The sequence below is a fragment of the Chiloscyllium plagiosum genome, unplaced genomic scaffold (assembly GCF_037043375.1).
Source record: "Chiloscyllium plagiosum isolate Xiang-an unplaced genomic scaffold, Cpla_swu_hap1 HiC_scaffold_10, whole genome shotgun sequence".
Lineage (NCBI taxonomy): Eukaryota > Metazoa > Chordata > Chondrichthyes > Orectolobiformes > Hemiscylliidae > Chiloscyllium > Chiloscyllium plagiosum.
In genome coordinates, this window is record NW_028270148.1 from 12,290,994 (window position 1) to 12,363,082 (window position 72,089).

Here is a 72,089-nt window from a genome sequence, read left to right on the forward strand (position 1 = left end):
CAGGAGGGGACATGAGAAGTCAGTAGTAGATAGGATCAAGGAAAACCCTAAGGCTTTCTACAGGTATATCAGGAATAAAAGAATGACTAGATTAAGATTAGGGCCAATCAAGGACAGTAGTGGAAAGTTGTGCGTGGAGTCCAAGGAGATAGTAGAAGCACTAAATGGGAATGATTTGTCAGTATTCACACTGGAAAAAGACAACGTTGTCGAAGAGATGCTGAGGTACAGTCTACTAGGCTAGATGGGATTGAGGTTCCCAAGGAGGAGGTGTTAGCATTTCTGGAAAGTATAAAAATAGCTAAGTCCCCTATGCCAGATGGGATTTATCCTAGGATTCTCTGGGAAGCCAGAGAGGCAATTGCAGAGCCTTTGGCTTTGATCTTTATGTCATCATTGTCTATAGGAATAGTGCCAGAAGACTGGAGGATAGCAAATGTTGTTCCCTTGTTCAAGAAGGAGAGTCAAGACAATCCTGGTAATTATAGACCAGTGAGCTTAATTCGGTTATGGGTAAAGTGTTGGAAAAGGTTATAAGAGATAGGATTTATAATGATTTATAATCATTATGATCATCTAGAAAGGAATACATTGATTAGGGATAGTCAACATGGTTTTGTGAAGGATAGATCATGCCTCACAAACCTTATTGAGTTCTTTAAGAAGGTAACCAAACAATTAGAAGAGGGTAAAGCGGTTGATGTGGTGTATATGGATTTCAGGGAGAAAGTGAGGTCTGCAGATGCTGGAGATCAAAGTTGAAACTTTATTGCTGGAACAGCACAGCAGGTCAGGCAGCATCCAGGGAACAGGAGATTCGACGTTTCGGGCACAGGCCCTTCTTCAGGAATGAGCAGAGAGTGTTCAGCAGGAGAAGATAAAAGGTAGGGAGGAGGGACTTGGAGGAGGGGAGTTGGAAATGTGATAGGTGGAAAGAGGTCAAGGTGAGGGTGATAGGTCAGAGTAGGATGGAGGCGGAGAGGTCAAGAAGAAGACTGCAGGTCAGGAAGGCGGTGCCGGGCTGGAGGGATCCGGCTGAGACAAGGTGGGGGGAGGGGGGATGAAGAAACTGGTGAAGTCCAAGTTCATCCCCTGCGGTTGGAGGGTTCCCAGTCGGAAGATAAGACGCTCCTCCTCCGACCGTCGGGTTGTTGTGGTTTGGCGGTGGATGAGTCCAATGATCTGCATATCCTCGGTGGAGTGGGAGGGGGAGTTGAAATGCTGTGCCACAGGTTGGTTGGGTTGGTTCGTCCGGGTGGCCCAGAGGTGCTCTCTGAATCGCTCCGCAAGTAGGCGGCCTGTCTCCCCAATATAGAGGAGGCCACACCGGCTGCAGCGGATGCAGTAGATGATGTGGGTGGAGGTGCAGGTGAATCTGTGGCGGATATGGAAGTTTCCCTTGGGGCCTTGGAGAGAAGTGAGGGGGGAGGTGTGGGCGCAAGTGTTGCACCTCCTGCGGTTGCAAGGAAAGGTGCCGGGAGTGGTGGTTGGGTCGGTGGGGGGTGTGGATCTGACAAGGGAGTCGCGGAGGGAGTGGTCTCTACGGAAAGCTGATAGGGGAGGGGAGGGAAATATATCCTTGGTGCTGGGGTCTGTTTGGAGGTGGCGGAAGTGACGGCGGATGATGCGCTGTACATGGAGATTGGTGGGGTGGTAGGTGAGGACCAGTGGGGTTCTGTCCTGGTGGCGGTTGGAGGGGCGGGGCTCAAGGGCGGAGGAGCGGGAAGTGGAGGAGATGCGGTGGAGGGCACCGTCGACCACGTCGGGGGGGAAATTGCGGTCCTTAAAGAAGGAGGCCATCTGTGTTGTACGTATTTTGAACTGGTCCTCCTGGGAGCAGATGCGGCGGAGACGAAGGAATTGGGAGAATGGGATGGCGTTTTTACAGGGGGCAGGATGGGAGGAGGTGTAGTCCAGGTAGCTGTGGGAGTCGGTAGGTTTGTAGTAGATGTCCGTGTTGATTCGGTCGCCTGAGATAGAAACAGAAAGGTCTAGGAAGGGGAGGGAGGAGTCCGAGACTGTCCAGGTGAATTTGAGGTCGGGGTGGAAGGTGTTAGTGTAGTGGATGAACTGTTCAACCTCCTCGTGGGAGCACGAGGTAGCGCCGATACAGTCATCAATGTAGCGAAGAAAAAGATGGGGGGTGGGGCCAGTGTAGTTGCGGAAGATGGATTGTTCCACATACCCTACGAAGAGGCAGGCATAGCTGGGGCCCATGCGGGTGCCCATGGCTACTCCTTTTGTTTGGAGAAAGTGGGAGGATTGGAAAGAAAAGTTGTTCAGGGTGAGGACCAGTTCGGTCAGTCGAAGGAGGGTGTCGGTGGAAGGGTACTGGGTGGTACGGCGGGAAAGGAAGAAGCGGAGTGCTTTGAGTCCTTCGTGATGGGGGATGGAGGTGTACAGGGACTGGATGTCCATGGTGAAGATGAGGCGTTGGGGACCGGGGAAGCGGAAATCCTGGAGGAGGTGGAGGGCGTGGGTGGTGTCACGAACGTAGGTGGGGAGTTCTTGGACTAATGGGGACAGGACCGTGTCGAGGTATGCCGAGATGAGTTCGGTTGGGCAGGAGCAGGCTGAGACGATGGGTCGTCCGGGGCAGTCAGGTTTGTATATGGATTTCAGTAAGGGGTTTGATAAGGTACCCCACAATAGGCTATTGCACAAAATACAGAGGCATGGGATTGAGGGTGGTTTAGTGGTTTGGATCAGAAATTGGCTAGCTGAAAGATGATAGAGGGTGGTGGTTGATGGAAAATGTTCATCCTGGATTTCAGTTACTAGAGTTGTACTGCAAGGATTGGTTTTGGGGCCACTGCTGTTTGTCATTTTTATAAATGATCTGGATGAGGGCATAGAGGGTGGGTTAGTAAATTTGCGGATGACACTAAGGTCAGTTGAGTTGTGGATAGTGCTGAAGGATGTTGCAGGTTACAGAGGGACAGGGATAAGCTGCAGAGCTGGGCTGAGAGATGGCAAATGGAGTTTAATGCAGAAAAGTGTGAGGTGATTCACTTTGGAAGGAGCAACATTTTGGGTGTAACTCTTCTTCAGGAGAGGCACATTTACTCAGGCCTTGATGGGTTTGTGCTGTGGGGAGATGCTCAGGTTGGAATTCTAGAAACAGAAGGCTGATAAGGCTAAGGGGATCTTTCATACTTCAGTAATTACGTTGATGTTAAATATTGTTTTGATGCCTTCTCTGTGATATTAATCCACAGGAGCTGGGTGTGGCGTTGTTTGGCAGCGTGAGGGTAGATGGAGGCCCCTTTACGACTTCTGAATGTGAGCACAGAAATCAAGGTACTCCAGTGAGGGCTTGCTGCCGTGTTGGAGGTGTCAGCTTTCCAATGCACCGTTAAACAATGGCCCTGCCTGTTCTCTCAGGTGAACATAGACAATCCTGCAGTCTGATACACCAAAGAAGATCAGAGGAGCTCTCCCCTTTGTTGTGGACAACACTCTTCCTTCAATCAATGCCACAAAACCTGACGATCTGGTCATTGTCACATCGCTGTCTGTGGGATCTTGCTGTGTGCAAATTTCCTTCTGCATTTCCTACATTACCACAGCAACCTGAATTCAAGACTTATTGCTGTAGAGCACTTTTATTGTGTGGTGACCATAAAAGTTGCTGTGGGCGGCACGGTGGCGCAGTGGTTAGCACTGCTGCCTCACAGCGCCAGAGACCCGGGTTCAATTCCCGCCTCAGGCGACCGACTGTGTGGAGTTTGCACATTCTCCCCGTGTCTGCGTGGGTTTCCTCCGAGTGCTCCGGTTTCCTCCCACAGTCCAAAGATGTGCAGGTCAGGTGAATTGGCCATGCTAAATTGCCTGTAGTGTTAGGTGCAGGGGTAAATGAAGGGAAATGGGTCTGGGTGGGTGCGCTTCGGCGGGTCGGTGTGGACTTGTTGGGCCGAAGGGCCTGTTTCCACACTGTAAGTAATCTAAATCTAAAAATAAATGCTCTGGTGTTATGGAGCGATCCACATAGGCTCTACTTAATCCAGGTAACAGTAAAGATTTTAGTTGATACACTTCAGTTTAATAAATGGATTCAGACAGAGAAGGATTTAACTTCAATCTTTTCACCTGCAGATCAGAGCTCCACAAAATGCACAATGCATGAACAGAAAGTTAAGCAAAAGGGATTCACGAACTAAAGGGACTGATAGGGCTCAGCAACCTTTCAATCAGGTTTTGAACATTACACACCACATTGATGTGGTGTATGAGATGGGAACTGCTGGTTAAAGGATTAAAACAGTGTAGTCAAAAGGTACAGAAAGAGGCCATGTGGTCCAAAATGTCAGATCCTCCCAAACCTAACTATGGAGACCCACATTGACCAGTCTGTCTGTAATGGTTACTTCATCTTCACTTCATTGCAACTCTCCGACTTCTCCCCTTACCCCAGCTCCTGGCCCACTCTAATATTGTACCAGGGCCATTTCTTCTTTAATCCCAGCAGCAAACCCATCTACAAAGGGTTCATTCATTCCCAAATCCTCTTCATCCTCTTTAATCCTCTTCCAATGGCTCTGTGCGTCACATAAGCTACTAAGCTTCCAGCCCTGCACTGACTCCAATTATTCATCAAGCTTAGGTCATCTTTATTGAATATCAGATTCATCAGTCTCCTGCAGCAGTGGTTCTAATTCCACCATATCCTCTCCAATTCAATCATGAGACAGAAGCCATACTCTTGAGATGTAGTTTTTTTCCAGAGTTTCTTTTTGTTAATTCATTTCAGCTTTGCATTGATCGGAACAAGGTGACATAACTTATTGGTATTCATTCACAGGATGTGGATGTCACTGACTTGACCTGTATTTATTACCCTTCCCTCATTGCCCATTGGGATTAGGACTCAACTACATTGCTGTGGGTCTGGAGTCACATGTAGATCAGACCAGGTAAGGATGGCAGATTTCCTTCCCTAAAGGACATGAGTGAACCAGATAGGTTTTCCCAACGATTGACAGCGGTTTCATGGTCATCATTAGAATCTTAATTCCAAATGTTTATTGAATTCAAATTCAAATGCTGACGAGACAATCCCTTCATAGTGGGAATCATCCCTTAGTGAACCTTCTAATTAGTTATCGTGATGTTTACAATGTACCTGGGACATCTTTACTGGACCAATCTGCAAATGTGCTGTATGGACCTTGACAAACTTAAAACAATGCTGGTGGGTGAGGCAAGATGGCTGGTGCCAATGGTTAGAAAAGGCAGAGGCCATTCGGCCCTTCAAGCCCAGTTGCTAGGAATACCACCATTTCAATTCCTCACCTCCCCTTTTCTCTATATGAGTTATTCTTCGATGGATTTCTTCATCATTGTACTTTCCTTTACCCACTTCAATCTCACAAGTGTTAATTGGTCATCATTGTTGTTTAAATCCATTTTGCTTTGTCTTACTCAGACTCCAGTAATTGCCTTTCCCACGTCATATGTTAATATTTTGAATCAGAGTCATGGTAAATTCTGAATGAAATATAAATCCTGAACCTCAGTGTGTGCAGTCAGTGTGGTGTCTGTGCACCACCTAGTGACTTTCAGCATCAGTACAATCACAGCCAGCATCTTGAACATCATAAGAGTGAACAGTTCAGACAACAGACTTGGCTTTCTGCTCATTGTTTGCCAATTGTCAAAGGAACAGAACTTAATTGAGGGATTTAGAGCATCTAATGGATACCTTGCTGTGATTTATTATATTTTCTAATCAAGCTGTTGCTACACGCCTGTACAGCAGGTAGGACTTGGACCTACACCTCCATGATTAGAGGTAGGGACACTGCCAATGCACCAAGACATCCCTCAAATTGTAGATATTTCTGTTCAGACGGATTATGATGCACCTATGGAGCAAGTAGGATTTGAACCCAGGCCTCAGGTAGTGATACTATCACTGCACCACAAGAGTAGTGCTAACTGTGGGTATTTTTAAAGCAACTTGTCAGAAATGTTATCACACACGACTGAAGCAAGTGGGACTTGAACTCAAGTGTCCTGGCTCACAGTGTGGGACACTACCACACTGATGTCCCAGATGGGCTTTAATCTAATGCAGGGCTTCAGATTTACACAGCTTTCAGGATCTCAGGGTATCTCAGAGTACTTTGATGGAGGATTTCTTTTGAAGTGTAGCCGCTGTTTTAAGGTAGGGGAAATGACAGTCAATTTACACACAGAAGAATCACACTGAAGGCAACATGATAATGACCAGATTGTGTTTATAGTGAACTTGGTCAGAACTCTGCTGTGATGTGTGGTGAGGCTCAACACTCTCTTAAATAGATTCCTTTCTGGTCAACCAGGCAAGATATTCTGACATGTTATGACACACTCTGAAGCAGGTGAGACTGGAACCATGTTGTTTGTTCACTGTCACTGGGTCAAAATCCTGGAATTCCTTCCCTAACAGCATTGTGGGTAACTGCAGCAGTTCAAGAAGGCAGCTCACCAACACCTTCTCAAGGGGCAACTAGGGACGGACAATAAAAACCACCAAGCTGTAATGGTGATGTTGTGAATGGCATTAAACAGGAAATCTGAGATGTATGCAGTAAAGGAATATTTGTAATTATGGGTGACTTTAATAGTCATAGAGTCATACAGCATGAAAACAGACTCTTCAGTCCAACCAGTCCATGCCGACCATAACCCCAAACTAAACTAGTCCCACCTGCCTGCTCCTGGCCCATATCCTCCAAACCCTTTCCTATTCACATACTTATCCAAATGTCTTTTAAACGTTGTAACTGTACCACATCCATCACTTCCTCAAAATGTTCATTCCACACATGAACTACCTTCTGTGTAAATAATTTTCCCCTTATGTCTTTTTTAAATCTCTCTTCTCTCACATTAAAATTGTGCACTCTAGTCTTGAAATCTGTACGTAGGTTGGGTGAAATCAAATTTGTCACAAAACTATAGAGAAGGAATTCCTAGATTGTATACGGAATGGATTTCTGGATCAATACTGTGAGGAACCAACTAGAGAACAGGCTATTTTAAACAGGGGATTATGTACTGAGAAAAGAGTAATTGGTGATTTGTTTGTGACAGACACCTTAGGGGTGAGTGACCATGATATGATACAAGTTTTCATGAAGGTGGGAAGTGGGGTAGCTAATTCTGAGATTAGGGTCCTGAATCTTAATAAGGGAAACTATAATGGTATAAGGCATGAATTGGTAATGATGGATTGGGAAATATTACTGAACGCAAGAACAACGGATAGACAATTGCAAACATCCAGAGAGCAAATGGGTGAGCTACAAAAATTGTTTATTTCTGTCTGGCGCAAGAATACAAAGAGGACAGTGGTTAACCCATGGCTTATGAGGAAAGTTAAAGATTGCATTAGATGCAAAAAAGAGGCACACAGATTGGCAATAAAATAGAGCTAAGGATTGGTAACTATTTAGAAATCAGCAAAAGGAGAACACAGGGAATGATTAGGAATGGGAAAATGATGTATGAGAGTAAGCTTGGGAGGAGAACTAATTGTAAACATTTCTATAGGTATGCAAAGAGAACAAGGTTGGTGAAGGCTAATGTAGGACCCTCGCAGTCAGAAACAGAGGGAATCTATAATGGGGAACAAAGGAATAGCTGATGAACTAAGTGCACACTTCACTTCCCTTTTCACAAAAGAAAGAGACGAATAATGTACCAGAAATGATGGGGAACACAGAGATTACTGAGAGGGAGGAACTGAAGAAAATTAGTATTGATGAAGAAATAGTATTGGCGAAATTGATTGGATTGAAGGCTGATGGATTCCCAGGTCCTGATAATCTACATCCCAGAGGATTTAAGGAAGTGGCTGTCGATGTCCTGGGCAAGATTTCATAGACCTGGACCAGTTCCTCTTGACTGGACGGGAGCTAATGTAACCTGTCTGTTTAAAAAGGGCATCAGAGAGAAAACAGGGAATCATAGACCAGTCCATTATCAAGGATTTTACAGCAGAGCAATTAGAAAATAGTGATAGAATCAGACACAGTCAGAATGGATTTATTAAAAGCTAAATCTTGGTTAACAAATCAACAGGAATTCTTCGAGGGTGTAACTAGTGGATCGGGAGTGTCAGTGGATGTGGTTTACTTGGACTTTCAAAAGGCCTTCGATATAGTCCCACATCAGAGATTAATGTGTCAAATTAAAGTGCATGGGTTTGGAGATAGATTGGTGAGATGAATAGAAAATTGGGTAGCAGACAGGAAATGAAGAGTAAGATTAATTAGATCTTTTTCTGAATCATAGGCATTGACTAGTGGGGTACCACAGGGATCAGTACCATGTCTCCAGCTATTCACATTATAGGCGTTAGAGGAGGGAACTAAATGTAATATCTCCAAGTTTACAGGTGACACAAAGCTGGATGGGAGAGTGAGCTGTGAGGAGGATGCAGAGAGGTTGCACTGTGATTTGGACAGACTGAGGGAGTGAGCAAATGCATGGTGATGGAGCGTAATGTGAGTAAATGTGAGATTACCCACTTTGGTAGCAACGGTAGGAAGGCAGATTATGATCTGAATGGCTGTAAATATAGAGGGAGGGAACTGTTCAATGAGATCTGGATGGCACAGTGGCACAGTGGTTAGCACTGCTGCCTCACAGCGCCAGAGGCCCGGGTTCAATTCCCACGCACATTCTCCCTGTGACTGTGTGGGTTTCCTCCAGGTGCTCCGGTTTCCTCCCACAGTCCAAAGATGTGCAGGTTCGGTGAATTGGCCATGCTAAATTGCCCGTAGTGCTAGGTGAAGGGATAAATGTAGGGATATGGGTGGGTTGCATTTTGGTGGGTCAGTGTGGACTTGTTGGGCCGAAGGGCCTGCTTCCACACTGTAAGTAACCTAATCTAGGTGCCTGAGGCACCAGTCACTGAGACTCAGTGTGCAAGTGCAGTAGGAAGTGACGAAGGCAAGTGGCAGGTTGACCTTTATCAGGAGAGGATTCAAGTACAACAGCAGGGATGTCTTGCTGCAGTTATATAGGGTCGAAGAGTGTGGTGCTGGAAAAGCACAGCAGGTCAGGCAGCATCCAAGGAGCAGGAGAGTCAACCTTTCGGGCACACGCCATTCATCAGGAATTCATCAGTCCTGATGAAGGGCTTCTGCCTGAAACATAGACTCTCCTGCTCCTCAGGAGAGCTGACCTGCTGTGCTTTTCCAGCACCACACTCCTCAACTCTGATCTCCAGTAGCTGAAGTCCTCATTTTCTCCTGCAATTATACAGGGTATTGGTGTGGCCACACCTGGAATATTGCGTGCAGTCTTGGTCTCCTTATCTGAGGAAGGATGTTCTTGCACTACAGGGAATACAGTTTTTGCCCCTTCAGCTAAGGGGAATGTCTGCTTTACACACCTCGATCAAGACCCTCACTAAGCCTCCTCTACTCCAAATAAAACAGCAGTCACTGAAGTGCTCCGCCCAGACAGTAATCTGGTGAATCTCCTCTACGCCCCCTCCAATGCAATCACATCCTTCACAACAGTGCGGTGACCAGAACTGCTCACACAGTACTCCACCTGTGACAGTTTTATAGTTAACCAGGAGAGGAGTTGCTGATTTTTTTCTGGCTACTTACTTTAGCCAATCAGAACCATCCAGAGTCCCTACCTCAACAGCTCGGATTTGGAAAGCTTTGCTCATAGCGTGTGGATTGTTGACTGGGGGAATCTCCACATGGTGCACATCTGAGAGACCCTGAGGGGCCTCCTTCAGTCTCGGAATTCCTGGAGGCCGGAGGATCTGGATCCCAGTCTTAGGGTAATGGGTCAGCCATTTAACACTGAGCTGAGGAGGACTCAGAGGCCGAGGAGTCTTGGGAATTCTCTATCCCAGAGGGTTTGTGGAGGCTCAGTCATTGAGAAAATGTAAAGATCAGAGGATTTCTAGATACTGATGACATCATGGGGCGGCACGGTGGCTCAGTGGTTAGCGCTGCTGCCTCACAGCACCAGGGTCCTGGGTTTGATTTCCGACTGTCTGTGTGGAGCTTGCACATTCTCCTCGTGTCTGCGTGGGTTTCCTCCGGGTGCTCCGGTTTCCTCCCACAATCCAAAGATGTGCATGTTAGGTGAATTGGCCGTGCTAAATTGCCCACAGTGTTAGTCAGGGGTAAATATGGGGGAATGGGTTTGGGTAGGTTTTTCTTCGGAAGGGCGGTGTGGACTTGTTGGGCCGAAGGGCCTGTTTCCACACTGTAGCAAATCTAATCTAATCTAATCAAGAAACGTGAGAATAGCATGGGAACATGGCATTGAAATTCAGAATCAACCATGATCCGGAACAGCAGAACAGGCTTGAGGGGACGAATGGCAATGTCAGCTCCTATATTTATAAGTTCTTAATGGAAACATAGAAAACAGAGTAGGCCATTCGGCCCTTCTAGCCTGCTGAGCCATTCACTATGATCATGGCTAACCATCCAACTCAGTCCCCTGTTCCTGCTTTCCCCGCATTCCCTTTGACCTCTTTAATCTTAAGAACTATATCTAACTCCTTGAAAACATTCAATGTTTTGTCCTCAACTGCTTTCTCTGGCAGAGACATTGCCCACACCTTGGTTGAAGACATTTCTCCTCATCTCTGTCCCAAACAGCCAACGCTGTATCATTCAACGCTGATGGGAGCCCTGGTTCTGTACAAGTCTTGGATCCTCGTTCAGGAATGTCCTTTCTGAGTTTACCCTGACCAGAATTTTAAATGAGCCAGAACCTCCTCTTTTCTCCAACTTACAGGGACGCAGAGGGTTCCAGATGGTCGGGAATTGCCCATCGGAATCTCCAATTTCCAAAACAATTTCCCTCAGAGTCCACTGTGAAGGACATCCTCATGGTCCTGAAAGAGAAATGATTCTGTGGTCAGTGGGAGATCTAGTGCAGCTTCCAGTGATCACTTCATAAATCTCAGCGGTGTAACCCTCATGCCATCTGGTGGATCATGGAGGTATTGTAACCACACAGGCTGCAGGAGCAGAACTGAAAACTATATAATTGCAGCAAGATATCCCCATTTCTGTACTCGAGTCTTCTCACAGTGAGAAGCAGAGGGGAACCTGACATCAGCAAGAGGTACTCTTATGACTAGCAACAAGAGATTGAAAGTTAACAAGGGATGTACAAGAAGTAAACATTTTGAAACCAATAATGTCATAAATGTAAAGTTGTCATAGTCCTACCAGATCATACAACTGCTCTCTCATTAGACAGAGATGATTGATGGTGCTTTAACCTGAGGGTCACCACGCCCCAGGCAAGGGGAGAGATTGAGAAGGAGAGTCCATCATGGTGACCTCAGTCAATGGGGGAAATTGAACCCACACTGTTAACATCAGTTCACATTGCAAACCAACTGAGCTAACCCACCCACAATGTCATAAAGGGTCATCAACACACATTTCACTGGAATGACATTGTGTTTCTATTGTAGATTTTGTTTATCTCAGAGTAATTCTAAGCAGGCAGCATGTTTGCAGCTGGTTTATTTACAAGAGTGTCTGAATTTATCTGATTTGGAGATGCTGGTGTGGACTGGGGTGTACAAAGTTAAAAATCACACAACACCAGGTTATAGTCCAACAGGTTTAATTGGAAGCACACTAGCTTTCGGAGCGACGCTCCTTCATCAGGTGATTGTGGAGGGCTCGATCATAACACAGAATTTATAGCAAAAATTTGCAGTGTAATGTAATTGAAATTATACATTGAAAAATTGATTGTCTGTTAAGCCTTTCATCTGTTAGAATACAGTGATAGTTTCACTTCTTTCATGTGTAAATCACAAAACCCTTTTTTTAAAGTTGCATTCTCGGGTTAGCTGTTAACAATGGTGATAGCTAGACAATATGTTGAAGGTGTTAGCCCCCTGTGTTCTCTGTCTATGACCTGATGTTTAGATTGATTCTAATCTAAAAAGTGAGATAACGGAGTTTTGCATAAATTCATGCAGTTTTTGAGCTCAGAGTTCTACATGAATGTATGCAGTTTTGAGCAAAGTGCAATGTAACTCTGCAAGAACAAATTCACCACACAAAATATATGTGTGCATGTGGGTCTTTGTCTATCTGTGTGTGTGTGTCTGCCTGGGTTGGGGGTTGTGAGTGTGAGAAAGTGTGTACATGGCAGGTACTCATGTGACTCAGCCAACGTTGTCTATCTTATACGTTGCAGGCAAGGATGCCCGGAGGCATGGTACATTGGGGAAACCGAGCAAAGGCTACGACAACGGATGAAAGGGCACCGCACAACAATCAACAGACAGGAGGGTTCCCTCCCAGTTGGGGAACACTTCAGTGGTCCAGGACATTCAGCCTCAGACCTTCGGGTGACCATCCTCCAAGGTGGACTTCGGGACAGGCAGCAGAGGAAAGTGGCCGAGCAGAGGCTGATAGCTAAGTTCAGTACCCATCAGGAGGGCCTCAACCGGGACCTTGGGTTCATGTCACATTGCAGGTGATCACCATTGCACTACACACACACACAGATATTCCTACACACACACACTCTCACACACACACGGACACAGGTACACACAGACGCGCACACACACCCTTATAGACACACACACTCACACACTCACACATGCACCCCCTCACAGACTTAAGACACTCAGCACTCACTACACACACACACTTTCTCACACTCACAATGCCCACCCCAGACAGACACACACACACACAGACAGACAAAGACCCACATGCACACATATATTTTGTGGGGTGAATTTGTTCTTGCAGAGTTACATTGCACTTTGCTCAAAACTGCATGCATTCATGTAGAACTCTAAGCTCAAAAACTGCATGAATTTATGTAAAACTCTGTTATCTCACTTTTTAGATTTGAATCAATCTAAACATCAGGTCATAGACAGAGAACACAGGGGGCTAACACCTTCAACACATTGTCTAGCTATCACCATTGTTAACAGCTAACCCGAGAATGCAACTTTAAAAAAAAGGGTTTTGTGATTTATATATGAAAGAAGTGAAACTATCACTGTATTCTAACAGATGAAAGGCTTAACAGACAATCAATTTTTCAATGTATAATTTCAATTACATTACACTGCAAATTTTTGCTATAAATTCTGTGTTATGATCGAGCCCTCCACAACCACCTGATGAAGGAGCGTCGCTCCGAAAGCTAGTGTGCTTCCAATTAAACCTGTTGGACTGTAACCTGATGTTGTGTGATTTTTAACTTTGAATTTATCTGCAATCACATCATGTCTATACTCAAGCTTGCAACTCAGCTTCAAGTAACTTCTGTACTGAAACAAAAATTGAGAATATTTTTCTGAGAGTGGGGGAGTCAAAAGTAAAGGCCATAGATTTCAGGTGAGAGGGAAGAGATTTTAAAATAGCCTAATGGGTAACTTGTTCACACAGAGGGTGCTGCATGTATGGAATGAACTGCCAGAGGAAGTTGTGGAGGCTGGTTCAATAATAACATTTAAAAGGCATCCAAATGGGTATATGAATAGGAAGGGTTTAGAAGGATTTGGGTTAAATGCTGGGAAATGGGACAGGATCAGATCAGGATGTCTTGGCAGCGTGGACCAAAAGGTCTATTTCTGTGCTGCATGATTCCATTATTGGGAGGTGAGATGGAGGGATCTGAGATAATGAAAATGTTTGATATGGACAGAGAGTAATTTCCTCCTAAGGGTCTTTTCATGAGAACAGCCTATAAATATCAGATAATCATCAAGAAATCAAACACAAAGCTCCAGAGAAACAAAGTACTGAGAATGTGGGACTTGCTGCTGTTGGAGGTGGTTCAGGGAAGCAGTGCAAACTCAGCAGGAAGGGCCAGTATTTACTGCCCATCCCTTTTGCCCCTTGAGAAGGTGGTGGTGAGCTGCCTTCTTGTACTGCTGCAGTTCACCTTGTGATCCATAATGCTGTTAGGGAGGAAATTCCAGGATGTTGACCTAACAACAGTGAAGGTGATATACTTCCAAGTCAGGGCGGTGAGTGGCTTGGAGGGGAACTTGAATGTGGTGGTGTTCCCATGTATCTGCTCCCTTGTCCTTCTAGCTAGAAATGATCATGGCTTGGAAGGTGCTGTCTGAGGGTCTTTGGTGAATTTATATATATGCAGAGGGAATTAATAATGGAAAGCAAGGAGGTGATAGAGGAAAGGAAGATGTTGTTTGCATCTTTCTTCATGGTAGAGGATACAAATCACATCCTAGAAGCAGCAGTGAATGAGGAAAAGAAAGGGAGGGATGACCCAAGAAAACTAATCCCAAGGAATGTGGTTGTCAGATTGACAAGTTGTTGGGTTCCAATGGATTTCATCCTTGGGTCTGAAAAGGTATACCTAGAGACATGTCTTATCCATTGGTTTTAATATTCCAAATTAAAGTTTGGAAAGTTTTATTTGACTGGAAAATAACAAATTTCACTCCTTTATTCAAAAACAGAGGGAGACAAAAAGCAGGAAACGACAGGCCAGTTAGCTTAAAAACTGTCACAGAGATGACGCTAGCAGTTGTTGTAAAAATGTCATATTTAACCAATTTATTTCAGTTTTGGAAGGAATAAAGTGGTGTGGATAAACAGGAACTGATGGATGCGCTGTTCATAGATCTCTGGAAGACATTTGATAAAAGCTGGCATATTAACCATTATTATAGAAAATAGACTCTCATGGTGGATGGAACAACATGAATAGATAAGAGTCATAAATGTGGCATTTTCTGATTGGCAAGGTGCAACAGATAGTGTTCCACAGGGATCAGTGCTGAGCCTTAAACTTAGTATGATTTATATAAATTACTTGGATGAAGTACGATAGGTATATTTATTGTGGACATAGGAAAATAAGTTGTGAAGAGGAAATCAGGAGTCTACAAAGGGATAAAGACAAGTTAAACAAGTGTGCATTGATCAGGCAAAATGGTATGTGATGCAGGAAAATATGAAAGTGTGTATTTTGACAGGAAGAATTGTTATTTAAATGGTGAGATATAGTAAAGCTCTAAGATTCAGAGGGATCTTGGTATCCTCCTTACTGGAAAAGCGATGGTCTAGTGGTATTATTGCTAAACTATTAATCCATAGACCCAGATAATGATCTGAGAACCTGGGTTAGAATCTCCAGTGGCAGATGGTAGAATTTGAATTCAACAAAAATTTGGAAAACCGGTATCTAATGATGACCATGAAACCGTTAATGGTCAGGAACACTCCTATCTGGTTCACTGATATCATTTCAGGAAGGAATCTGCCATCATTGCCTGGTCTTGCCTACATGTGACTCCAGGCCCACAGCAATGTGGTTACCTGGTACAAGCAATGAATCCTACATTCAAGGTTTGTGAGAAGATTTGTAGCTCGGGTGCTCGTTGCTGTGGTTCTGTTCGCCGAGCTGGAAGTTTTTGTTGCAAACGTTTCGTCCCCTGTCTAGGTGACATCCTCAGTGCTTGGGAGCCTCCTGTGAAGCGCTTCTGTGGTGTTTCCTCCGGCATTTATAGTGACCTGTCCCTGCCGCTTCCGGTTGTCAGTTTCAGTCGTCCACTGTAGTGGCCGGTATATTGGGTCCAGGTCGATGTGTTTGTTGATGGAGTTTGTGGATGAGTGCCAAGCTTCTAGGAATTCCCTGGCTGTTCTTTGTTTCGCTTGCCCTATAATGTAGTGTTGTCCCAGTCAAATTCATGTTGCTTGTCGTCTACGTGTGTGGCTACTAAGGATAGCTGGTCGTGTCATTTCGTGGCTAGTTGATGATCCACGAACTGAAACTGACAACCGGAAGCGGCAGGGACAGGCCACTATAAATGCCGGAGGAAACACCACAGAAGCGCTTCACAGGAGGCTCCCAAGCACTGAGGATGTCACCTAGACAGGGGACGAAACGTTTGCAACAAAAACTTCCAGCTCGGCGAACACAACCACAGCATGAATCCTACATCCCGTGAATGAATTTTTAAAAAATCCTCATCCATGAATTGCATGAGACTGGAATGCAGATACAGCAAGTAATTGGGAGAGAAAATAGAATGCTATCATTTATTCCAATAGGAACTGAATATAAAAATATGCTTCAGTTGTACAGGATGTTATGGGAGCATGTCTGGAGTGATGTACTGTGAGCACATGTACTTGGATCTCCTTAAGGAAGGATGTAGGTGCATTGAAAGCAGTTCAGGGAAGATAGTAGACTGATACCCAGAGTGGGAAGGTTGTCATATCAGGAAAGGTTGAACAGATTAAGTTTGTATCCATTGGAGTTAAAAGAGTGAGCGACGTCTTAATTGAAGCATACAAAGTCCTTAAAGGTCATGACAAGATAAATGTGAAAGGCTGTTTTCTCTTATAGAATAATCTGGAGCATGGTTTCCCTGTTATTTCTATCCTCTTCAGTGAAGAAAAAGACAAAACATTTGATTAAAACATTCCCCAATTTCCTATTTTCTGTTATTAATTCCCCAGATTGACTCTGAAGACGTCCAATGCTCAACTTACTTACTCTTTTCCTTTTTAAATACCTATAGAAATATTTATTATCTATTTTTATTTCCAGCTAGCTTTCTATCGTGCTCGAATTTCTCCTTCCTCATTAATTTTTTGTTTTGCTGCTTACTATATTTTGCAGGAGTTGGTTAGCTCAGTTGTCTAAATAAGTGGTTTGCAATGCGGTCGGTATATCACCAATAGTGTGGGTCCAATTCTTGCACCAGCTGAAGTTACCATGAGGGTTCTTCTCTGCCCCTTGTCAGAGCTTTTCACCATAAGTCATCTCCTGTTTAGGTTAGATTAGATTCCGTACAGTATGGAAACAGACCCTTCGGCCCTACAAGTCCACACCAACCCTCTGAAAAGTAACCCACCCAGACCCATGTCCCTCTGACTGATGCACCTAATACTACGGGCAATTTAGCATGGCCAATTCACCTGACCTGCACATCTTTGGATTGTGGGAGGAAACCGGAGGAAACCCACACAGAGACGGGGAGGATGTGCAAGCTCCACACAGACAGTCACACGAGGCTGGAATCGAACCTGGGTCCCTGGCGCTGTGAGGTAGCAATGCTAATCACTGAGCTCCCTTTCTGGTCAATATGGTATTAATATCCCAATTAATATTAAGATTGGAGTTCCCCATATAATCGCACTCTATTTTTTTTTCTCACATCATTGCACTGGTGACATATGGAATCCATCCAGCCATACAGTATGGTTACAACCAATATTGTTTTTCAGCTCTCACTTGGTAGACTTTGTCCTCAACCCCTCCAAGACAGCCTCCATCACCGTACTTTTCTTGCCAATCCGCATTGCAATTCTTCCCGTCTTTCCTGAACAGTTTGTATCCAAGAATATTTAATTCTTCTTTTCAACCCGTTCACCATTATCACAATAACACTGTGCTCCAAACTGGTTATTTTCATTGGCAGCTCTCTAGCCTTATTTACCACACTCTGTCTGCTTAGATGCATGCACTTAAAACCTAACCCACACTATATTGTATTCCTTCTTAGTCTATCCATGTAATCGCTTAATATTCCTCACTCTAGTGTTGTCAGCCTCTCCCACGTCTTTGCACATTTCACCTTGTTTCTCCATTCTAATGTCCTGGCAAGTAAACTTACACTCTTACCAAAAAGCACCAGTCAGGATATTGATTTGTTGAGGTGCAGCCCAATTGACCTATATATGTCCCATCGCCCCTAGAACTTGTCACAATGTCCCAGGGATAATGTTATGACGTTGAAGGTGTGTACTGTACCTTTAAGAGACAGTGAATGCTGTTTGGCACTGAGAGCTTGCAGGCACCTGTCAAGTGACTGACTAGCAGTCTCAGCATGTACAGAACAAACTCGGTTATCCGAGCATCAATTATCCAAATTTCAGATTATCCAAGAAAGATCTCAAGGTCCCGAAGTTTGAGATCCGAAACTGGACTCTGTCACTACCTGCAGAAACTCTCTCTCCAAGACAGACTGCCCACCAGTGAACTCAGCAACTTCTCTCTCGCGCTGCCTCTGTCATTTATTTTCTTTCTTTCTTTCTGCTTCTCATTTTAAAATATAAAATTATTCGAGATAAATTTAACAGTAGATGATCTGGTTGTCTAGCTCCTGCATTTCCAGAAGGGGGTGGAACTGTTGTGTGAGAACCCAGAGGTAGACAGCATTGCACCTGCTTTGTGCCTCAACCCTGGGATCCTTTTGTGCGAGGCTGCAGTTTCCAGCTGGCGACAGTGGAGGAAGCACACGGCTGCTGGTTGCTAAGGGGAGAGACTGAAGGAGAAGAAGCAAAGGAGAGGAGAGAAAAAGGTTAAAGATGGCGGCTCGTTGCACACCCGAGGGTGGTCTTTCCACCGGCAGAATTGTCTCTGTCTGGTGCATATTAAACTAATTCAACCTCCTGTTCATTTTAACTTGATTTAAGATATTTACCCAATTCTGATCAGTTATCTGAACAATCAGTTATCCAAACAAAATGCTTCCCACCCACTTCATTTGGATAATTGAGGTTGTTCTGCACTGGAAAATCGAAAATATGTAATATTTGGCTGTAAGCTGGATACCTGTGTTGTTCTGACCACAATTCGAATTTAAACAATCAGTTTAATTTATGCCCCAGGATACTAAAACCCAATCAAGTTTGAATTTTTTTTTAGCAATGAGACGATCCAATGTTTGGGATATAAAGAAGTAGACATTTTGAAAGTTAGACAGACCAACTGACATCGAGAGTAACTGTCAGCAACAGTTGGCAGAAACTCTCTATCAAAGGTACCTTTTTCAACTGAAACATCTTTGTAGCAAAATATCGAAGACGACCCAGGGGGATCTTCAGCCAGAGGAAGACTGACGCTGAGGAAGACAGCCACTGTGTGGTTTTGAACTTAAGTTGATGTAATTTTAATCGAGGTTTTTATGGGAACAGTATATTGTTATAGAGTTGGAGGCAGGTAACAAACATTTAAGAGAAAGGAGGTTTAGAGTTGTAATTAGTTATTGTTTAATGTTCACTTTTAGAGATAAAGGATAAATTGATATTTTTTTCTTTAAATAGTGGAATTTGGGAGTTCTCTGTCACTCATACTTGTACAGATTACGAGGCAAGATGAGCTTTTCTGGATGTTTGATTGAATTAGCAGGGGTGTTCACCGCCATGTTGTAACAATGTAAAGGTTGGTAAATAATGGGAACGCAGACAGGTCAGTAATTGGAAAACACAGTTTGGGGGTGACTGAAACCAGGGAAGAATTATTCATAGATTCCATACAGTGTAGAAACAGACCATTCAGCCCTTCCAGTCCACGCCAACCCTCCGAGGAGCATCACACCCAGACCCACCCTATCCCATCCCTGTAACCTGCCTTTCCCATGGTTATTCCACCTAACCTACATGTGGTTATTCCACCTACCCTGCCCATCCCTGCACACTATGGGCAGCTTAGTGTGACCAATCCACCCTAACCTGCACATCTTTAGACCATGGGAGGAAACCAGAGCACCTGGAGAAAACCCACGCAGACACAGGGAGAATGTGCAAACTCCACACAGACTGTTGCCCGAGGCTGGAATTAAACTGTGAGGCAGTATTGCTAACCACTGAGCCACTGTGCCATTCTATTTATATGCAATGAACTGCTTTAAATTTAGGCAGCTACAGCAGTAACTGTGAAAAGAAAATTGATTAAATATCTAGACAAGATGAGAAATGGGTTATCAGGTTTGGCAGATCCATACCAGCCTCACATCTTCACATCTATCCCCTCACTCTACTTCATTCGGTCTTACCTTCAGAACCTTCCATTTCTCTTTCCATTCAGTCATTCCTTTAACGTGCCGCTCATTGTACCAATGAGTTCTGCATTCTCACTCTCTGGGTGGAAAAAGTTCCTCTTGAATTCCCTCTTGGAATCATTGTATGTTTATGGACTTTAGTTTTGGTCTTCCCCATTAGAGGGACCATTTTCTCTACATCTACTGGCTGGGTCTTATATTTCACTCAGGAAGTCTGAATTACTGTGGCAACAGGACCTTTATATATTCACGTTGCCATCTGGATCCACAGTTGCTGGCTAGGCCGGGGTATATTATTCCTCCCTAATTGTCCTTGATATGATGGTGGTGGTGGGTAGGAAGCTGCCTTCCTAAACCTCTGAAGTTGGTGTGATGTAGGATATTGATGATAGAGGCTGCAATGATATTTCCATCTCGGGATTGAGCAGCAATCCCTCGCACTGTTACTGCCTGCCATTGGCATGGGTTGGAGGATTTGGCGATTGGTACTGAATCTTGTTGGTCATGTTTGGATATATATATCTCTTGATTCTTGGAGTTGATTTGAACTCAGTGCAGGGACACTACCCATTGTACCACTTCTTGTCTTCTCTAAATCTACCCTGTTTGGTCTTTAGATTAGATTCCCTACAGTATGGAAACAGGTCCTTCAGCCCAACACGTCCACAACGAGCCTCTGAACAGCAACCCACCCAGACCCATTCCCCGACCCTGTATTTACCCCTAACGAATGCACCTAACACTATGGGCAAATTAGCATGGCCAATTCATCTAACCTGCACATCTTTGGATTTCGGGAGGAAGCCGAAGCACCCAGAGGAAACCCACGCAGACACGGGGAGAATGTGCAAACTCCACATCGACATTTGCCCGAGGCGGGAATTGAACCCAGATCACTGGCCTGTGAGGCAGCAGTGCTAACCACTGAGCCACCGTGCCACCCATCAGCATGTCAGCCACACCAGAGTCTTCTCTTTCCTAAAGAAGTAATTCTATTATCATCTTACACAGAAAGTAGGAGCAGGGCTGGCCATTCGGCCCTTGACCCTGGCTACCATTCAGTAGGACCATGGTGGTCATCAAGCTCAATAGCCCATTCCTGGTTTCCCCCCATACCCTTCAATCCCTTTCACTCTCAGAGCACTCCATTTTACTTGTTTTTGAAAGTATTTTGGCCTCAATGGTAAAACCTTCCACAGGCTCACCACTCTCTGGGTGAAGATATTCTTTCTATATCAGTCTGAAATGGCTTTAAACTGTGGCCTCTGGTTCAGGACTCCCCAGTCATCAGGACTATCCTTCCTTGTCTTGTCCTGCTAGAGTTTAATAAGTTTCTATGAGATCCTGACTCATTTTTCTGAACTCCCTGTGAATGTGGTCCTGAGCGATCCAGTCTCCCTTCAGACATCTGTCCTGCCATCCCAGGAATCAGTCTGGTAAAGATTTGTTGCACTGCCCCTACAGCCAGAATATCCTTCCTCAGAAAAGGAGGTCAAAGCTACACAATACCCCGTGACTCTGTGCAATTGTAGCAAGACATCCCTGCTCCTGGACTGGAATCCTCCAGTTAGGAAAGCCAACCACATTCACCTCCTGCTGCTCCTACAATGCTCATCTTCAGCAGTTAGTATACAGGGACACCCAGGGCATTGTGTCTCCTCTTTTTGCAATCCAAGGCCACTCAGAGAAGGATCTCCCTTCCTGTCTTTGCTACCAAAGTAGATAACCTCACATTTATCCACCTTACTCCACACCTTCCATGCAATTGCCCAGTTGCTCAGCTTCCTGATGAAGGGCTTTTGCCCGAAACATCAATTCTCCTGCTCCTAGGATGCTGCCTGACCTGCTGTGCTTTTCCAGCAACACACTCTCGACTCTGATCTCCAGCATCTGCAGTCCTCATTTTCAACCAATTGCATGGCTTGTCCAAATCACACTGAAGTATCCCTGCGTTCTCCCCACAGCTCACCCTCTCACCCACCCAGCTTTGTGTCATCTGCAAACTTGTTAAAATACATTTAATTTGCTCAACTATATGATGAAGAAATAGCTGGAATCCTTGCACTGATACCTGGAATACCCCGCTAGGCCCACTCTGAATAAATGCGAACTCCCAGTTCCGGTATTATCCTTGAAAATCTTTCCTTCTGCGTCCTCCAGTGTCTCTATTCTTTTCACAAGAACCGTGCCTGGTATTCTGAAGCGATCTTGCCAAACCTCTCCATAAGTTTAATATGCTTTCCAGTATTACAATTCGACCCTTCAATTTGAAGAGAAGTATAATTTGCAAACCCTCAGAGCTAAAGCTAGGGAATAGCACAAACTGAGAAGCCCTTTCAAAGACCTGGTACCAGTATGGACAGCTGGTTTGCGATGTGGAGCGATGGCAACAGCGTGGGTTCAATTCCTGTATCAGCTGAGGTTCCCACAAAAGATTCTCATACAGCATGGAAACAGACCCTTCGGCCCAACTCATCAATGCCAACAAGGTTTCCTAACTAGTCCCACATTGGCCTGTGTTCAGCCCATATCCTTCTAACCCTTTCCTATCCATATACCCGTCCGAATGTCTTTTAAATGTTGCAATTGTATCCACCTCTACCACTCCCTCTGGCAGCTCGTTCATACACGCACCACACTGCGTGAAAAGGTTGCCCCTCAGGTTCCTTCTAAATCTTTCCCCTCTCACCTTAAACCTGTGCCCCCTGGTTTTTGACTCCCCTACCCTGAGGAAAAGAAACTTTGGCTATTCACTTATCTATGTCCCTCAGGTTAAACCACCACCAGCTGTCTCTGTATAAAGGGAGCGCAGCCCCTTAGTGACTATGCTGTGAATATTCTCCCTCTGACTGGTTCTGTGAGACACATTTCAGTGCAGTGTTGATACAGTGCCACTGGGTGACACTAATAGGCTGTTGCAAGAGTGAGAGTTTCAGGGAAGGTTCTGATCTCAGACGGAATTGCCAAATCCTCCCAGTATTTTGGAAAGAGATTACGAGTCTCATTATTCAGATTTCCCAGTTTAATGCCCATGAGCCAGCCCATGCTGAGGAATGTTTTAAGTCCCCTTCAATATACAGCTCTGCATTGTTTACCTATTTGTCATCTAATGCCATGGGGCATTGAAAGGAATGTTTGTCAAGAGGAAGACATTGCAGCCATGGGTACCTGGCAGGTGAGAGCTCCGTATTGATTCATTCCTGGGAATCACAGAAGTGGGGGCAATTTATTACGCTCTGCTGAGGTACTGGCCATTGAAGGTAATTGAGATGTATATTTAAGTGTTGAGGATTACAGAGTTAACAAGATACATTACTTTACAAACACATTCAATTCGATTGGCTAAATGGTCTGATTGGTTGAATGGCCTCATCCTGTTCCTATGATGCTGCTGGCAGGAGTGAAAGTGGAACAGTTCCTCAGTAACATGGGTTACTGAGTCATAGAGTCATAGAGATGTACAGCATGGAAACAGACCCTTCAGTCCAACCCATCCATGCCGACTAGATATCCCAACCCAATCTAGTCCCAGCTACCAGCACCCGTCCCATATCCCTCCAAACCCTTCCTGTTCATATACCCATCCAAATACCTCTTAAATGTTGCAGTTGTGCCAGCCTCCACCACATCCTCTGGCAGCTCATTCCATACACGTACCACACTCTGCGTGGAAATGTTGCCCCTTAGGTCTTTTTTATATCTTTCCCCTCTCACCCTAAACCTATGCCCTCTAGTTCTGGACTCTCCAACCCCAGGGAAAAGACTTTGTCTCTTTATTTTATCCATGCCCCTCATAATTTTGTAAACCTCTATAAGGTCACCCCTCAGCCTCCGACATTCCAGGGAAAACAGCCCCAGCCTTTTCAGCCTCTCCCTGTAGCTCAAATCCTCCAACCCTGGCAACATCCTTGTAAATCTTTTCTGAACCCTTTCAAGTTTCACAACATCTTTCCAATAAGGAGGAGACCAGAATTGCACGCAATATTCCAACAGTGGCCTAACCAATGTCCTGTACAAACGCAACATGACCTCCCAACTCCTGTACTCAATACCCTGACCAATAAAGGAAAGCACACCTTCTTCATTATCCTATCTACCTGTGACTCCACTTTCAAGGAGCTATGAACCTGCACTCCAAGGTCTCTTTGTTCAGCAACACTCCCTAGGACTTTACCATTAAGTGTATAAATCGTGCTAAGATTTGCTTTCCCAAAATGCAGCACCTCGCATTTATCTGAATTAAACTCCATCTGCCGCTTCTCAGCCCATTGGCCCATCTGATCAAGATCCTGTTGTAATCTGAGGTAACCTTTGTCGCTGTCCACTACACCTCCATTTTTGGTGTCATCTGCAAACTTACTAACTATACCTTTTATGCTCACATCCAAATCATTTTTATAAATGATGAAAAGTAGAGGACCCAGCACCGATCCTTGTGGCACTCCACTGGTCACAGGCCTCCATTCTGAAAAACACCACCACCCTCTGTTTTCTATCTTTGAGCCAGTTCTGTATCCAAATGGCTAGTTCTCCCTGTATTCCATGAGATCTAACCTTGCTAACCAGTCTCCCATGGGGAACCTTGTCGAACACCTTACTGAAGTTCATATAGACCACATCTACTGCTCTGCCCTCATCAATCCTCTTTGTTACTTCTTCAAAAAACTCAATCAAGTTTGTGAGACATGATTTCCCACGCACAAAGCCATGTTAACTATCCTTAATCAGTCCTTGCCTTTCCAAATACATGTACATCCTGTCCCTCAGGATTCCCTCCAACAACCTGCCCACCACCAATGTCAGGTTCACCGGTCTATAGTTCCCTGGCGTGTCCTTACCGCCCTTCTTAAACAGTTATTCAGTTCATAATTCCTATCCTACATCATAGGGAAGATATTCAAATGCTGTTATCAAAGACTTTATGAAACAAAACTTTGAAAAGTTCAAGGTTAGTTTGCTCTATCTCCATGGATGCTGCCTAACCTACTGTGATCTCTAGCATTTATTGTTCTCATAACAAGACCTCAGTCCATCGCTTCAATGTTGTGTGCAATTATTCTACGTTTGATTAAATTAGTTTATTTGCAGTTGATGTTCCTGGTGGATCTTGATTGTGAACTCAAAGGGAAAAAAAAATGAATAAATTACAGAAAGAGCTGGAAGCCAGAGCTAAAGAATGGAGCAGGCATTTTAAACACTGAGAAACCTATTACATGTTGTTTGTGCAGTTAAACCATGTGTCCAGGTTATCATATGGTCAGTTTGCTCCTACCATCCTTTTTAAGTGCAAAGATGGACAGGGGTCTGTTGGTCTGATGTTTTAGAGCAAAACCATGTACTGGTCTAACTAGAAGAGGCTTTTGTATTGAATCAGAATTAGTTAATTGTCAGATAGCAATTATTTACAGATTACGGTGATGTAGAGTCATAGAAAAGTATAGTATGGAAACAGACCCTTCGATCCAATTCATCCATGCCAACCAGATTCCTAAATGAACCTGATGAAGGATTTTTGCCCAAAATGTTGATTTTTCCTGGTCCTCCGATGCTGCCAGATCTGCTGTGCTTTTCCAGCACCACTCTAATCTCGACTCTGATCTCCAGCATCTGCAGTATCCACTTCCACCTCAATTAACTTAATCCCATTTACCAGCATTTGGCCCATATCACTCTGAACCCTTCCTATTCATTTACTTATCCAGATGCCTTTGAAATGTCCATGGTAGATGTTGTGACAGAGACTTTAAGGAGGACCCAGTGTTAAATCTCACTCCTTCGAGATTCTAATCTGTTCTGCCGCAGATCCATACAGTATGGTGCGTGGTGTTCCTGGGACTCCTCAGTATTAACCCTTTCAGACCCCTTCAGATCTACATTTGACATTCCATACACAGAAACTACTGTCATCTCCTCTTAAGTCCGCAGCATAAACTGTACAAAACTAGTCACATGAATTAATTCTAAAGAATTTCATGAGCATTGCCCTAATTGAAAGTCTGAACAGCAGAACCACAGCATGGCGAGCATAGATGAAGCAAGACATTCAAATGACAGGAATCATAGAGTCCCTGCAGTGGGGAAACAGGCCATTTGGCCCAACAAGTCCACACTGACCCTCCAAAGAGTAACCCATCCAGACCCATTCCCATATACCCTGTTACTCTACATTTCCCCTGACTAACCTACACATCCTAGAACACTATGGGACAATTTAGCATGGCCAATTCACCTGACCTGCACATCTTTGGATTGTGGGAGGAAACCGGAGCACCCGGAGGAAACCCACACAGACACGGGGAGAATGTGCAAACTCCACATAGACAACTGCCCGAGGCTGGATTTGAACTCGGGTCCCTTCAATAATGAAGATCTTGGAATAGAAAAAAGTTGTTAAGACCCAAACCGACAACATTGAGAGCAGAGTGAATTAAATTGGCTATATAATGATTTCACAGTTCATGCCATCTTCTCTTCCTCTCAAAGCAGCTGGTCATTGTTGCTTTGCCTTTTGCTAGACTGGTGTTAGGATAAAGGAACAGAGGAGAGCCCCTCAAACAGTCGGTAGCTCTCAGGCTGGAGTTTCGGACCATGTTGAAGGTCTGGAGTCGCTCTGCAAATTGTACTGATACCTCAAAGCTCCTCTCATCACAGCTGATCAAGTGAAAATCTTCCATTGAGCCTCCAATTTTACCTTTAATCTTGATGGATCTCCCAGCATGCTACTAACAGAGTCTGGGAATATTACACATTCCGCCATCACTCTGAATACTCTGACTCGCTGAATCTCCGCTACATGGTTAGATTTGAGTCTGCTGACAAGAATATTTGTTCACAAAGCTTTGTGTTTCTTGTTCACTACAGCCAGGTTGTCGAATGAATGATTTTGGGAATCACAAACGGTCATGTTAAGGTCAATGGTGAGGTATTGCTGGTTAGTGAGGCAGAGAACAGAGGCACGAAAATGTAATTCCCCAAAACACACTTAACATGAGCACTCAGGAATTCTTGACACAAGACAATGGTTAGAAAGTGTACTTCTTCAAACAAGTGTTGAAGTAGAGTTTATAAATTCATTTATTATGTGATATTAAAGGATATGATGAGGGTACAATAGAGTTGGATTGGGACAGAGTCATAGAGTCATAGAGATGCACAGCATGGAAACAGACCCTTCAGTCCAACCTGTCCATGCCGACAAGATATCCCAACCCAATCTAGTCCCACCTGCCAGCACCTGGCCCATATCCCTCCAAACCCTTCCTATTCATATACCCATCCAAATGCCTCTTAAATGTTGCAATTGTACCAGCCTCCACCACTTCCTCTGGCAGCTCATTTCATACACGTGCCACACTCTGTGTGAAAAAGTTGCCCCTTAGATCTCTTTTATATCTTTCCCCTCTCACTCTAAACCTATTCCCTCTAGTTCTGGACTCCCCCACCCCAGGGAAAAGACTTTGCCTATTTACCCTATCCATGCCCCTCATAATTTTGTAAACCTCTATAAGGTCATCCCTCACCCTCCGAACTCCAGGGAAAACAGCCCCAGCCTGTTCAGCTTCTCCCTATAGCTCAAACCCTCCAACCCTGGCAACATCGTTGTAAATCTTTTCTGAACCCTTTCAAGTTTCAAAACATCTTTCCGATAGGAAGGAGACCAGAATTGCATGCAATATTCCAACAATGGCCTAACCAATGTCCTGTACAGCTGCAACATGACCTCCCAACTCCTGTACTCAATACTCTGACCAATAAAGGAAAGCATACCAAACGCTGCCTTCACTATCCTATCTACCTGCGACTCCAGTTTTATGGAGCTATGAACCTACACTCCAAGTCTCTTTGTTCAGCAACACTCCCTAGGACCTTACCATGAAGTGTATAAGTCCTGCTAAGATTTGCTTTCCCAAAATGCAGCACCTCACATTTATCTGAATTAAACTCCACCTGCCACCTCTTAGCCCATTGGCCCATCTCGTCCAGATCCTGTTGTAATCTGAGGTAACCCTCTTCGCTGTCCACTACACCTGCAAACTTATTAACTGTACCTCTTATGCTCGCATCCAAATCATTTATGTGAATGACAAAAAGTAGAGGACCCAGCACCGATCCTTGTGGCACTCCACTGGTCACAGGCCTCCAGTCTGAAAAATAACCCTCCACCACCACCCTCTGTCTTCTACCTTTGAGCCGGTTCTGTATCCAAATGGCTAGTTCTCCCTGTATTCCATGAGATCTAACCTTGCTAATCAGTCTCCCATGGGGAACCATGTTGAACCCCTTACTGAAGTCCATATAGATCACATCTACTGCTCTGCCCTCATCAATCCTCTTTGTTACTTCTTCAAAAAACTCAATCAAGTTTGTGAGACATGATTTCCCACGCACAAAGCCATGTTGACCATCCCGAATCAGTCCTTGCCTTTCCAAATACATGTACATCCTATCCCTCAGGATTCCCTCCAACAACTTGCCCACCACCGAGGTCAGGCTCACTGGTCTATAGATCCCTGACTTGTCTTTACCGCCCTTCTTAAACGGTGGCACCACATTTGCCAACCTCCAGTCTTCCGGCACCTCACCTGTGACTATCGATGATGCAAATATCTCAGCAGGAGGCCCAGCAATCACTTCTCTAGCTTCCCACAGAGTTCTCGGGTACACCTGATCAGGTCCCGGGGATTTATCCACCTTTAACCGTTTCAAGACATCCAGCACTTCCTCCTCTGTCATCTGGACATTTTGCAAGATGTCACCATCTATTTCCCTACAGTCTATATCTTCCATATCCTTTTCCACAGTAAATACTGATGCAAAATATTTATTTAGTATCTCCCCCATTTTCTGCGGCTCCACACAAAGGCCGCCTTGTTGATCTTTGAGGGGCCCTATTCTCTCCCTAGTTACCCTTTTATCCTTAAGATATTTGTATCTTAAGGATTCTCCTTAATTCTGTTTGCCAAAGCTATCTCATGTCCCCTTTTTGCCCTCCTGATTTACCTCTTAAGTATACTCCCACTTCCTTTTTACTCTTCTAAGGATGCACCTCTGCCCTCAGACCCCACCCCTCCAACCGTAACAAGGACAGAACACCCCTGGTGCTCACCTTCCACCCTACAAACCTCCGCATAAACCAAATCATCCGCCGACATTTCTGCCACCTCCAAAAAGACCCCACCACCACGGATATATTTCCCTCCCCACCCCCTTCCGCCTTCCGCAAAGACCGTTCCCTCCGTGACTACCTGGTCAGGTCCACGCCCCCCCTACGACCCATCCTCCCATCCTGGCACTTTCCCCTGCCACCGCAGGAACTGTAAAACCTGTGCCCACACCTCCTCCCTCACCTCTATCCAAGGCCCTAAAGGAGCCTTCCACATCCATCAAAGTTTTACCTGCACATCCACTAATGTCATTTATTGTATCCGTTGCTCCCGATGCGGTCTCCTCTACATTGGGGAGACTGGGCGCCTCCTAGCAGAGCGCTTTAGGGAACATCTCCGAGACACCCGCACCAATCAACCACACCGTCCTGTGGCCCAACATTTCAACTCCCCCTCCCACTCTGCCGAGGACATGGAGATCCTGGGCCTCCTTCACCACCGCTCCCTCACCACCAGACGCCTGTAGGAAGAATGCCTCATCTTCCACCTCGGAACACTTCAACCCCAAGGCATCAATGTGGACTTCAACAGCTTCCTCATTTCCCCTTCCCCCACCTCATCCTCATTTCAAACTTCCAGCTCAGCACTGTCCCCATGACTTGTCCGGACTTGTCCGACCTGCCTACCTCCTTTTCCACCTATCCACTCCACCCTCTCCTCCCTGACCTATCACCTTCATCTCCTCCCCCACTCACCCATTGTACTCTATGCTACTCTCTCCCCACCCCCACCCTCCCCTAGCTTATCTCTCCACACTTCAGGCTCACTGCCTTTATTCCTGATGAAGGGCTTTTGCCCGAAACGTCGATTTCGCTGCTCGTTGGATGATGCCTGAACTGCTGTGCTCTTCCAGCACCACTGATCCAGAATAAGGATGCATTTGATCTATCCTGTCTATACCTGACATATGCTTCCTTCTTTTTCTTAACCAAACTCTCACTTTCTTTAGTCATCCAGCATTTCCTATACCTACCAGCCTTCCCTTTCACCCTGACAGGAATATACTTTCTCTGGATTCTTGTTATCTTATTCTGAAGGCTTCCCATTTTCCAGCCGTCCCTTTACCTGCGAACATCTGCCTCCAATCAGCTTTCGAAAGTTCTTGCCTGATACCGTCAAAATTGGCCTTTCTCCAATTTAGAACTTCAACTGCTGTGGTTCTGTTCGACAAGCTGGAAGTTTTTGTTGCAAACGTTTTGTCCCCTATCTAGGTGACATCCTCAGTGCTTGGGAGCCTCCTGTGAAGCGCTTCTGTGGTGTTTCCTCCGGCATTTATAGTGGCCTGTCCCTGCCGCTTCCAGTTGTCAGTTTCAGCTGTCCGCTGTAGTGGCCGGTATATTGGGTCCAGGTCGATGTGTTTGTTGATGGAGTTTGTGGATGAGTGCCATGCTTCTAGGAATTCCCTGGCTGTTCTTTGTTTGGCTTGCCCTATAATGGTAGTGTTGTCCCACTACCTTTGGAATATCCTCCCTCAGCACAGCTGTAATGCTATCCCTTATCAAAAACACCACTCCCCTCCTCTCTTGCCTCCCTTTCTGTCCTTCCTGTAGCATTTGTATCCTGGAACATTAAGCTGAGTCCTGCCCATCCCTGAGCCATGTTTCTGTAATTGCTATGATATCCCAGTCCCATGTTCCTAACCATGCCCTGAGTTCATCTGCCTTCCCTGTTAGGCCCCTTGCATTGAAATAAATGCAGTTTAATTTATTCGTCCTACCTTGTCCCTGCCTGCCCTGACTGTTTGACTCATTTCTGTTTTCAACTGTACCAGTCTCAGATTGATCTCTTTCCTCACTATCTCCCTGGGTCCCAAACCCCGCCCCCCCCACTCCCCCCCCCCCCCGCCCCATCCCCCCACCTTACTAGTTTAAATCCTCCCAAGCAGTTCTCGCAAATTTCCCTGCCAGTATATTAGTCCCCTTCCAATTTAGGTACAATCCGTCCTTCTTGTACAGGTCACTTCTACCCCAAAAGAGATTCCAATGATTCAAAAGTGTGAATTGTTCTCCCATACACCAGCTCCTCAGCCATGCATTCATCTGCTCTATCCTCCTATTCCTGCCCTCACTAGCTCGTAGCAATGGGAGTAATCCAGATATTACTATCCTTGAGGACTTCCTTTTTTCAATTTTTGCCTAATTCTCCGTAATCTCCCTTCAGAATCTCAACCTTTTCCCTTCCTATATCGTTGGCTCCAATGTGGACAATGACCTCTTGCTGACCCCTCTCCCCCGTGAGAACATTCTACACCCTCTCTGAGACATCCTTGATCCTGGCACCAGGGAAACAACACACCATTCTGATTTTTCGCTGCTGGCCACAGAAACGTCTGTCTGTACCTCGGACTAGAGAGTCCCCTAACACAATTGATCTCTTGGAACCCGGCGTACCCCTCGTTGCATTAGAGTCTGAATACCAGAAACCTGGCTGTTCGTGCTACGTTCTCCTGAGAATCCATCACCCCCTACATTTTCCAAAACAGCATACCTGTTTGAAATGGGTATAGCCACAAAAGGCTCCTGCACTAGCTGCCTACCTCTCATACCTTCACTGGAGTTAACCCATCTATGTGACTGTATCTGAGACTTTCCCCCCTTCCTATAACTGCCATCCATCAGATCCTGTTGCTGTTGCAAATTCCTCATCGCTTCTAACTGTCTCTCCAACCGATCCATTCCATCTGATAAGATTCACAACCAACAGCATTTATTGCAGATATAATCCACAGTAACCCTTAAACTCTCTTTAAACTCCCACATCTGACAAGAAGCGCATATCACTCTACTAAAGGCCATTTCTGCTGCTTCACAATCTACAGACCCAGAAAATAACACTGTCCTATTCCTCTACAAAACACTGCACCAGGTTAAATTAATAGTTATGGCTTATATTTTAAGTTTAATCAAGAGACTTATCTCCAAAAAACATATAATCAAGAAATAACCCACAGTACTCACTACTGCAGCCTTACTATTGGACAGACTTAAAACAAAGATTAACTTCTCTGATTCTGTGCTGTGAACTTCGCCCAACAGTATTCTCCAAGATTAGTTGTGAAATTCGCTGTTTGTTAATTTTCCCAGGCGCACTCTGATGTCCAGCGACACATGAATTCAAAAACAGCAAAGGCAGTAACTGTGCAGGGTTTTTTTTTCTCTCTCTCTCTCTCTCTCTCTCTCTCTCTCTCTCTCTCTCTCCTGCGCTGTCCTCACCATGTGCTTCCTTTGTCTGTGGGGCTCAAATGAAGAGGAGACTTTGTACAGATTTGTTGAGACAAATAACCTTAGTCTGCACCACAGCTTTTTATTGATAGTCCTAAAAATTTACATATGATTTTACATGAAAAAATTATTTTAGTTACTCTCACCATTTGCTTCCCGAAATGTGTCATGGTAAAATATTTAAACTGAACCAGGAGCACCTCTACCAATAAAGAAGACTTCCACTTTTTTTTCAATCGACAGTTTCCTAAATTATTTTTGCATTTTTCTTTTCCCCTCATGGGCTGTATCCTCAACCATTCCAGTCCAATGTCAGGGTCCTGACTTACAAAATACAACTACTCCCATAAGCGCCTTATGTCCTGTAGAGTGTGCCCTTGTATCATTCCTGAAGGAGGGCTCATGCCCGAAACGTCGATTCTCCTGCTCCTTGGATGCTGCCTGACCTGCTGCGCTTTTCCAGCAACACATTTTCAGCTCATACCTACCACGGACCAGCCCAGTCCTGAAAGGTGGCGCATTCTCCCCAATCTGCTCCTCCCATCACCTACAGAAACCCCGGTCCCTGTGGGTTCTTTTTTAACTTTAGTCCATATCGGCTTGAAAGGGTGATGGAAACAGATTCAATAATAACTTTCAGAAGGGAACTGGATAATTTCTTGATGAAGTAACATTTGCAGAGTCATGCAGAAAGAGCTGAGGAATGGGATCAATTGAATCTTTTGCAGAGACAGGACAGGCGCAATGAGCTAACCGGTCTCTATTTCTAATATACAATTCTATGAATTTAATCAGGTGCCTTCTACAATTGTATGCAGTGGTATAGTTACAGTTTGACCAGTACTTAATAAGGAACAGTGTAGAATGTCTTTTTTTTTAAGATGAACTATCTTTCTCCATTGTTTACCCTCATTTACTAAAGAACTTACGAGATTAATATGATATGAACAAAACATTTCATCCTGTTTTTCTCCACCAATGCTAATAAAACATACTGAATTAACCTGACCAGACTAATTGTTGCATTAAGATGTGCAGCTAGAATTCCTCCAATGAAATTAATCACTAATGCATATTTAGTCAAATACCCTGCACTACGCTCAATGTCTAATTTATTCAGTATCAGGTATGTGATGGATATAAGTCTCTTAATCCCCATCTTCAATCAGCACTGCTATCTTAGTTTATCTACATTAGTTCAGCCTGAGTTGTCTTGTGCCATTCCAACAGAAAACAGAAAGGATTGTATCTGCCACATTGGCTAAGGAAGATGTTTTGTCATCTTCTACAGACAAGCTGCAGTTGAGCAAGATATTTGAGCGATGGGAATTGGAGTCATGCCCAGCTCATGGGCCCACTACTAAGTCAAGAACCTGGATGTTGACGTACGGTACAGAGCAATGTTCAGGCTTCCCCCAGGAGGGAACTGGTCAACTCAAAGACCGTTTCTTCTTATTGGCTCGTGGGATGTGGGCTAAGCCAGTATTTATTGCCCTGAGTGGAAACACATTGTCATCACAACACATTGTCAAGCTACATGAAGCTTGAGAGCCTTTCTCTCCTCAGCCAGACATGAACAACCAGGTTCTTACCTTAGTAGTGGACCCATGACCTGGGCAGGACCCCAAACCGCAGCACCCAGACACATTGCCCACCTGGAGCTTGTCTGTAGAAGGTGACAATACATCTCACTTCGCCAATATGGCAGATACCACCCATTAGGTTGGAATGACACAAAGCAACCAAGGCTGAACTAATACATGCAAACCAAAGGTAGAAATGGTGATGGAAGATTAGGATTAAAAATCTTAGAATTATCAAATACCTACAGTGTGCAAGCAGGCCACTCAGCCCATCAAGTCCACACCGCCCCTCCAAATGGCATCCCATCCACCCTATCCCTGCATTTCCCATGCCAATTCACCTAGCCAGCACATCCCTGAACACTATGGGCAATTTAGCATGGCCAATCCGCTAAACACGCACATCTTTGAACTATGGGAGGAAACTGGAGCACCTGGAGAAAACCCACAGAGACACGGTCACCCAAGGCCAGAATCGAACTTGGGACCTGGTGCTGAGAGGCAGCAGTGATAAGCACTGAGTCACCATGCTGCCCTTGTATCCATGCTGCTCAATAGAGTAGACATTGAGTACAATGCAGGGTATTTGAGTACAAATAGTTCTCCTGCAATGCCATAGTTATATTCCAGTGAAACCTCGCTTAATAGAAAATCGTTTAATAGAAATAATGGGGCCAATGGGAGAAGTGGGGTTAGGGACAGATCAGCAAAAAATAATATCACTCACAATCACTCAAAAATCACCCAAAAGTCTAACGCAAAATATAGCACCGCCTGAATGAAATTACATTTATTAATGAAACAAAGTAAATTTAACACAGTACATTTGAAGTATGTAAGAAAGATGCTCTCTGTACAGTACCTTTCACAGGTACTCTCTCGAATTGCGCTATTGCGCTAAGCGTTCTCCAAAATACCGTTCCCTAATTTTTCAGCGACGTTACAGCCAAATTGCACTGCCGGGACATGCGTTATCCGGGAGCTACCTGTAAATGTGCATGAATAGTATTAAGTCGCTTTTCACAACAATGGTTTTATGGTCATCATTCAACTTTTAATTCCTAGTGCCTGTTGAATTCAAATGCCACCATTTGCAGTGGTCGGAATCAAATCCTGGTCTACAGATCGTTAACCGAATCTCTGGAGTGTTAATGCAGTAAGAACACCAATTGCCTCCCCTGTCCCTCAGTTCCAGGACATGGATGGTGGAGTCTGGGAATCAACACCCACTTGGCTTCTGATCCACATCGAAACGGTGTTCATAGCGAGGAGAGAAAATACTCCAATAAAGAACAATATTGATCATCCTCTGCAAACACTGCTGGAAAGCATTTAGAGGGTACTGCTCAAATCTAGCAGCACAGGAAACAAAGAGAAGGTAACTTGTATACCTGACCTAATAATCTTTACCATCAGAGCACCACCTACAGTAACTCTGCACCACCCACAGTGACAATGAGCCTCTTAGAATTCAGGATGGAGAGGGATCCATCATTTCCGAAAAACGTATAAATATTGATTCTATTGCCCACACTTCAAAGACATGTAGGTAGTCAAGATTATTTTCTGCATTATTACTCTAAATAGATAAAATCTGGAGCTGCAAAATGATTCATATACCATTTAGTCTGTAGCTGAGCAGTCTGTCACTTTTGCACGGGGTCGATTATAAGGGGCAGAATGGATTGGGCAAAGGCCAATTACCAAGTCGTGGAACATTTCAGGACAGAGATAGGGTGAGGGTGAGGAGGAGGAATTTTTGGTTCATCTTCTCAATGGATTTGGGCATCTCTGGCTAGGCTAGCATTATTGCCCACCCCTCATGGCCCAGAGGGCGGTTCAGGATTGGCCACATTGCTTTGGGTCTGGAATCACGTGGAAGCCAGACAGGGTAAGGATGAAACATCGCCTTCCCCAAAGGTCATTGTGAAACCTGATGAGTTTTTCCTGACAATCAACAATGGTTTCATGGTCTGACATGGTGGAATTCAAACCCAGCTCCCCAGAACATTGGCTGAGTTTCAGGATTAATAGTCTAGTGATAATATCATTAGGCCATTGCTTCCCAGTGAAACTTACGTGGCGAGAGGAAGGGGGCCACTACATCGAGAACTTCAGTGTTAGCCTGACGGAATCCACATTTTCCTCCCACATTTGTGGAAACTGGAGGTGATGCAGAGGGGCAGGTATGAAGGGTTCAAGGGCAGTGTATTTTGAGGGGTTGGGGCAAAGTGGCTGGCCAATTATAACGTAATATATAAAACAGTACACACAGGAACAGGCCATTTGGCATGCAATGTTGTGCCAAACATGACACCAAGTTAAACTAATCCCTTCTGCCTGCCCTTGGTCCATATCCCTCCATTACTTGCATATTCATGTGCTCATCTAAAAGTCTCTTAAACGCCCCAATCATATCTGCCTCCACCACCACCCTAAGTAGAATTGCAAGTAGATTCCTGATGAGTTTCTCACTTTTGAGAAAGGCCAGAAGACCATAAGATGTCAGAGCAGAAATTGGCCGTTTGGTCCATCGAATCTGCTCTGCCATTCAATGACATCATGATAATCCACAATTCCACTTTCCTACTTGCTTCTCCATAGTCCTTGATTCCCTTGCTGATTAAAAATCTGCTAATCTCCGCCTTGAATATACGTAAAGATACGGCCTTGATGGCCTCTGGAAAGACTTCTGCAGATTCGCAACCCTCTGAGAGAAGAAATTTTTTTAATATATTATTTCAGAGGATGTGGGTGTCACTGGCCAGGGCAGCATTTATTGCCCAGAAGGTTGTTCAGAGTAAACCTATGATTCTGGAGTCACCCATGTGACCAGGTACGGTAAGGTTTCTTCTCTGAAGAATGTAAGTGAACCATATGGTTTTTTCTGACAATGGTCATCAGTAGACTTTTAGTCTCAATTTTTTCTGGAACTTGAGGTCCCTCATCTGCCACAGTACGATCCCAATCCAAATCCCTAGAACATTAATCTTCGAAGTTCTCCTGAACAACTATTAAGCTTACATGAGTCAGAACCCCACAAATCCTCCGACTTTAATGGACTCTTTCGGTGGGGTTTGAGACATGAGGGAATTCTGGATCAGAAAATTACGTTCCCGGACAATTCCCACGGAAGCAGCTACATCGAGGATTCAGGATGTTCTCAAGATCCAGCTCCAAGCTACACTACTCTCCAACCATTGGACTCTCTGGGACAAGATTTCTTTTGAACAGAGGGAGAGATATTTCTTTCAAAATCAAGCAGCAACTTCATGTGACAAAGGCCAGGTACAATTTCAGTGCTGGGAGGTATGAAACCAGATTTGGAAAGGTCTTGTTTATTTTGAAACACATTGCAAGACAAACACTTAAGTGAGATAGTGACCTTCTGTGCAGAAAGCAGGTGGAGCCTCATGAATCATGCACATTAACCTGATGAACTGAGCCTCACCCCACCTCTAGTCACCTGTCAAAGAGACACTTTCAACTTATAGTAATTTATTGGTCAATTTGGGTGTACGAATGATTCTCTGTTGCTCTCTAACCTGCCAATTCAACAACGATCAGCCAGGATCTTATTGAACACTGAAGGCTGAGTGACCTACTCTCGTTAGTTATTGATATGTTCAACTCTTGGCGTTGATACTTAATACAGGTAATTAAGTTTATGGAAAACAGGGATTGTACCCATGTACTTATTCCTCTGACTCCAATGATTTACTGCATTTCTTCCTGATTCCTCCATAACCCTTATGAACAAAGTCAGACGTCATGCAACACCAGGTTATAGTCCAACAGGTTTATTTGAAATCACAAGCTTTTGAGCATTGTCCCTGTGTCAGGTGAAGAAGCAGCAGCACTCCAAAAGCTTTGTATTTCAAATAAATCTATTGGACTATAACCTAGTGTGCATGACTTCTGACTTTGTCCACCCAGGTCCAACACCGGAACCTCCATATCATGGCAATCCTTATGGAGTTATAGCTCTGTGGCGATGGGGATGGGAGGAAGTGAGTGGTCTCACCTGTCCTCAGGAACTTCCAGCATTGCAGCAAGGCCAGCAGAGACCTCAGAATGTCTGGGCAAAAATCTCAATGGGTCATCCCTCAGTGCTGATAAGCTTGGTCCTCATCTGAGGGAATGGTGAGACCTGGCTGAGTTTTAAGGTCAAAAGGAATATGGCCCAACAAGCCCAATTCAATGGCTGACCATCTCATTTAACCCCACCTTCCCAAACTAGCCATGTCCCTTAGATCCCCTTTGTATTCAGTATCAACTTGCGTCTTGAACATATTCAATGACTGAACCTGGAGAGGAGGTCTGATAAAGGTTTTCAAAAACATGAGTGGGCTGTACAGAGGGAGAGGTTGTTTATGCTCATATAAGGAACAAGAAAGATTCAGCATTGGTTCAAAGGGATGTGTAAAAGAAGCAAGGGTGACATGAGAAAATACTTCATCACACAGTGAGTATACAGCGTGTGGAATATGCTGCCTGGAAATGTGGTGGAGGCAGGCTCAATTGAGACATTCAAGAGGGGCAACGGATGGCTGTTTGGATTGTAATGGTGTGCAGGGATATGGAGAACAGCAGGAGATTGGCTCGAGGTAACACAGCCACTGAAGGCATGATGGACCAAGTGACCTCCTTCTACAACAGAACAATTCTGCAATCCATGAACTTCCACAGCCCACAATTCCAAAGATTCACCACCCACTGGGAAAAGAGATTCCTCATCACCCCAGCTCAGTTACTCTGAGACTGTGAGTACACACTCTCGATTTCTCCAGGCAGCTGAGGAAACATTTTCGTAGTGCCTATCCTACCATCTGTGTTTTTATGCAGAAGGCCAGCTGAATGAGTATAGTCTGTCTCCTCATTACAGAGAGTGAGAGAGAGAGAGAGAGGGAGGAAGAGTGAGAGAGAGATAGAAGCCGTAGTGAGTTCAATCTAAGGGTCACAATGCTTGGTGAGGGGTCTTTGTGTTAATATCAGCCAGGTGGAGGTGGTGTGTCACAGCCAAGATAAAATCAGTCAAAATAAGCAGATGTTCATCATGAAATCAGTGCAGGATATAGCTTATTCATCTCAGTGATTTAAAAACATCTGAAAATGGCTAAATGTAAATATGAATATTCATACCTTTGTAAGCGAGTGTGCAAAACGTCTGTACTTTTGCAATCACAACATGGAGCTTTGCTGAAGAAAGTAAGCTATTGTCGTAGAATGGGATTGAGAATTGCAATTCTGCACACGTGGAAATCATTCCTCTTAAACAGGAAAGAATAAACTCTGCCAGCAACTATACCCAGCCCCAGTTGATCACCTGAAGACACGTGATGCAGATTTCCTGGCTTGTGGTAACTGTATCTCACCATCTACCCTTCAAGTCTATTCAGAATCTCATGTTTCAGTTAGTTTGCCTCTCACTCTCCTTAACTCCAGGGAATATCGACCCAATTCACCCAGCTTCTCATCAGAAGGCATGCACTTGGATCAATCTAGTAAACCTTCACTGCACTGCGCTCCAACACAAGTATTCAATATGGAGAGCTAAACTGCACAGCTTGAGGGTCTTACCAAAACCCTGTACACGTCACTAGATCTCTTTGCTCGTGTACGCTAACCCCCTCACAACAAAGGCCAACAAGCCTCATTACTTGCTGTACCCGCATGCTAACTTTCTGCAAACATTTCACACCCAAAACATATTGGCATTGCAAAATTACGATCTTCAAACATTATAATTTCCACGCTTCCAAATTCTGCATTTTTTATTCTTATGACCATATTGGTTAACTTTACACTTCAGATCTGTTTGAAATCTTCAAGCTATTAACAGGAAAAGACACCATAGATAAAGATAAACAATTTCCATGGGTTAGAGATTCTAGAACAAGGGGCATAGTCTGAGAATTAGGGCCAGACCATTCGGGAGGGATGGTAGGAAGCACTTCGACACACAAGGGTGGGAGAGGTTTGGAACTCTCTTCCACAAACGGCAGTGGATGCTGGATCAGTTGTTGATTTTAAATCTGAAATAGACAAACTTTTGCGAAACAAAGGTATTAAGGTATCTGGGTCAAAGGGCAGCACAGTGGCTCAGTGGTAAGCAGTCACCTTCAGGCGACTGTCTGTGTAGAGTTTGCACATTCTCCCTGTGTCTCTGGGCTGCTCCGGTTTCCTCCCATAATCCAAAGATGTGCAGGGTAAGTGGATTGGCCATGGGAAATGCAGGGTTACAGGGTTCAGATAAGGGGGGCATTGGATCTGAGTGGGATGCTCTTCAGCTGGTTAGTGGAGACTCAATGAGCCAAATGGCGTGCTTCCACACTATCGGAATTCTATGAAAGGGAGCTCTATGAAGTTAGGTCACAGATCAGCCATGATCTCATTGAATGATAGAACAGGCTTGAGGGGCTGAATGGAGCCTATGTCTCTGCTCCCTATATAATGCTCCATCTACCATCTTGTTGCCAACTCACCAAATCCGTACATATTTCCGTTCAGCTTCTCTGTATCCTCCCCACAGCTTCTCTGTATCCTCCCCACAGCTTTCCTTGTACCTAACTTTGTATCATCAGCAAATGTAGATACATAGCTCTCTGTCTCTTCAGCATCAACATCGATTATAAATAGCTGAAGCTCTGGCACTAACTCCATTATTCACTGGCTGCTGACATGTAAATGTCCACACTTTTCTTCCTGTTGTTCGATATTATTCTGCCCACAGCTCATTGAAGAGAAACAGTGTGACACTCACATAGTTCACATTCCATCAGAGCAAAATGGGACACAGTGTCAGCCATTGCTCAGCCAATAACATTCTTATTTCTGGTTGGTGTAGGTTCAAGCCCCAGTTAAGCTCTAGAGTTTAGCTTGGTATTCTGGTGCAGCGTGGAGGGAGTACTGCTCTCTCAGACCTGCTGCTGCTGTGATGGTATTAAAGTGAGATCGCACCTGTCCTCTTGTGTGGATATGAGAGAACGCATGGCATTATTTCAGAGAAGAGAAAGGAAGTTCTCTGGTGAGTCCTGGGCCCAATCAATATTACATAAAATAGATTCACCAGTTAAATCAGCTCATAGATGTTTGTGGGATCTTGCTGTGCACACATGGGCTGCCAGTCTCCCTATATTACAACAAATACCATACTTCAAAAGCTCTTCATTGACTACAAATTGGGTGTTCCTCCTAAAATAGGAATAGCTGCTACATAAGGTGGTTAGCACTGCTGCCTCACAGCGCCAGAGACCTGGGTTCAATTCCCACCTCAGGCAACTGACTGTGTGGAGTTTGCACATTCTCCCGTGTCTGCGTTGGTTTCCTCTTGGTGCTCTGGTTTCCTCCCACAGTCCAAAAATGTGCAGGTGAGGTGAATTGGCCATGCTAAATTGCCCGTAGTGTTAGGGGCAGGGGTAAATGTAGGGGAATGTGTCTGGGTGGATTGCGCTTCTGCGGGTCAGTGTGGACTTGTTGTGCCGAAGGGACTGTTTCCACACTGTAAGTAATCTAATCTAATCATAAACTGCATTTTGGTAACAGGCAGGGAGTGAACTCAGAGTCTGTTATGATCTCTGCTGAAAAATGTGTTGCTGGAAAAGCGCAGCAGGTCAGGCAACATCCAAGGAGCAGGAGAATCGACGTTTCGGGCATAAGCCCTTCTTCAGGAACTCTGGTACTGTCTCCTGGGTTGAAGATACTAGCTTTCTTCAGCCAGAGAGTGGTGAATCTATGGAATTCATTGCCACAGAAGGCTGTGGAAGCCAGTTCATTGAGTCTACTTAAGGTGGAGATAGACACGTTCTTGATTGTCAAGGGATCAAGAGTTATGGGGAGAAAGCCGGAGAATGGGGTTGAGAGACTTATCAGCCATGATTTAATGGTGAAGCGGACTCCTTGGGCCGAATGGCCTAATTTCTGCTCCTATGTCTTATGGTGTAGCCAAGGTGTCAGGGAGTATGGGGAGAAAGTGAGAATAAGACATTGAGTTAAAGGGGCAGCATGGTGGTTAGTACTGCTGCCTCATAGCACCAGGGACCTGGGTTCGATTCCAGTGACTGTATGTGTGGAGTTTGCACATTCTCCCTGTGTCTGCATGGGTTTCCTCCAGGTATGTTCCACCCAACCAGCTACAGAAATTTCAGACACAATAACAGAAAATTACAAAGTGCCAGAAGTTAAAAGGATTTGCCCAACTAAGTCCAAATTAAAAACTTTTTCACAACATATTTATTTTTAAATGTGCTGCTTGAAGGCTCTTAATGCAACATCAGCACATTTTCAGACCTCGCTCATTTTTGGCCCTCACCTTCTCCTAATTTGTTTGCATAATTTGTATTTACATGGAGTGCTTAAATAGTAATCTGACTTACATTGTGATGTCTGGGTCAGGACAAGGGTACGTTTCATAAATATTAAATAGTCAGCATCAATTCCCATTATCTTCTGCAGAACAGGGAGCTGAACGCCTCCTGAAGTGTCATTGTAGCTGATAATTAAGAAGGCCTCAACCACACTTAGCTCTTAACAATGTACCCCGTTAAGTCAAGCCACTGATGGCGAACTAATTGGATTCCATTTGGCCCTTCGTTCTGAGGTTTTAAGCATATCGTTCCACGTGGCTACTGGTTTGGGAGTGGGAGTGGACCCCTGGGAAGTTACCGCCTAAACTTGCAGAATGACAGCCGACAGCCAGAGGCGTTCCACACAGATTCCTGCACCGTCTAAAATTTGCCAGAAACGGATTGGGGAAATAAGTGAAGTTTTATAATCTTGCTAGGCGATTGATTCGCCCTCCCTTCAAGGTTCCTGTGGCTGCACTGTTGTGAAATAAACAAAATGAGGAATACCAGTCCACGGGTGAAAAAGCTGACACTTCACAAATTCTGAAGCTGCAAGCCTTTTGTCTCCTTGAAACATGATTCTGATGTTGCTTAGCAACAATATCAGTAACAGCTGGGACACCCTTGATCTTGTTGTGTAAACTATCCAATGTAGGTGAAGCAAGGTGAATCCATGGAAACGATAACAATTGCATTAGGCATCTTAAAGGGATATCATAAAAACATGAAAAATATGAGCAGCAGGTGGCCATTCAGTCCTTCAAGCCCACCTGTCCATTCTATCCTATCATGGCTGTTCTTTTAGATTAGATTCCCTACAGTGTGGAAACAGGCCCTTTGGCCCAACAAGTCCATACTGACCCTCCGAAGAGTAACCCACCCAGATCTATTTCCCTCTGACTAATGCACCTAACACTATGGGCAATTTAGCACCGAACCTGCACATCTTTGGACTGTGGGAGGAAACCGGAGCACCCGAAGGAAACCCATGCAGACACGCGGAGAATGTGCATACTCTACATAGACAGTCACTGGAATTGAACCCAGCTCCCTGGTGCTGTGAGGCTGCAGTGCTAACCACTGAGCCATCATGCCACCCCTTTAACTCACTGTCTTATTCTCACTTTCTCCCCGTACTCCCTGACACCTTTAGAAGTCTTGAAATTTATCTATTTTCTTGAATGTACATTAAACCTTTTACTTTTCCCCCATCTATGGGAACCATGAATGTGCCGAATGATCAAATATTTCGGTAGAACAAAGACAAGACTGATACAATAAAAAGTGGGGCCTTGAGCAGTGTTGGAGAATGGAGTGACCTAAGGGTTCAGGTACATAATTCCTCAAAAGTTGTGTCATATGTAGACAGGGTGGCGAAGCAAGTGTTCAGCACCCTTACCTTTATTGTTCAGACTTTTGAGTATAGGTGCTGGGATGTCATAGGGGTTAAGGTTGCACAGGACATTGGTGAGGCCTCTTCTGGAATACTGTGTCCAGTTCAGGTCGCCCTGTTATGGGAAGGATACTATTAAACTGGAGAGGGTTCAGAAGAGATTTACCAGGATGTTGCTGGGAATGGAGGGTTTGAGTTATAAGGAGAGGCAGGATAGGGTGGGACTTCTTTCACTTGAGCATAGGAGGTTGAGGGGTGACCTAATAAAAGTTTATAAAATAGTGAGGTGCAGAGATAAGGTGAATGGCAGGTGTCTTTTCCCCTGGATGGAAGATTTCAAGACTAGGGGGCATATTTTTAAGGTGAGAGGAGAAAGATTTAAAAGACACATGAGGATCAATTGTTTTACACACAGAGTAGTTCATGTGTGGAATGAACTTCCAGAGGAAGTGATGGATGTGGGTACAGTTACAATGTTTAAAAGACATTCAGATAAGCACATGAATAAGAAATGTTTGGAGGGATATGGGCCAAGTGCAGGCAGGTGGAATGAGTTTAGTTTGGGACTATGGTCGCCTGGGCTGGTTGGAGCAAATGGTCTGTTTCTGCGCTGTATAACTCTGTGACTGTGACAGTATTCCAGATAATCAAGAGGTCCACATAATGTAAAAATGCACACAAAGTAATGGAAATGTACTGCAAGGGGTATACACATCACTGTTATACTATATTTGCAGCATATATCACTTAAATAAGAATGCAACTTTGCCTTAAATAAAACTTACTGACAGAGAGCCTTCTCACTCGCACCCTGAGCTGACTACTCAGGCGTCATTGTACATGAGTAGAAATTGACTCGAAATTGAATCAACTGTTGCTATTTCACGAGGCCATTTGATTGAACAACAAGTTTGTTTATATTGAGGTAAATAAAATAAAGCCCTATAATAATTGGACAGGATAAACAGTGAAATTCACGATATTTCAGACATATAATTTTTGCTAGTCTATGCAGAGTGCTGGATAAAACAAAGTTTGATGTATTTAATGGCTTGGACTCCACTGACAGAGAATTCAGTAAGTTTACTTCCTACTGAGTGAAGGATTTTTTTCCCCTCATCTCAGTCCTGGGTTTTTATTGAATACAAATTCCACCAACTGTAGGCTGAGATGTGATCCCAATGGATGTTAGTTGACCTTCTGGATTAATAGTCTAGCAATAATACCACTGGGCTACCATCTCCTCCTCAGCTTAAATCATGTTATCTGTGTTGATAACACACAGGATTCTTTGATTGTCTTTATTGCTAACTTAAACCCACTTTTTATGACCTGTGTGATCCATCCTAACTCTAGCCTCCTCTGTGAATACACAGGCTTCAATGTCTTTTAAAATTTATTCATCCAAGTGGGTATTGTAGGCCAGGCTAATATTTATTATTTGTCTCTGTTTCCAACAGGTCATTTGCTGTGGGTCTGGAGTCACATGTAGGCCAGACCTCGTAAGGATGACAGATTTCCTTACCTAAAGGGCACTAGTGGCCTCCCACGTGGTTAAAGATCCCTCCAACGCATCTCGTCCACATCCCGCACCTCCACCCTCAGACCCAACCCCTCCAACCGTAACAAGGACAGAACGCCCCTGGTGCTCACCTTCCACCCTACCAACCTCCGCATAAACCAAATCATCCGCCAACATTTCCGTCACCTCCAAAAAGACCCCACCACCAGGGATATATTTCCCTCCCCACCCCTTTCCACCTTCCACAAAGACCGTTCCCTCCGTGACTACCTGGTCAGGTCCACGCCCCCCTACGACCCACCCTCCCATCCTGGCACTTTCCCCTGCCACCGCAGGAACTGTAAAACCTGTGCCCACACCTCCTCCCTCACCTCTATCCAAGGCCCTAAAGGAGCCTTCCACATCCATCAAAGTTTTACCTGCACATCCACTAATATCATTTATTGTATCCGTTGGTCCCGATGCGGTCTCCTCTACATTGGGGAGACTGGGCGCCTCCTAGCAGAGCGCTTTAGGGAACATCTCTGAGACACCTGCACCAATCAACCAAACCGCCCCGTGGTCCAACATTTCAACTCCCCCTCCCACTCTGCCGAGGACATGGAGGTCCTGGGCCTCCTTCACCGCTGCTCCCTCACCACCAGATGCATGGAAGAAGAACGCCTCATCTTCCGCCTCGGAACACTTCAACCCCAGGGCATCAATGTGGACTTCAACAGCTTCCTCATTTCCCCTTCCCCCACCTCTTCCTAGTTTCAAACTTCCAGCGCCGCACTGTCCCCTTGATTTGTCCGGACTTGTCCGACCTGCCTAGCTCCTTTTCCACTTATCCACTCCACCCTCTCCTCCCTGACCTATCACCTTCATCTCCTCCCCCACTCACCTATTGTACTCTATGCTACTTTCTCCCCACCCCCACCCTCCTCTAGCTTATCTCTCCACGCTTCAGGCTCCCTGCTTTTATTCCTGATGAAGGGCTTTTGCCCGAAACGTCGATTTTGCTGCTCGTCGGATGCTGCCTGAATTGCTGTGCTCTTCCAGCACCACTAATCCAGAATCTGGTTTCCAGCATCTGCAGTCATTGTTTTTACCACCGAGGTTATACAACAGTTGGCAGTAGTTGCATGGTCAACTTGAAGTGGTACTTTTTTTAAATTGATTTGTATTGAATTCAAATTTTACCATCTGCCATGGTGGAATTTAAACCATGTGCCCAGAATGGATCCTGAACACTTTCTGAGGAAGGGTTACCGGACCCGAAATGTTATCTCTGATTTCTCTCCACAGATTCTGCCAGACCTGCTTTCCAGCGTTGCCAGCAAATTCTGTTTCTGTTTCTCAGAAGGTTAGCCTGGGGTTTGAGCTTACTGGTCCATTGATGTTACCATTCCAGCATCGCCTCTGTCTAATTATACTCAGTTACCTGTTTGCGTAGCTACCTGACCGTTACAAAATCTGATAAAATTAAATGAAACTGGACAGACCACATGGCATCCACCAAGGCACCAGAAATAACAATGGCAACACACAGCCCTACTGACTCTTGGTGACATCTGGGGGCTACTATCAAAATTGGGAGCGCTGTATTGCTGACTAACCAAGCAACAGCATGACATTGCCATATTCAATATATCATACCTTAGAAACAATGTCCTAGACACAAACATCACCATCCTTCAGTATGTCATATCCAACCTTGGGAATCCTCAACAGTAATTCTCAGCCCCAGAAAAATATAATATTTGTTGTGTTATGAAGTTGAAAGCGTGTATTGTACCTTTAAGAGAGACAGAATGTTGTTCTGAACTGAGAGATTACAAGTACCTATGTACATGACTAGATGGCAGTTCCAGAGCATACTAGAAAATTGAAAATATGTAACATTTGGCTGTGAAATGGATACCTGAGTTTAGGTTGCTGTTTTGGCAACAATTCGCATTTAACCAATCAGGTTAAGTTATGCCCCAAGATACTAAAACCCAATTTGAATTTATTATTTTGTCAACATTGAACCAATAAAACGATCTGATGTTGGGGGATGGGGTATAAGGATGTGGGCATTTTGAAAATTGCTCAGAGAATAATTGCCATAGCGAGCGAATCTCCGGGAGGGCTAATTGCCCATCTAACATCTTGCTCTCAAATAAATTAGAAAACACTCTGTATCAAAGGGATCTTTTCATGTGAAACATACTTGCAGTGAAAAGAAAGAAGACGACCCAGGGAGATTATCAGCCGGAAGACAACAGAGGGTGTGTGGTTTTAAAATTAAGTTCATGAAATTTTAAAGTGTTTTATTGGAACAGCATATTGTCATAGAGCTGGAAGCAGATAGTGAACAGTTAAGAGAAAGGGGGACTTAGATTTGTGAATAGTTTTTGCTTAATGTTCAAAAACAAATTGATGTTACTTTCTTTAAGTAGTGGAATCTGGGAGTTCTCTGTCACTAATATTTTAACAGATTATAAGACAAGGTAAGCTTTTCTGGATATTTGGTTTAATTAATAAGAAGGATTCGCCTCCATGGAACAATTTAAAGGGGAACTGAATACAAAAGTGGGGTGCTTATTATTTAGTTATAAATTATAGAATCCCAACACTGTGAATGCAGGCCAGTTGGACTGTTGAGTCCATACCAATCCTCCAAAGAGCATCCCACCCAGAACCACCCTATCCCCCTGCATTTCACATGGACATCTCTGGGAGGAAACCCACAGAAACACAGGGAGAATGTGCAAACTCCACACAGACTAAAGCTGGAATCAAACCTGGGTGCCTGGTGAGGTGAGAGAGCAGCGGTAACCACTGAGCCACCGTGCTGCTTAATAAACGATGAGATCACAACTGGAGTAGTCTATACTGGATTGGTTTCCTTATTAAGGAGGGATGTAATTGTGATGGAGGCATTTCAGAGAAGTTTCCTTACACTAAGACCAGAAATGAGTGAGTGGTCAGATGGGGAAAAATTGGACAGGCTCAGCTTGAATCTGCTGAAGATTGGAAGGGTAAGGGGTGGCTTGGTTAAAACATAAAGGATCATGAAGGGGAGGATATAGAGAAGGTATTTCCTTTTAAATGCAGCTAGGAGTAATACCCCCCCAGTGTTTTGTTTCCATGCATTTACTCTCAGCAGAGCTGACTCACTTTCTACTATTCACAACTTCAATTAACACCTATTTTTCAACCATATCCCTCCTCTATTAGCACTCCCTTTGTCTTTCGCCTCTGGGCACCCTCACCATCTGTTCCAATTGCTCATTCTCCTCTCCCTTTACCAACAACATAAAAACCAGTATTAGGTGGGAGGGGCGGGGGCTTGCTGGGTCTGTATTGTCTGTACTTTTGTATGTAACGGTATTGTCTAATGTACAAATGTCATTGTCACTGTCTTGTCATATGTGGAACTGGGATTTGAGGTTTGTCCTCATCTCCCTGTAAAATGGTTGAACGGTAGGGTTTGGGGCCTAGCTTTGCTGCTCCTCTCCCTTGTAAAATTGCTGTCTCTTGTGTACAGCTGTAAATGTTTTTTGTAAACTGTTTGTAATTTGTTTAATAAAATATAAAAACCAGTATTTTCCAGTCCCTTCCAGATCCGACACACTCAGGTGAACTTTGCTCCTCTCTCTCCACTGATATTGCTGGGTTATCCACTTTGTTGAAACACGTGTAAGGCACCGATGAAGTAAAACCAAAAGTCCCTCATGAGGGTTGTAAATCTTTGGAACTCCCTTCCTCAAAAGCCAGTGGAGACGGAGTCCTTGTTTATTTCTCAAGCTAGACGAACACCTTCTTGGTAAGTAAGGGAACGGCAGGTTAACCGGAGCTGGGGGGAGGTAGGAATGTGAAGTAAACAGATCAGCCATGACCTGCTAAATGACAGGCTCACGGGTCGAGTGGCCACTCCCACTGCCAGCTTGCCTGCTTGGATGTTGTATTGGTATTGGGTCTACCAAACGCTGCCATCAGTTGGTGGTTCAGTGCTCCTCCATATTGAACAGCACTTGGAGCACTCACTGAGGGTAGCAAGGGGAAAGAAAGCACTCTGGGTGTGGGATTTTAATAGCATCACTATAAAGCAATAAGCTGAGTTCTAAGGGGCTAATGCTGCTAGACAATATCTGTGGCAGGTGGTGAGGGAAGCAACAAGAGGGAAAAACATACTTAACCTCATCCTTTACCAATCTGCTGGCTGCAGTATTGATAAGATTGGCCACTGCATAGTCATTGAATCATAGAGTCATAAAGCATGGAAGCAGACCCTTCAGCCCAACTCATCCATGCTGACCAGGTTTCCCAAACTAAACTAGTCCTATTTGCCTGAGTTTGGCCTATATCCCTCCAAACCTTTCCTATTGATATACCTGTCCAAATATCTTTTAAATGTTGTAACTGCACCTTCATCTACCACTTCCTCTGGTGGTACCATCAGTATATGCACCACCCTCTCTGTGAAAGAGTTGTCCTCAGGTGCCTTTTAAATCTTTCCCTTCTGACCCTAAACCTATGTTCTCGAGTTTTGAATTCCTCTAACTAAAGGAAAGACCATTTCTATTCACCTTCTTTATTCCCCACTTGTTTTTATAAACCTCTATAAAGTCACTCCTCAACTTCCTATACTCTAAGGAAAAAGGTCCCAGCCAATCCAGCCTCTTGATAGAACAACAACCCTCTAGTTCCTTGTGAACCTTTTCTGCACCCTGTCCAACTTAATATTATCCTTCATATAGCAGGGTGACCAGAAATGTGTGCAATACTCCAAATGTAGCCTCACCAATGTCCTGTACAGCCACATCATGACGTTCCAACTTCTGCACTCAATGCATTGACCAATCAAGACATGCATACCAAATGCCTTCTTACCTCCTTGTCTACCTATGATGCCACTTTCAAGGAACTATGTACCTGTACCTCTAGGAGAAAGTGAGGTCTGCAGATGCTGGAGATCAAAGTTGAAACTTTATTGCTGGAACAGCACAGCAGGTCAGGCAGCATCCAGGGAACAGGAGATTCGACGTTTCGGGCACAGGCCCTTCTTCAGGAATTCCTGAAGAAGGGCCTGTGCCCGAAACGTCGAATCTCCTGTTCCCTGGATGCTGCCTGACCTGCTGTGCTGTTCCAGCAATAAAGTTTCAACCTGTACCTCTAGGTCCTTCTGTTCAACAGCATTCCTCATGGGCCTACCATGAGCTGTGCAAGTCATGCCCTGGTTTGCCTTTACTGAAATGCAGCACCTTACATTAAATTAAATTAAACTCCATCTGCCACTCCTCAGACCACCGACCCATCTGGTCAAGATCCCATTGTACTAGGGGAGATGTCAGAGATAGGTTCTTTACACAGAGAGTGGTGGGTGTGGGAATGCACTGCCAGCAATGGTAGTAGAGTCAGATACATTAGGGACATTTAAGCCACTCTTGGATAGGCACATGGATGATAGTATCATGTAGGGAATGTAGGTTAGTTTGATCTTAGAGTAGGATAAAAGGGTTGGCACAACATTGAGGGCTGAAGGGCCTATACTGTACTGTACTCTTCTATGTTCTATGCTCTATGTACTCTTAGATACTCTTCACTGTCCACTATAACACCAATTTTGGTGTCATCTGCACATTTAAAACCATGCTTCCAAGATTCACATCGAAACCATTTATAAAATTGACGAACAACAGTGGACCTAGCATCAATCACTGTAGAACACTGCTGGTCACAGGGCTCTGGTTCAAAAAACATCTCTCTACCACCACCCTCTGTTTCCTACCATCAAGCCAATTTTGTGTTGAATTGGCTAGCTCTCCTGGATCCCATGTGATCTAACTTTGCTAACCACTCTATCATGCGGACTTTTGACGGAGGCCTTGCTGAAGTCTATGCAGACAATGTCTACTGTCCTGTCCTCATCTATCTTCTTGGTCAGATCCTCAAAAAAACAATCAAGTTAAGAGGCACGCTTTCTCACATGTGAAGCCATGCTGACAATCCCTAATCAGTTCTCACCTCTCCAAAAGCATGTAAATCCTGTCTCTCAGAATTCCTTTCAACAACGTACGCACCACTAAATGCCAGACCCACTGGTTTCTTGTTACTGGGCTTTTTTTGTAGCCTTTCCTCAATAAATGCACAACTTTAGATTAGATTGTAATCTAATCTAATCTAATCTAATCAAATGCACAACTTTAACCTTCCTCTGGGTTTCTGGCGCCTCACCTATGGCTGTAGATGATAGAAATTTCCACCGGGGGTAGCTATCTGAGAAGATGGAAAATGACAAGGTCTGTCGTGTATACAAAACAAAGCACAAGTCCAACCCAGCCAATTACTGCCCCCTCAGTCTACCCTCAATCATCAGTAAAGTGATAGAAGGGTCATCAATAGTGCTGTCAAGCAGCATCTGCTCAGCAATAGCCTGTTCAGTGCCATCCACTTTGACAGCCACTCAGCTCCTGACCTCATTCCAGCCTTGGTTCAAACACGGACAAACAAGCTGAATTCCAGAGGGGAGGGGAGGGGAGAGTGACAGCCGTTGACATCAAGGCTGCATTCAACCAAGTGGCATCAAGGAGCCCTAGCAAAACTGGATTCAATGGGTATCGGGGGACGAACTCTCTGGTGGTTGGAGTCAGACCTGGCACATAGGAAGATGGTCGTGGTTATTGGAGGTCAGTCATCTCAACCCCAGGATATCCCTGCAGGAGTTCCTCAGGGTAGTGTCCTCGGCCCAAGAATTTTCAGCTACTTCATCAATGACCTTCCCTTCATCATGAGGTCAGAAGTGGAGATGTTCACGGATGATTGCACAATGTTCAGCACCATTCACAACTTCTCAGATACTGAAGTAGTCCATGTCCAAATGGAGAAGACCATGACAGCATATGGGCTTAGGCAAAGAAATGACAAGTAAGGATTGTGCCACACAAGTGCCAGGCAATGACCATTTTCATCAAGAGAAAATCTAACTGTTTCCTTCTGACCTTCAATGATGTTACGTCATTGAATTGCCCACCACCAACATCCTGGGGGCTAGCATTAACCAGGAATTGAACCAGGAATATGAATGGAATGGCCACAAGACCAGAGGCTGAAAATTTCATAATGTGTAACTCACCTCCTGACTCCCCAAATCCTGTCCACTATTGACAAGGCATAAGCCAGTAGTGCAATGGAATATTTTCTAGTTTATTGGATAAGTGCAGCTCCAACAACACTCAAGGAGCTCAACACTATCCCAAACAAAGCAAACTACTTGATCGGCACCCCATCCACCACCTTAAACAGTCACTCCCTCCAGCAGTGGGTGCCATCTACGTGGTTCACTGCAACAACTCACCAAGGCTCTTTAGACAGTCCCCCGATACCCATGATCACTTCATCTAGAAGGGTAGCTGAATATGTTGTTGTGTCACCATGGCCTTACCAGACCATAGGGGCTGCCATCTCATTAGAGAGAAGTGACTGGAGGTGATTTAACCTGAGGGCCACCTGACTTCAGGTGAGGGAAGAGGTTGAGAAGAGGAGTCCTTCATGGTAATCTCAAACCGGTGAAGGGAATTGAACCCACGCTGTTGGTATCACACTGTTCTGCAAACTGACTGACTAAATCCAGTCAACTGGGCTAAACCAATTCTCCTGGAAGGACAAGGGCAGCATATACATGGGAGCAGCACCACCTCCAAAGCACTCACCATTCTGACTTGGAAATCTCTCGCCGTTCCACTCTCCGTGTCTCTGCACACCGTTGACCACAGGGCTCAAGAAACTAGTTCACTGCTGCTACCACCACCTCCAGGAGAATTCACGTTGGAACTAACCCTGGCATATCCAGCATCACCACATCCCCATGAGTGAATTTAAAAGAAATTCAGTGAAGAGCAACATTTAACAATTCATTCATTATCTGTGAACACATCTGTTCCTTGATTTTTCTTTCAATGAAACAACATAACTTCAGGTGCCCCAAGGCTTCTGAAATACCGAAACCGAATATTTTAACAGGATTATGGAGTTTCTTTCATTGGTGGTAATCTTTACTTTATGTCATTGTGTTCAAGAAATTCCCAGAATCAAGAGTTTGATTCTGGTGCGTTTTCTTTAAATTGCTCAGCAATGTAACTGGGCTCAATATGACACTTAAATAGGCCGAATGTTTAAAGTAAATGCAATTTTCAGCAGTTAGTTTATCTCCTTTGTATCCTATCTTGCACCATGTCCTGTTTACCCATCATCCCTTGAGTTCGCTAACCTTGCAAATTTATTTATTGCCTTGGGGGATGTAGGTATCACCTGCTGGCCAGCATTTATTGACCATTCCTAGTTCAGAGGTCACACGACACCAGGTTACAGTCCAGCAGGTTTATTTGAAATCACAAGCTTTCAGAGCCCGACGAATGAGCAGCACTACAGAAGCTTGTGACTGATTTCAAATACACCTGTTGGACTATAACCTGATTGCCGCATGACCTCTGACCTTGTCCACCCCAGTCCAACACTGGCACCTCCACATCTTCCTCAGTTGCCCTTGAGAGAGTGCTGGCGAGCTGCTGCTGCAGTCCACATGCCATTGGTTGACCCACAATGCCCTTCAGGAGGGAATTCCAGGCTGAGAGACATTAAAAATCCTTGTCTTTGTTTTCAGTTCTGTCTAAGGCTTAGCTCTCCCTGTGTGGCAGCTTTCATATTTACAGCATTCCAAGTATTCTACCTACCCACATTTCTGACTTCTTGTAATCCCCTATATATTTCCTTCCACCACTGATGGCTATGCCTTTAGCTGCTTAAGCCCTAAGTTGGGGAATTCACCTCCCTAAACTTCTTGATCTCCCCACCTCCTTCATCGTAGGATGTCTACAGTGCGGAAGCAGGCCATTCAGCCCAACAAATCCACTCTAACACTCTGAAAAGCATCCCACCCAATCCCAGCATTTCCCCTGGCCAAGCCTGCACACCCCTGGACTGTGGGAGGAACCCCACGCAGACGCAGGGAGAATGTGCAAACTCCACACAGCCTGAGGCTGGAATTGAACCCAGGTCCCTGCTGCAGTGCGGCTGTAGCGCTAACCATTGAGCCACCACGTAGCTCCTTAAAACCAACCTTGTAGACCCTGTGTTGGTCACCAAAGCATATATTTTTAATATCTTTAATACCGTTTTCTTAGATGTGGTGTCAATTATCTCGCTGCCTATCCCCATGAAAACTTTGTGCTCAATTGACTGCAATATATAACTAGGAGAAAGTGAGGACTGCAGATGCTGGAGATCAGAGTTAAAAAGTGTGGTGCTGGAAAAGGACAGCAGGTCAGGCAGCATCCGAGGAGCAGGAGAGTCGATGTTTCAGGCATAAGCCCTTCTTCATTCCTCATGAACAGTTTATGCCCGAAATGTTGATTCTCCTGCTCCTTGGAAGCTGCTTGACCTGCTGTGCTTTTCCAGTGTTGCGATTTTTGACTCTGTATTACATAAATGTTTGTCACCTCAATCATTATTTTGAATGTGAATCCCTCTGTTTCCTGCCTGAGCACCATTAGACCTGTAAGGGGTAGGCTTTAAATCAAAATCATGTAAACCTCTTAGCATCCCATCATGCATTGTACAGCCTGGTGCTGCAATGGGGTAGTTAGCAGGCTTTAGATAGATAAAGATAAATATTTCTACATATCATTAACATGTCATATTAACAGATCCCAAGGCACATGTATTGCCTTAATCTTATAGTCCAGTGATCAGTAAAAGATAGGAAAATGGACGTAACTCAACAACTGACCATTCAAACTGATGTTTATAACATTGGTTAAGTGAGAGATGTTGGTCAGGGTGTTGAAAGAGCTCCCTGCTCTCCCTCAAATAATCCACAAATGATCTCATGGCTTCTCCAAAGGACAGTACTTCAGTCAAACAACACCTCATTAGCACTGTATTCGGCATCTCAGTTATTTGAAATGCACTAGAGACCCAAGTGTGATTTGAACCTAAAACCTTCCAGTTGACAAGAAAGCTACCAACTGAGCCAAGCTGGCATTTAAAGACGTCGCAAGAATGATTCAAGAGTGCACATGTGCTTCGCTCACTCCTGCTGATTCCACTGTTGCAATGATATCACATCGTACCCCTCCCACTTTCCCGAGACCCCCTCCCAAAGAAGCCTTGTACCCTATTCTGGGGCCTGTATTATCCTCCGTGCGGTACCATGGCAATGATCACTTGGATACGGTCATAATCGTTTTACATAACCAAACAATTATTTGCTAGCGTTAAGATTGGAAGTCAGCCAAGAAAAACACAAGTGAAAGAGATACAACAGCTTTAACTGTTAAATTCAGATAATCACGACTGGTGAAGTTCCGTCAATTAATGTTTCGGCAGTGACTCAAGTGGCATCTTTCTTGTTTTTACAGTGTGTCCTTGATGGGTTCAAAGTGGCAATGCATTTAACTCTAGAATAGGCAGCTAATTGCCATCATACTCTGCCTGTGTAAGGAAGGATGTTTGCAGTCTGCAGATGGCAATTTCTAAAGCCGCAGTCATTCGAAGAGGGATTGGCACTGTGTCCTGCTTCAGTCGCAACACTGTGCTGTAGCAGGAGAGTCATTTGTGTTGCTTTAGGGATGATTGTCTTCCTCGTTTATCTATAATTCATAAAGCCAAATTAATTAGCAACTGCACTGTGTTCGGAGGAAGAGTTTCTTAACTGTTTCCATTCAGGATCAATGAAAGAGTAAATGCTGTAACTACTTAATAGCACAACAACTTCTTTCACAGCCACTGCTCCTGTGCTCGTGCTGAATGTGCCTGCATTAAATTCATCCAGAATGTCTGTTGGTGCATGAATGAAATCATTCCATATGGAAACAGTGCCAAGTGAAAAAGAGTCTAACAGCACCACCTGGCTTCAGCTGGTAAGCAGATGAATGGCACATTCTTTGAATAAATGATGTTCTGCAGCAAGTGACTGGTTGCATTCTGCTTAGTAACTGTTGCTAACACTGCCTCTGGCACCTGCGATGTTAGATTGAGGCTCTCAAGCAGCCAATCTCACTGTACTCAATAAGTGAAAGTAAACAAAGGAACCACTCATATTTACATAGCATCTTGTAAGCCTCAGGGGTATATTGAAGCACTGTGCAGTCGATGAGGGTGCTTCCAAAGTATAATAGGCCAAATGGCCTCCTTCCAATCTATAAGACTAAGGCGGCCCTATGGTCACTGCTGCAATGTTAGGAAATAGAGTCACAGAGCAATACAGCATAGAAACTGGCCCCTCCTAAGCAGGGCCCTCCACATTTCTTGGTCACATTTGACAAATTTGACCCCTATCAGCTTTCCGTAGAGACCACTCCCTCCGCGACTCCCTTGTCAGATCCACACCCCCCACCGACCCAACCTCCACTCCCGGCACCTTCCCTTGCAACCGCAGGAGGTGCAACACTTGCGCCCACACCTCCCCCCTCACTTCTCTCCAAGGCCCCAAAGGAAACTTCCATATCCGCCACAGATTCACCTGCACCTCCACCCACATCATCTACTGCATCCGCTGCAGCCGGTGTGGCCTCCTCTATATTGGGGAGACAGGCCGCCTACTTGCGGAGCGATTCAGAGAGCACCTCTGGGCCACCCGGACGAACCAACCCAACCACCCTGTAGCACAGCATTTCAACTCCCCCTCCCACTCCACCGAGGATATGCAGGTCATTGGACTCATCCACCGCCAAATCACAACAACGCGACGGTCGGAGGAGGAGCGTCTTATCTTCCGACTGGGAACCCTCCAACCACAGGGGATGAACTTGGACTTCACCAGTTTCTTCATCCCCCCTCCCCCCACCTTGTCTCAGCCGAATCCCTCCAGCCCGGCACCGCCTTCCTGACCTGCAGTCTTCTTCTTGACCTCTCCGGCTCCATCCTACTCCGACCTATCACCCTCACCTTGACCTCTTTCCACCTATCACATTTCCAACGCCCCTCCTCCAAGTCCCTCCTCCCTACCTTTTATCTTCTCCTGCTGAACACTCTCTGCTCATTTCTGAAGAAGGGCCTGTGCCCGAAACGTCGAATCTCCTGTTCCCTGGATGCTGCCTGACCTGCTGTGCTGTTCCAGCAATAAAGTTTCAACTTTGATCTCCAACATCTGCAGACCTCACTTTCTCCACAAATTTGACCCCGTCAGGACCTTTTGCACTCTGGGTGGCCCAGTCAATCCAGGGGAAATTAAAATTTCCAATCAATACGACTCTATTATATCTACAGGTATCTGCAATCTCTCGAGACATCTGCTCGTCTAGTACCCGCTGGCTAGTTTGGGCGTCTATTGTACAGCCCCAGCGGAGTGACCATGTCCTTCTTGTTTCTGAATTCTAACCATTTGGCCTCATTTGATGATTCGGAGATGCCGGTGTTGGACTGGGGTGCACAAAGTTAAAAATCCACACAACACCAGGTTAGAGTCCAACAGGTTTATTTGGAAGCACTCGCTCTCGGAGCGCCACTCCTTCATCGGGTGGTTGTGGAATATAGTCCTTCCAAATACACCTGTTGGACTATAACCTGCTGTTGCGTGATTTTTAACTTAACCTCATTCGATGACCCCTTAAGAATATCATCTCGAAGCACCGTTGTCATGTCCTCCTTTATCAAAAGGGCAACTCCTGCTTCTCACTTACTTGTCATTCTGTCACGCCTGTATGTTCTGTGTCCTGGAACATTGAGCTGCCAGTCCTATCCTGCTCTCAGCCATGTTTCTGTTATAGCTATAATATCCCAGTCCCCAGAGCCAATCTATGCTCTGAGCTCATCTGCCTTGCCAGTCAGGCATCGTGCATTCAAATAAAAGCACTTTAAACCAGAAGTCTTTTCCCTCCCTTTACTGTGCCCCTTGCTATCCTAAACAGTAAACTTGCTCTCAATGGCTGATGCATTTTCCCCGACTTCTCTGTGGCATATCTCTTATTCAGAGTCCACCCCACATTCCTATGCTTGAAACATCAACTCTCCCGCTCCTCAGATGCTGCCTGACCAGCTGTGCTTTTCCAGCGCCACACTTTTTGAGTCCCATCCCACTGCCAAACTAGTTTAAACCCTCCGGGGTAACAGGGATGCAGCAACTTATTTGTGCACAACAGGATCCCACATAGTAATGACCAGATAAACATTGGTTTTATGATGCTGGTAGAGGAAGAAATGCATAGGTCTGAAAGAGTTTGAAAGGGTTAATAGCTGATTGGATGCAGAAGCACCAGCCCATGATGATATCATGAGGACCTTGGAGTTACAGAAGGAGCTAGCAGGAGACAGGTTTGAGGCTAGTGTACTGCTGTCTCTGTAGCAACGTAGGTCACGTTCGGTAATCTGTAAGTAGGCATGGTAATGCAGTAAAATTCATAGGAACTAGGAGCAGATCCATTCAGTCATTCAATATCCTTATGGCCAATCCTCTATCTCAATGTCACATTCTAGTTTTCTCCTCATATCCTTTGATGCCTTTAAAATCTGAAGTTGTATCTATCTCCTTCTTGGATGTACCTGGCCACCAACGCCTACTGTGACAGAGAATTCCACAGATTCACTCCACTCTGAGTGAAGAAGCATTCCTTCATCTCAGTCCTAAATAGTACATCCTGTATCCTGAGACTGTCCCCTGGTTCTAAACTGCCCAACCAGGGACATCATCTTCCTTACATCTCACCTGTCCAGTCCTGTTTCAATCAGATCCCCTCTCAAATGGATACAAGCCCAGTGGAACTAATCTCTGCTCATATGACAGTCCTGCCATCTCCAGTATCAGTCTCATGAGCTTCGGCTGTGGTCTCTCTATGGCAAGTATGTTCTCTCTTAGTTAGGAAGACCAAAGCTGCACATAGTTTTCCAGATTTGGTCTCACCAAGGCCCTGTATAACTACAATAACACATCCTTACTTCTGGACTCAAACCTTCTTCCAGTGAAAGGCAATATATTATTTGCCGTCCTGATTGCTTGCTACACCTTCCATATTATTGGCATTATTCACCCAACAAGAATCTTCTATTCAGACCAGAAAGATAGCTATCCTCGTCCATGCTACACAACGTAGAGTCATAAAGTTATAGAGATGTACAACACGGAAACAGGCGCTTTGGTCTAACTCTTCCAAGCTGACCACATGTCCTAAATTAATCTAGTTCCATTTGCCAGCATTTGACCCATATTTCTCTAAACCCTTCCTATTCATATACCCATCCAGATGCCTTTTCAATGTTGTAATTGTACCAGCCTCCACCACTTCCTCTGGCAGCTCATTCCATACATGCACCACCCTCCATATGAAACATTTGCCCCATAGGTCCCTTTTATATTTTTCCCCTCTCCACCTTAAACCTATGCTCTGTAGTTTTCGACTCCCCCACCCAGGGAGAAGACCTTGATTGTTCACCCTATCCAAGCCCCTCATGATTTTATAAACCTCTATAATGTCATCTCTCAACCTCTGATGCTACAGGGAAAACAGCCTCAGCCTATCCAGCCTCTCCCTGTAGCTCAAACCCTCCAACTCCGGCAACATCCTTGTAAATCTTTTCTGAGCCCTTCCAAGTTTAACAACATAGGGAGACCAGAATTACACACAATGATCCAGAAGTGGCCTAATAAATGTCCTGTACAGCTGCAACATCACCTCCTAACTCTGATACTTGAAACTTGAAGAAATCCATTTGAAACAACATGGTGGGCAGTGACGGGGTCCTGCCATAACTTAGTGATGACTAGCGCTATTTCTAAATAGTGCCAACTACAATAAATGAGATTTCAGGTCCCCAAGGAGACCAAAGGGAAAACTGCTGCTGACCAGGTCATAAGAATCGGGCGGCACGGTGGCTCAGTGGTTAGCACTGCTGCCTCACAGCACCAGGGTCCATTCTCCCTGTGCCTGCAGGGGTTTCCTCCAGTTGCTCCGGTTTCCTCCCACAGTCCAAGGATGTGCAGGTCAGGTGAATTGGTCATGCTAAATTGCCCAGAGTGTAAGGTGCGTTAGTCAGGGGTAAATGTAGGGGAATGGGTCTGGGTGGGTCGCTCTTCAGAGGGTCGATGTGGACTTGTTGGGCCGAAGAGCCTGTTTCCTTACAGTAGGGAATCTAATCTAAAAGCTAGGAGCAGGAGTAATCCATATGGCCCCTTGAGCCTGCTCTGCCATTCAATAAGATCATGGCTGTCTTTTTCATGACCTCAGCTCCCCTCAACCACCCGCTCACCATAACCCTTAATTTCTTCACTGTACAAACCTTTTTCTACTTCAGGACAAACAGAAAACCAAATGGAAAGGGTTTCCAACCTAACAGAAGAAGCCAGGAGTAGGAACCACTTGTAACTCTAAGACAGATGCTGCATGGTGAGGCAATGGTCTGTAGGAATGGTCCTGAGTCCAAGTTGAGTCGATGGGACCAATCAGGCATCAAGGATCATGTGAGGGAAGACAAAACCATCCTTGTGCATGACGTGCAATGTTAAAATGGTGTGGCATTTCACTTTTTCATCCTAAAAAAGTCATAGGGTCAGAGAGATCTGCAGCACAGAAAAAAAAATCTTCCGGCGCATTGAAACTGTGCCAGTCAGAAACAACCACCTAACCATTCTAATCGTATTTCCCAGCACTTGGCCTGCAGTGTGGGCATCACAAGTGCACATCTAAATGCTTCATCAATGTGATGAGGGTTACTGCCTCTCCCACCCTTACAGGCAGTGAGTTCCAGATTCCCACCATCCTCTGGGTGAATAAATGTTTCCTCAAATCTCTTCTAAACCTTCTCCCCCTAATTTTAAGTCTAAGATCCTCATCATTGACCCCCACACCAAGGGGAAACGTTTCTTCCTGTCTATCTTATCAATGCCCCTCATAATTTAACGCATCTTGTTTTGGACGAGGTAAGACTCCCCTAAAACGTGTGAAGAAGTTGGCCCAGACCCTAACTTTTCTTTTTTTTTTGGCAGGTGTGAGGTGGATATTCCAGGAGTAAAGCAGCTCGTCAAACCACTCAGCTTTAAACCAAGCAGAATTTATTTAAACATTACGGATGAAATGCAAACAAAAGAAAACGGAATTTGGAATAGCTTAACTTATTTGATAACCCAACCAACACGATGTCGCAACTTAATGAGGCTGTTCCAATCCTGGCCACACCTCCTTGGCGAAAGGTAAATTCAAACACAGGTTCTTACAGGTAGGAAAGGTTTGAGATAGTTCAGGCAAGAAACATCTGTTGAAGCATAAACCTTCTTTTCACTGTAACTGTTTCTCTAAGTCCCCAGCAACCTTCTAACTGCTTGCTAAAAACAGACCAAACTAGAAAACAAAACTGAACTGGGAGAACTGACTAGTCCCCTGCTATTGTTCAGTGTAACCATGTCCAGACAATTTAGCCCTTCTACCTTTACAACCCCTCTTGACAAAAAAATCAAGGACCATGTAACCTTGTAAAAGGGGCAGCATGGTCACAATCTCAATCATGTTGCCTCTCAGTCCCCTCTGTTGCAAGGAAAACAACCCCACTCTGTCCAATCTCTCTTCAAAACTGAACCTCTCCAGCCCAGGACAAGAGAGCAGTCATATTTGTTTAAAAGCTACAGCTCTGATCAAGCATCACTGCTGTAATACTTGGATACCGTAAGGCTAAGCTGGAAAGGCAAAACTAAAAGGGTGAGGAGAGAAACATATTCTGGGGGTATATATTATGATTGCTGAAGGACCTGCTGACCAAGCCATGTCAACTATGACAAAAAGGAGATTTAAAAAAAGAGATAAAAGTAGAAAGGTAAAGTCATCATTGATCTAGTTTAGATTACTGTGCAGTTCTGGTCGCCATGGTATAGGACGGATATTAAGCTGGAGAGGGTTCAGAAGAGATCTACAGGTTATGGGAGATTTGAGTTATAAAGAAAGGCAGGATGGGCTGTGACCTTTTTCACTGGACTGTAGGAGATTGAGAGGTGACCTTTACAGAGGTTTGTAAAATCATGAGGGGTACAGATAAAGTGAGTGGCAGGTGTCTGTTTCCCTAGGATGAGGGATTTCAAGACTAGCGGCATATTTTTAAGGTGAGAGGAGAGAGATTTAAAAAAGACATGGGAGCAGATTTTTTACAAAGAGAATGGTTCGCATGTGGAACAAACTTCCTGAGGAAGTGATGGATGCAGGCACAGTTTTACTACTTAGCTAAGTACATGAACAGGAAAGGTTTGGAGGGATATGGGCCAGGAGCAGGCAGGTGGAACCAGTTTAGTTTGGGATTATGTTCAGCATGGACTGGTTGGACCGAAGGATTTGTTACCATGCTGTATGACTCTCTGACTTTATGACTAGATGAGTGCTGGATAGTTAAAGAGGTATCAATACTGGGTCAAACACAGATAAGGACAACACAGCAGGAGTCACAGAGAGATTCTGATCCATGTGATAGCCTCCACTATGAAGGTCATGAAGGTTGGTACATCTCCCTGACAGCTGTGAAGCAAAGGAACACCATTTGTTCTTCAATAAATCTGAGAGAACTACCATTATTACAGAATAAAATTCCTTAAAGGAAATAAAATACTTAATCACTCTAGGAAGCTATGGTTTCAGAAATAGTATTATTAGCAAGATTTAATTTCAGAGCCAAGCCACATAGAATACAAAACTGGAAATCCTGGAGGTCACAATTATTGAGGATGAGAGTGATTTCTAAATTGGTCTGCAAGACAGATGCTGACTGAATAAATCTCCTTCTGCCCATAACTGGGAGTATACCAGATGGCATTACTGCTCACAAAGGGATAGGTGAAACATCAGAAAAATTCAAAGACATACTGGTGGCCTTTGGTTTTTACTAGAACCTCAGATCCTAATGAAATTGCAGAAAGGGTGAGATTCAGCAAAACAAGGTGCAACATTCAGGTGGATCTGTTGATGATTTCATTCTGACTAACGGAGAGATGTGGCAATGATGATTTATAAAATACAGAGACATGGTAGGGATTGCTGATGTATTTTTGTCAGATTTATTCCAGTCCAAAGGAAGTCTAATTCTGGAGAAAGCCATCCAGGTGTTGAATGAAGCACAGAATTATGAGCAAAACAGGACAATCCTAACAGAACAAATTAGATTACATTACATTACAGTGTGGAAACAGACCCTTCGGCCCAACAAGTCCACACCGACCCGCCAAAGCGTAACCCACCCATACATTTACCCCTTACCTAACACTATGGGCAATTTTTTTAGCATGGCCAATTCACCTGACCTGCACATCTTTGGACTGTGGGAGGAAACCGGAGCACCCGGAGGAAACCCACGCAGACACGGAGAGAACGTGCAAACTCCACACAGTCAGTCGCCTGAGACGGGAATTGAACCCGGGTCTCTGGCGCTGTGAGGCAGCAGTGCTAACCACTGTGCCACCGTGCCGCCACAAATTTGCCACAGAAAATCTATGGAATCTATTAAGAAATCAAATCAAATACCAGATAACTCAATGTAAAGAGTAGAATGGACAATAAACATCATTGTCAATGCAGCAGAGCAAAGAACCCTCACAGGCATGAACAGTGCCCACCTTTAAAAATCATCAGAAAATGTGCTGAAGCAGGGCACCATCATGAAAAGAAAACCATCAAGGAACCACCCACACAAAGAGGTAACTGAGGTAGAACAGTCTCCGATCGGAGATAAACCCAATTTTCCTATTGGATATCACTGATCCAGGCTGGTGTATCGGAGTGTTAGGCAACACCATACTCTGGAACCGTTTACCTTCCCGGAGGCAGACCTGGTTAAAGGCCAGTGCTCCAGGCAGACTGTAAACGCCCCCCCCCCCCCCCCATATCCATATCCAGCTCTTCTCCCCTTTGCTGTGCCTGCAGTTACTGTTCCCTCTTCAGGGAACAAAGCTACAGTCATTTTAGGACTTTTAAGGATTTTTTAAATGTTGCCAAGATGGTGCCTCCCTATCCCGTTCCAACACCGGCCTGAATCAGCAGGTTTCAATCAGGAAGGAAATCGAGGGTGATTTGGAAAAGGCAGCAAAGTGGAGTTAAGGGTTATCAGGTCTACCATGATCTCATTGAATAATGGATGGGCTGAATGGCCTACTTCTGTTCCTATGTATCGGTCTTATGAGCTTTGACTAAGAAAGTTTTAAAAAACGCAATTCATTAGATCTAGCTGACAGGTCAATAGGGTCACATGGTGTGAATGATCTTCCCTGATTTTAAGATTCTCATGTTTGTTTCCATATCACAGCTTTACCCCTCCCTAAGGTCTGCCCTCTCTTCCAGCCCCACGGCCTGACAAGATGTAGCCCTCTTCAAATCCTGGCCTGTTGTGCATCCTCAATTTTAACCCATCCATTGGAGCAGACTCGATGGGCCGAACTGCCTCATTCTGCTCCTACATCACGTGGCCCTTTTAAATAAAGTGGCTGCTGCCCCTGCTGAAGGCTTCCTGTTGGCCCTCCAGTTTCAGGAAATTGTCCGCCTTCCTTCATCAGGCTCGCCTGGTGCGGGGACCTCGATGTTGGGGGTTTGTGGGGTGGGGAGGGATCATGCCCACTGGCTGCCCAGCCTCGATTCCCTACCCCGGCCCCAGGAGTACGGCTAAGGTCAAAAATGCCTGACATCCCAAGCTGCGTGTTGAATGAGTGTGGACGACCCCACTGGGCTTTCCAAGGAGGATCTAATTTTCTCAGAATATCAGCCAAAGTTCCTACTGCCCATCCTGTCTCTGATTCACAGGTCATTTCGCCATGGATCCAGACCCCCATTCACCAAAATTATGGCCTGAATTGAGGAGAAACCTCATGGACATTCCAGGAGGTTAGACTGCATTCATTGCATTATTTGTTGACATTTCTGGTCCATAGACTCATACAGCATGGAAACAGACTGTTCTTTCTAACCAGTCCATGTCAAACATAATCCCAACTAAACTAGTCCCACCTAGCTGCGTTTGGCTCGTATCCCTCCAAACCTTAAACAAAGGCCTCTGAGGAAGGGTCACCGGACCTGAAACATTAACTCTGATTTCTCCCACAGATGCTGCCAGACCTGCTGAGCTTTTCCAGTGACTTCTGTTTTTGTTTCCAATTCATAGCATCCGCAGCCCTTTCAGTTTTCATCTCATTAATGTCTGGGAGACGTTTCTGGCAGAGAATGACTGCTGTGTGCACCTCCATAACAACCATCAACACTTCAAAAATAATCCAATTTTACATTAAGGCTCTTGAGACATTTATAATGAAGTGTTGAGATGCAATGTGTATTTTCTCCTACTCTTAATTTCAACGTTTAGTTGGAGAGCTTATGTGTGTAAAATTTGTTCAGGAAAGTGTTGCACTTATAATATCCACAAGGAGTGCCCTCCAGTATGGTAATATTGAAGCTTATTTATTTCTAAGTCTTGAAAAATAGTTCAAAAAAAGATCGAATGGATAGGGGTTAGTCCTTTTGGTTCACTGGGTAGTGTCTCTGTTTCTGAGCCTCAAAACATCTGTTTCAAGTCTGAGTCCAGAACTTGATGGCGAAAAGTGCATTTGTATTGGAGTCAAGAGGGTTGGTTATCAACCTGCAACACTCTGTTTCGAAAGCTTCTTCTTTTGTGACATAGACCAGAGTCAATAGACTGAGGGACACCACTCTATATCAACCATGGCAGACCTGGGGTCTCTCCCACTCTCCAAAATTGGGAGGATTGAAGATAATTGAAGAAATTTCCCAGGCAACCATTGCTGGAACCTTCTAATGTTTGCTTCATCTTTCTGAGGTAAGCATCATCTCCTCCATTTTTCTCCAACTCAACAAAATCCCGAAGCAAGGTGAGTGGACAGCTTTCAAGAAGTCTGATGAAGGCCTCCTGCCGGGAACGTCGATTTTCCTGCTCCTCGGATGCTGCCTGACCTGCTGCGCATTTCCAGCACCACTCTAATCTAAGACAGCTTTCAAGACTTGAAAATGTGTTGCTGGAAAAGCGCAGCAGGTTAGGCAGCATCCAGGGAAGAGGAGAATCGACGTTTCGGGCATAAGCCCTTCTTCAGGAATGAGGAAAGTTTGTCCAGCAGGCTAAGATAAAAGGTAGGGAGGAGGGATTTGGACAAACTTTCCTCATTCCTGAAGAAGGGCTTATGCCCGAAACGTCGATTCTCCTGTTCCCTGGATGCTGCCTGACCTGCTGCGCTTTTCCAGCAACACATTTTCAGCTCTGATCTCCAGCATCTGCAGACCTCACTTTCTCCTCAAAGCTTTCAAGACTTGCCCAAATGTCTGTCCTTCATTGATTTAATTAGTCGGTTGGTGGCTATGGAGTGTAATGGGTGACCCACTAGTGTATGCTGCTGTAGAGCATCATGCTAAGTAACTTGCTCACACTCCAGCCATTGTTCATACTCAACATGGTCAGTGAGCCCAGAACATGCAAATTAATTACAACACATCCTCAGGAAAACTGGGGATGGCTACTCTATTGCCAGTAGGATGAGGCAATGACCTTCTGCAGCACGGATTCAGGCTGAGCAATTCATTCTGTATATACTCTCTATGTATTTTGCAGGACAACCCTTTATTCTGAGACTCTCGCCCCTGGTCCTGGACTCTCCCATGAGGGGAAACATCCTCTTAGCATTGACCCCTTACGAATCTGATGTGTTTCAAAGAGAACAGGTCTCATTCTTCTAAACTCCAGTGAGTAGGGTCCCAACCTGTTTAACCTTAGATTATGAGACAATTCCTCTACACTCGGCTGCATTATTAGCAATGTCAGAGTTGGCTAACGTGGGGCCACTGTTTAAGAAAGGTGGTAAGGACAAGCCAGGGAACTATAGACTGGTGAGCCTGACCTCAGTGGTGGGCAAGATGTTGGCAGGAATACTGAGGGACAGGATGTACATGTATTTGGAAAGGCAAGGACTGATTAGGGATAGTCAACATGGCTTTGTGCGTGGGAAATCATGTCTCACAAACTTAATTGAGTTTTTTGAAGAAGTAACAAGAAGAAGTAACAAAGAGGATTGATGAGGGCAGAGCAGTGGACGTGATCTATATGGACTTCAGTAAGGCATTCAACATGGTTCCCCATGGGAGATTAGTTAGCAAGGTTAGATCGCATGTAATACAGGGAGAACTAGCCATTTGGGTACAGAACTGGCTCAAAGGTAGAAAACAGAGGGTGGTGGTGGTGGAGGGTTGATTTTCAGACTGGAGGCCTGTGATCAAAGGAGTGCCACAAGGATCGCTACGTTTCATCATTTGGATGTGAACATAGGAGATATAGTTAGTAAGTTTGCAGATGACACCAAAATTGGAGGTGTAGTGCACAGCAAAGAAAGTTACCTCAGATTACAACAGGATCTGGACCAGATGGGCCAATGGGCTGAGAAGTGGCAGATGGAGTTTAATTCAGATAAATGTGAGATGCTGCATTTTGGAAAAGCAAATCTTAGCAGGACTTATACACTTAATGGTAAGGTCCTAGGGAGTGTTGTTGAACAAAGAGACCTTGGAGTGCAGGTTCATAGCTCCTTGAAAATGGAGTCGCAGGTAGATAAGATAGTGAAGAAGGCGTTTGGTATGCTTTCCTTTATTGGTCAGAGTATTGAGTACAGGAGTCGGGAGGTCATGTTGTGGCTGTACAGGACATTGGTTAGGCCACTGTTGGAATATTGCGTGCAATTCTGGTCTCCTTCCTATTGGAAAGATGTTGTGAAACTTGAAAGGGTTCAGAAAAGATTTACAAGGATGTTGCCAGGATTGGAGGATTTGAGCTATAGAGAGAGGCGAAACAGGCTGGGGCTGGTTTCCCTGGAGCATCAGAGGTTGAGGGGTGGCCTTATAGAGGTTTATAAATTCATGAGGGGCATGGATATGATAAATAGACAAAATCTTTTCCTTGGGGTGGGGGAGTCCAGAACTAGAGAGCACAGGTTTAGAGTGAGAGGGGAAAGATATAAAAGAGACCTAAGGGGCAACGTTTTCATGCAGAAGGTGTTACGGGTATGGAATGAGCTGCCAGAGGAAGTGGTGGATGCTGGTACAATTGCAACATTTAAAAGGCATTTGGATGGGTATATGAATAGGAAGGGTTTGGAGGGATATGGGCCGGGTGCTGGCAGGTGGAACTAGATTGGGTTGGGATATCTGGTTTGGCATGAATGAGTTGAACTGAAGGGTCTGTTTCGGTGCTGTACATCTCTATGACTCTGTGACATCGAACTGGAACCTGAGTGAAGAAGATTTTACTTAAGCTTTGTTACACTAGGCCTCTGAATCTAATCTCTAAATAGCTCATAAATGTTCATCAGTTGACATGGGTGTGGTTCCTATGCCAGTGCTCATCTGCCTCATGGCATTCAGACAACCCTTATGTTCAATTAACGCCATGACCTCAGTGCTGTCTCTTTCTATAAACACATTTTGCTCTCCAACCCTGGATGGTCGTTCAATTCTGGACCCTCATATACCCTCAGTTTTCATCACCGTGATGTTGTTTTCATACCCAGATCACCCTTAAACCGTGTTATTTCCTTTCTCAACATTTCCACCGTCTCTCTCTCTCTCCTTGTACCTTTTCGACACTCAAAAAAAACCTACAGCAGTTGGTCACCTGTCCTTATAATCTCCTTCCGGGTTATCAAATTTTGTCAGAAATACAAGTCAGTGAAACACTTTATTATGTTACAGGTGTTAAATAAATGCTTGTGTTGCATTCGTGTAAAAGCACCATTTTTACCTTTTGATACCAAGGTCCTTTCAAGTACACAGTTTATAATCTGAGCATATGACCTGTCACACAGGTAATGAAGACTTTGATACTGTAAATTTAACAGAGTCTTAAGTCTGTTCTTTCATTTGTTTACTGTGAAAGTGCAGCCAAAGCAGTGGAGTGTCGAACTGCCTGGTTGAGAAAAACAGATCACAAAAGCTGACGATAAACGGAGAGTCATCAGGAAAGATGTGCGTAGAATCTGTGTCCTGCAGTGTGCAGTGCTAAATCCCTTTCCGGTCTTGCTCTGTGTGAATGACATTGGAGCTAATATCACCTTCTTGGTCACGCTGTCTACTCTTGGTCAGGCTATGTCCTCTGTGTGGACAAATTCAACACTTGCAGGACGCCTTCTGCCCTTTTGGGAATTCAAACAGAAAATTGCAGTTACCCGGGCAACTCTTTAATGTGTTACAGCCAGCTTTCTTGATAGAAAGAGAGTTTTTGCAAAAGTCTTTCCCTGTGCACTATTTAAGGTTGCAAACTGTGCTGAAGTACTAGATACCGACATTAAGTTAACATATAGCCTTTCCAAGTGTTTGCTCACACCAAATGTATGGCTCAACCACTTCACAGAATCCACACAGTGAGGAAGCAGGCCATTCAGCCCATCTAGTCCACACTGATATTCTGAAGAGCAAAACCCAGACCCAGACCCCTACTTTATCTTTGTAACTCTGCAACTCCCATGAATAATTCACCAAACTTAATCTTTGGAATGGGAGAGGGGAAGGAAACCAGAGCATCCGGAGGAAACCTACACAGACAAAGCGAGAAAATGTAGTCTCTGCACAGTCACCCAAGGCTGGAAGTCAACCCTGGGTGTCTGGTGCTGTGAGGCAGCATGCTAACCACTGAGCCACTGTGCCACCCGACCTAGCAATGCATTGCCTTAACCTCCCAGCTCATCTTATCTCAACTCGAAAGGAACACTTTTCACACATTTCAGAAACAAAGAGGTACTTTTGGAAGTACAGACACAGCTGGGACAATCGGTTCGCACGCAGAAATTCTCACAAACAGTGTTGGCTTTTAAAACCGGTAAATTCTCTTTTCCGCAATGTTCGTTGGGGGATGAAGCGTGATGAAGACAATCAAAATAAAACCAGAACATTCTGGAAATGCACAGCAGCAGGTTGATCCATGGACAGAGAAAGGGAGGTGATGTTTCAAATTGATGAGGTTTTGTTGTAACATGCCCCAGGTTTAGTTTGAAGAGCACAAAGTGGTTTTAACACTCATCTAAATGGCCAGACATAACCCTTACACTACATTTCCATCAGGGCAGCATTCCCTCAATGCTTAACAAAAAACTGTAGCTCATATTGAATATATCGATCTATACTTTCTCCTGATCGGAAATACACATACATCCGACTCTGAGCTCAGCACTGATCCAGGGAAAACATGAAGATAGCGGATGCATCACAGTTTGACCATAGACCATAGAACAATACAGCGCAGAACAGGCCCTTCAGCCCTCAATGTTGCACCGACCTGTGAACTATTCTCAGCTCGTCCCCCTACACTATCCCATCATCATCCATGTGCTTATCCAAGGGCTGTTTAAATCTACCTAATGTGGCTGAGTTAACTACATTAGCAGGTAGGGCATCCCACGCCCTTATCACTCTCTGCGTAAAGAACCTGCCTCTGACATTTGTCTTAAATCTATCACCCCTTAATTTGTAGTTAAGCCCCCTCGCACAAGCTGACGTCATCATCCTAGGAAAAAGACTCGCACTGTACACCCTGTCTAATCCTCTGATCACCTTGTATGTCTCTATCAAATCCCCTCTTTGCCTCCTTCTTTTCCAATGAGAAGAGACCCAAGTCTCTCAGCCGTTCCTCATAAGACCTTCCCTCTAGACCAGGCAACATCCTGGTAAATCTCCTCTGCACCTTTGGTATGGCAACATCTTGGCCCAAAACTGCAAGAAATTACAGAGAGTTGTGCATGCAGCTCAGTCAATCACAAAAACCAGCCTCCACCCATTGACTCCATCTACACTTTCCACTGCCTTGTGAAAACAGCCAACATCATCAAAGGCCCCTCCCACCCCAGTTATACTCTCTTTTACCCTCTTCCATCAAGCAGAAGATAGAAAAGTTTGAAAGCACATACCAACAGATTTAAGAACAGCTTCTTCCCCGCTGCTATCAGACTTCATGAACAGACCTCTCATACATTGGAATTGATCCTTCTCTTCACCTTCTCTGTAACTGTAGCATTGTAGTCTGCATTCTGCTCCATTACCCCAATGTGCTTATGTAAGGTACGATTTGCCTGGGATAGCACTGCACCTTTTCACTGTATCTTGGTACATGTTACAAGAATGAATCAAATTAAATCAAATCAAAGAATAGTCCTCTCTGCAACAGTTCTCCAGCAATACCAACACTGTGGCCACAAGGCTAGTGCAATGGATCCTGAGGACATGCCCTCTAAACTCTCAAATGTTACCTTATAATGCTGATGACCTCAGCATGCTGCCCCTCCTCTGGGTTCTCTACCACACAGCACACCTTTAGAGTACCATTGCTTCCAAATTTCCAAACCCATGTGCAGTGTTTAATTGCTCTGTGTTTGATTATACAATTTTGTTTATAGCTGAAGCTCACTGTGCTTGATTGGTTGAGCCTGGGTGTGGACTCAGAAGAGTAAACAGTTTGCAGACAGATCGAACCTAGAGTGAGTAGATACATTAAGGCAATATGAATAAAACCTATTACAGCCCCCAGGGTATGTTCACAATGTACAAGGCACAAGGCAGGGGTGTAATGGAATACCCTCCTAGAGGGCTAGACAGGTACAACTCCAACAACACTCAAGAAGCTCAACAGCATCTGTCACTTGATTGACACCTAATCTACCACCTTCACCGCTCACACCCTCCACCACCAATGTACAATGGCAGCACTGTGCACTTTCTACAAGATACACATTGAGGTTCCTTAAACAGTACACTCCAAACGTACAACCTGTGCCAGCTAGAGAGACAAGGGCAATGGGCATGTGGGAGTGCCACCGCCTGCAGATTGCCCTCCAAACCACACGCCACCCTGATTTGGAATTGCATTGTCATTCCATCATCATCACTGGGTCACAACGCTGGAACTCCCTGCCTAACAGCACTGGAGGCAACCCTGGGGACTGCAAGAAAGTGGCTCAACATCACTTTATCGGGGCAATTAGGGATGGATAATAAATGCTGACCCAGACAGTAATGGCCCCTGTGAAAAAGAAACTTGATCTCATCTCTATGTAAATTTTGAGTACAAAATATGCATCACACACAATCCTAACAGGAATTCCATCATTATTACTGGGTC

The 72,089-nt window shown here is 44.7% G+C and overlaps 2 long non-coding RNA genes across 2 annotated transcripts; one reads left to right on the forward strand and one right to left on the reverse strand.

The window, feature by feature from the left end:
- Positions 1 to 10,848: 10,848 nt before the first annotated feature.
- LOC148148908 (uncharacterized) lies at positions 10,849 to 39,037 on the reverse strand. Its single transcript, XR_015758271.1, has 3 exons — positions 38,900 to 39,037; positions 34,620 to 34,743; positions 10,849 to 10,864 (listed from the first exon to the last, which is right to left on the reverse strand). It is a non-coding gene; the product is annotated as an uncharacterized LOC148148908 (long non-coding RNA).
- A 9,670-nt stretch (positions 39,038 to 48,707) lies between these two features.
- LOC148148909 (uncharacterized) lies at positions 48,708 to 65,196 on the forward strand. Its single transcript, XR_015758270.1, has 4 exons — positions 48,708 to 48,810; positions 55,767 to 55,903; positions 60,961 to 61,164; positions 65,097 to 65,196. It is a non-coding gene; the product is annotated as an uncharacterized LOC148148909 (long non-coding RNA).
- The last annotated feature ends 6,893 nt before the right edge of the window (positions 65,197 to 72,089 follow it).